Raw genomic sequence first — 60,948 nt, forward strand, 5'->3', positions numbered from 1 at the left:
AAGGTAAGACATCTGGAGATCCAAAGCTCTAAACACCAGATTTTGAGAGGTTTGAGAAGAGGCAGAAAACTTAAATAAACCAATAATCATAGAAAAGTTTTAAATGTGGTCAAAATCAAAATCAGCCCTTAAGAGGATGCAAGGCCCAATTGCTTTTTTTTGGACAAATTCTACTGACAAATATACTAAGTCACCCATAAGATTAAAAAATATGTAAACCTTCCAGTTCATGCTCTGAACTTAACTTTTAAACTAGACAAGAATAGAAGAAAAAAAGACCTGTAAAAGATGGCAGATTAAATATATGTGCATATCTTTTCTCTCTCCCCATATCTCTGCACAAGAACATCCTAAAATACATTATAAAAGGACAAAACATACAAGTTCATAGGGGCTAAGAAAGCAAGACAGGAGCAACCGGTGGACGGTGGACGAGAGATTTAAACGCATGCTGGGAGATGGGAGGGAGCAATTGGCTTTGTAAAGAGAAAGAAACTGCGTTCTAATGTTACTTAAGCGGGGGATACAGAAGGACAACAAGCCAATGAATTCTGTAAAGCCTCTTGAAGACCCCGGACACAAGAGTATCAAGGGGCACATAAAGCTGCAGGTCTGTGTTCTGGACAGATTAAACAGAAGGAGCTCTGGTCTTGGACATTTCAGGCACAATGAGGGTAGGGGGCTGGGTATGAAATGGAAGTCTGCATCTTCTCCTCCCCTCTGGCTTCCTTCCCTTGTGCTGCTCCCGGAGTGCCAGCAGCTACGCACAGGAGTGAGAGCTGAGGGGCTCATCCCCAGAGAGATCAGCACCACACCCTGAGACCGGGAGGTACCCAAACATGGAGGCCACTGGCTGACAGCCTTGTGCGCACACTTAGAGCTTCTTCTGAGTGTCTTGCTCTGAAGATAAATGGGAAGTCAGCGATCAACAGACACATGAGGCAAGTGTCCAAAACAAACATAAGAAAAGAGAAAAGAAGTTGTGCAGGGCTGGGGAGAAAACTTAAAATACAGTATAACCAACGTTTCTCAAGAGATATGAGATAAAAGATTGCATCCTCACAAGAACATTGTCCTCAGGGAGAAAATTCATGAAGACTCTTGGAAATTAAAAATATCATTAAAATAAATGTAACCGAAAGGCTGGGAAATCCAGTCAAGGAAGACTTTCACAATGTAAAAATTAAATGGCAAAATAATGGAAAAATAGGAGAGAAATAAAATGTTAGGAGATTGTTTCAGGAGAAACAAAGTCCATCTATTATTGATTCCCAAGGAAACAGAGGAGATGGCATTATTAAGGAAGCAGTGCAAGAACATTTCCTAGAACTGAAGGACGTAATCCACAAAGTAGGGACCCACCCTGTGTCCAGCGCCACGACAAATAAAACAAAGAAACAACAATCATATTACAAGTCTATTTTTAAAGGGATTAAAAAATGACCCTGAAATTTAAAGGAGGGAAACCAGGTCACTTTGGGTTAGAATCAAAGTGGTATCACACAGCCCTAGAAAGTAAATGACAAAATGCTAAGGAAAAGTTATTTTCATCCTAGAATTTAATACTGAGACAAACTGTTAATCAAGTGTGAAGGAAGGAGAATGACATTTTCAAACCTATAGGGAATCACAAATTTTACTGTCCATGAATCTTTGCATGGGAAGCTATAAGGATGTAGTCTACTGAAGAGAAAGGGAAAACCATAAACTGAAAAAGGCAGAGGAGCCAGAAACGGAAAATGTAATGGAGTGGCATGCCAGGATGTCAGCCGTGTGGGGTGGTGCTCACACATGCTCTATGAAAGCCATGTGCATGACGTTGGGGATGGTCCACCCTATGGTCAGAGCACATGACTTCTGGTCCAGATTTTTCAAAGATGTCACTTTGGGCAGTTCATTGAACCTTTCTTGGCTTTCACTTTGGTTTCTTTGTTTTTAAATAAATGAGTCTGAATAGGGTAATTTTTGAGTTCCCTTAGATTTCTAATATTCTTTGCAGAACAAGAGGAAGAGGTCAGTGATTAACTTTCTCCATTAAAAAAAAAAAAGTGCAAGCATATGTATTTTTCACTTCCTGTGGAATGAAACATTGATACCAGAATAAGACAGAAGTAAAAATAAAGCCACTTGACATCCTCTCTAGTTCTAAAAGTCTCTTAGTCCTTTTGTGTGAGTAAACACCAAAGTTAAATTTGGCCTCTATATGTGTGGCTGTTGTGAAAAAGCACCACGTCAGGTAAAAATGCACTAATTGCCTCTTTCTTGAGGTCTTGAAATGGCTGTCTTGTGCTGGCCTGAGTCTCTTTCCGGAGCTTAGTAAAGGCTGTGGTGTCTCTACCAAACCTACTGTCCATTAGCTAATATTTAAATTCAAAAACATGCTCTTAAATCTGATGGTTATTTTTAGTCTAGCAAACATCTGAGTGGAAAAATAAGTGAAACCTTCTTTGACCCAATACACCCGAGCTCTGCGCCTGCGCCATTTCATAACACACGCTAGTCCTGTTGACTGGTGTTGCCGCTTGGAACCCCATGTAAGAGAGTCAAACAATTATTCAGCTCTGTCTACTCTGACTTCCAGGTGAGGGATGGTGGATGTCATGCATTCTTTTGATATACCTGATGGGTTGCACCAGCATTCAAGAGCCAAGTATCCCCAGACAGTTTAAGTAAGAATCGAGTTTCTTATGAGAAAACAAACAGTGTAAGAGTCAGGAAGCTGTAGATTCAAATTCCAGTGCCATCACATAGAAACTGGGCAAACTAATTTAGCTAAGTCTCGGTTTTCTCATCTGTAAAGTGGGATTGGCAATATAACCCCTTTGTGCAAGGTTGTTGAGTTTCAATGACATGGTATATGCGCAGCACAGGGTCCTTTCTGGGACACAACGAGCAGTCAACCTATACTTATAGCGTTTGGCTTAAGCAAATGCAAGTTTCTTAAGGTACACTAGAATATAATAGATGTGAAAAATTCTGCAATATGTATGCAAAAAAAGTAATTTGGTGCATGGATAAAAACAATGAATCAGCAAATATTACAGGGAAAAGACCTTTTGCTTTCTGGTTTCTGTTATTTGTGATATTGTGTGGACTTTTGATATATACTTTAATGTTATTTCAGAGTATTTTATCAAAATCATATAATCATGTAAGTGCTTTAGGATACTTGTTCTAGATTTACACAACACACAGTTAAAAAGTTCTGTTAAGATAAAATTCACATAATGTAAAATTAAACCTTTTATTTTTTATTTTGGTATGCTTTATTGATTATGCTGTTACAGTTGTCCTATTTCTTTTTCCTTTGCTCTCCTCCACCCAGCAGGCCCCCACCCTTAGTCCAGGCCCATGGGTTGTGCATAAAGCTCTTCGCAGCATCCCGCTGTCTATTCCCCACTCTCCTACCTTGCTTCTTACTTCCTGCACCATTTCCCTCCCTCTCTCCCTTCCCCCTCCCAGCAGCCCTCCCCCTACATGCTCCCCATACCTAGAATTCTGTTCCCACTCTAGTTGTCTGCTTAGTTTACCTTTGTTCCATTCCCTAGCTTCTGCTGTTGATAGTTGTGATACTGTTTTCATTTTAATGTTCATAGTTTTGATATCCTTTTTCTTAAATAAGTCCCTTTAACATTTCATATAATAATGGCTTGGTGATGATGAACTCCTTCAGCTTCACCTTGTCTGGGAAGCACTTTATCTGCCCTTCCATTCCAAATGGTAGCTTTGCTGGGTAGAGTAATCTTGGTTGTAGGGCCTTGCTTTTCATCACTTTGAATATTTCCTGCCAGTCCCTTCTTATCTGCAAAGTTTCTTTTGAGAAATCAGCTGACAGTCTTATATGTACCCCTTTGTAAGTAATTCTCCTCTCTTGCTGCTTTTAAGATTCTCTCTTTGTCCTTAACCTTTGGCATTTTGATTATAATGTGTCTTGGTGTGGTCCTCCCTGGGTCTAGTTTTTTTGGGACTCTCCGTGCTTCCTGGACCCATATGTCCATTTCCTTCCCCAAATGAGGAAAGTTTTTCTTCATTATTTTTTCACATAATTTTTCAATTTCTTGCTCTCCCTCTTCACCTTCCGGCAACCCTATGATTCGGATGTTGGCACGTTTATAGTTGTCCCAGAGGTTTCTAAGCTTCCCTTTATTTTTAAAAATTCTCATTTCCTCCTTCTGTACTGGTTGACTATTTCTTCATTGTGTTCCAATTTGTTGATTTGAATCCTGGTTTCCTTTCCGTCACCACTTGTTTTATATGGATTTTCCTTCACTTCAGCCAAGATAGCCTTCATTCTTTCCCCGTCCTGTTTAATCTTTGTTGTTAAATCTGAGAGCATCCTAATCCCCAATGCCTTACACTGCATCTGTTAAGTTGTCTATTTCCTCATCTGTTAGGCGTGCTATCTGCTCATTGCTTAGTTGTGCCCCTGAGACCTTGATCTGCCCCCGCTTCTGGGTTGTACTTCTCTGTTTCCTCATCTTTCTGTGTTTGCCTCTGTGATTTGGGTAAGAGCTGTTGTGCTTCTTACATTATAGAGGGTGGAGCCTTAGGTATTCCTTAGTGTTGGCGACTGGTCCACCGAGTTTTGGCGCTGTATGTGGGGGAGGGGGTCTGAGAGGGAAAAGTGCTGTTTGCCATAGCTTTTCCAGGCACTTCTTCCCCTTTCCGTACTAAGCAAGCTGCCCCTCTTTGAGACTGGCAGCTTCTTCCTGTGCGCCCGCCCCCACTGGCTTTCACAGTCAGAAGTAATGCGGCTCTATTTTCCCAGGTTCTGGAACCGCAAGCTGTGTGGTCTAGCTTGGAGCTTGAATCCTTTCTCGGGTTTAATCAGTATGACTGTGGTTTTCTCAGGGCTGCTGCTAGCTGTGCCCGCCCGCTGCTCTCCCGCGAGCCATGCCACCTCTAGCCATGCTGCCAAGAAGCGCCACCCCTGTAGCCGCAACTCTGCTCTTCTTTCTCTTCATCCTGGCTCCGCGCCCTTCCTACCTTTCTGGTTGATTATTTCTTCTTTACTTCTTGCTGAACTTTCCTGTAGTTTTGATTTTTTGGATTTTCTGTGTGTTTTTTTGTTTGTTTTTAGTTCTGAAGTGGTTGTAAATTTCTTCTTAGTTGTGAGGAGAAGCAGTGCGTGTATTTACACCTCCATCTTGGCCAGAAGTCTCCATCAAATTAACCCTTTTAAAAGTAAACTTATTTGTGGCACTTAGTACATTCAAAATGTTGTGCAACCACCACATCTACATAGTTCCAAGTTATTTTCATCGTCCCAGAAGAAATCACCATGCCCATTAGGCAGTCTTCCACTATTCCCCTCTGTTCTCAGCCGTTGAGAACTACCAGCCTTCCTCTTGTCTCTGTGGATTTGCCTGTTCTGGATACTTCATATAAATGACATCATATTATATGCAATCTTTTCTGTCTGGCTTCTTTCATCTAGCATAATGTTTTCAAAATTCGTGTACATTGTAGCATGTATCATATTTCATTCCTTTTTATGGCTGAGGAATACCCCATTGTATGTATACATCACAATCTGTTTATCTGTTACCCCCTTCACAGACACGTAGGTTATTTCCACCGTTTGGCTATTGTGAATGGTGCTGCTAGGAACATGTCTATATGTGCATGTGTTTGAGTACCTGTTTTCAATTCTTTTGGGTATGTACCTAACAGAATTGCTGGGTCATATGGCAATTAACTTTTTGAGGAACCATCAAATTCTGTTTTCCACAGTGACTGCACCATTTTACATTCCTGCCAACGATGCACCATTTCTCAACATTATCAATTGATGGTTGTTGGCACCAATTCAACACCAACAGGAATCTCCAGTTGGGGGTGCAGTGAAGAAGGGAACTTTATTCAGTGCAACAGCTCAGCTGTGGTACAGCTCAGTTATGAAACAGCACAGCTGTGAGGAGGCACTAGGACAAGGCCCCCTCCAGGCAAACAACTCTGCCCGGAGCTGGTCTGCCTCGCTCTGCTTCTGCACAGGTCAGCTTTGGGGAGACATCGTGAATGGTTTAGCTCCAGTCACGGAAACTCGCTCAGTCTCCAGTCTTTGGTGTTAAAGAAAAGTGTTCCTGAGCTGGAGGGGAGCTGACATAAATAGACAGAAGTTCCCACTCTAGGTTCCTTTTTGGTCCATTGTCATGCAAATTAGGACTCCAAATCCTTAAAGCTTGATTGATTCAGAAGATACTGTTCTAATTGGTCAGAATAGAACTGCTCTGATTCGTTGGTGAAAATGCTGATGGAGCTATAGCTGCACGGCTGTGACTGGATGGGGTAAGTCTCAGTCCTGTTGGTTGAAATAGGATTGCAGAAATTCATTTATAAGAGCTGACTCAGATGGCAGGAACACAGTGCAGGCAGGCGGTTCAGTGCCAGAGGAAGGCAGCCTGGTGCAAGCTTTTCCCTGAAGTGTGGTTCGCATGAGAGACCCCTATGTAGAAATGACTGCTGGGCTCTGTCTTTTAAATTTGAGCACAGTTAGCTACCAGGAGCACTTCTTAGGAAATAACTTTTTTTCAAGGTCCTTAAATCTTCTCCAACACTTATTGTTATTATTTTTAAACTACAGGCATGCCAGCAGGTGTGAAGTGGTATCTCACTGTGGTTTTGATTTGCATTTCCCTGGAGGTTAATGATATTGTGCATCTTCTCAAGTGCTTTGGGGAACTATCTATTCAAATTCTTTGCCCATTTTAAAATTGGTTGTCTTTTTATTCTTGAGTTGCAAGAGTTCTTTATATTATCTGGATAGTTGACCCTTATCAGATATATGATTTACAATTATTTTCTCCCATTCCTTAATTTGTCTTTTCACTTACTTGATAATGTTCTTGATGCACAAGTTTTTAATTTTGATAAAGTCCACTTTTTTCTTTTGTTGCTTGTGCTTTTGGTATAATATCTAAGACTTTGTTGTCATATCCAAGGTCATGAAGATTTGTCACTGTGCTTTCTTCTAAGATTTTTATGAAATTAGCTTTATATTTAGGTGATTAGGGCTTTTTGGTTAATTTTTTAATATAGCATGAGGTAGAGATTCAGCTTCATACATTTGCATATGGATACCTAGTTATCCCAGGACAATTTGTTGAAAAAACTATTCTTTTTCCATCGAATTATCTTGACACCCTATTGGAAATCAATTGACCATACATATATGGGTTTATTTCTGGATGTTCAATTCTATTCCATTACTGTTATCTCTATTTTTATGCCTATGCCATACTGTTCTGATTACTGTTGCTTTGTGGTAAGTTTTGAAATTGAGAAGTATGAGTCTTTTAACTTTCTTCTCCATTTTCAAGATCATTTCAACTATTCATGGCTCCTTGCAATTCCATATTAATTTGTGGGCTGACTTTTTCATTTCTTCAAAAATAAAAAAAAGGTCATTGAAATTTTGAAAAGGATTACATTGAATGTGTAGATTACTTTGGGTAGTATTTCTATCTTTGCAATACTTAGTCTTCCAATTCATGAATATGATTTATTCTTATCTATTTGGGTCTTGTTTAATATCTTTCAACAATGTTTTGTAGTTTTCGGTGTACAAGTCTTTCATTTCTTTGAGTAAACATATTCCTAGGTATTTTATTTTTGTATACTCTTGTAAATGGCACTTTTTTTCTTAATTTCTTTTTCAGTTTGTTCATTACTGGTGTGTAAAAACACAACTCATTCTTGTGTGTTGATTTTGTAGCCTGCAACTTGCTAAATTTATTTGCTATAACAGATTTTCTTTAGAGTGCTGGAAGTTTCCCATATATAGGATCATGTCATTTGTGAGTAGAAATATTTTTACTTCTTCCTTTCATATTTGCATTCTTTTAATCTGTTTTTATTGTCTAATTGTTCTGTCTAAGACTTCCAGTGCAGTGTTGAGCAGCAGAAGTGGAACCCAGGCATCTTGGGCTCGTTTCTGATGCTAGAAGGGAAACTTGCAGTCTTTCACATTAAGACATTGGCTGTGGGTTTATCCTGTTGAGGAAGTTACCTTTTATTCTTGTTCTTTTTTGGGGGGGGGGGAGTGCTTTTATCAATAAAGGGTGTTGTGTTTTGTCAAAGGCTTTTATGCATTAAATTGAGGTGGTAGTGTAGCTTTTCTTTACCTTTGTTTTATTAATGTGATGATTAGATTGACTTCTTTTTTTTTTAGATGTTGAACCTCCTTTGAATTCCTGGGATGAATTGCTCTTGATCGTGATGTAAAATCTTTTTAATATGTTGGAGTTGGTTTGCTACTATATTGTTGAGATTTTTACTTGAATATTCTTAAAAGATATTGGTCCATAGTGTTTTTTTTTGTGTGTGTGTGTGGTGTGCAGACACATTTTTGCTATGTGTTTGTGTACATATACACTTACAGACATTTATGGTTTACCAAAAATCCAAGCTGTTCCAAATACAGAATAAGTATCCAAATAAGTATATTAACATAAGACACCCCAGGAAGGATGGCAACCAAGAATGTGACCTAACTTCTCTCACCATTGTTGTTTCTCAGCTAAGATGTCCAAGGAAGATTCTCCCATCCTTCACCTAACAAGCTGCACCCAGAGTGCTAGCACTAAGTTGCCAAGTGCTTCCCAAACTTGAGTGTGCGTACAGCTCACCTGGCTGTGCTATTAAACTTCTGGTTCTATAGATCTGTCATACAGGCAGAATCTCGGGTTCTGCATTTCTTACAAGCTCCTAGGGATACTGCTGCTGCTCGTCTGTGAACAGCACTTGGGCAGCAAGTGTGTGGCCACGGATTAGGTGGGGGGACCCATTCTTGCTTTGATTACTGAAGTACCTGTGAGCAAAGCTCTCCAGTCATGAAGGCAGTCATGTTAAGACACTAATTCTTCAGGCGCTGCATAAGGAATGTGAATGTGCGTCTGCCTGTGTAAGAAGAGCAAGGATTTTGTAATGCGGTCTGCTTGTGACTCTGCACATGATCTCAGCCATCATCTGTGCAATTCTAGTGCTTCTTCTTCCCAGCTGAAAGCAAACGGGGCCAGGTCTTAGCAACACAGTGCAGCTGATGCAGGCTTCCTCCAGAGTGTTCAGCTTCTGCCATTGGTGGCCTGTTTTGGAAAATGAAGGCCACTCCCTGTCTTCATGGGGGTGGCTCAGTGTCTCCTGCCTGCTCCTTTCTGCTCCTTTCTCAACTTTGGGGTGGACCTGCTACCAGTCAGTTGCATTAACCCCAATACCCACGTTCTGGCAGGTTGTCCAACTCTGTAGCACTTTCCTGCCAAGTTTCATCCCAGGCCCCCTCCTTCTGTCTCCTTATCAGGTTGGAGAAGGTTATTACAACAATAGCCATATATTTGTCCTTACAGATAAGGAGGTTGACTTGGTGACACTGGGTAGATGGCTGTTCTTTTGCAGGTGCTGGGGACCTTGGGCATAGATGGGGAAAGAACACATTGACCTGAGGATTAGGATCTGTCCTGGCATGTCCCCTCCACATCCTTTCTCTGCTCCCTCCCCTTTATTCCTGCCCAAGGACAGGTGAGGGCCACCCTGCTACCCCCTTGATCTTTGCTTCTATCCCGACTTTAGTCTGTGTTCCGTGGGGACTGCTCTTACTTTAGTTGGCATTGGATAACATGTTTGTCACCTCTCTTATCTCAAGGTTATGCCTCCCCAAAAGTCCCACAATCTTTCATATTATTTCTACCTTTTGTGGAAGAAAGATTTTGCCTAAAAAATATAATACTAGAATGTGTCTTCTTCATGAATAAATCATTTCTGGGCAGGACCGGGATCAGCAGCCCTGAGCAGACAGCGGCAAACTGGGCAGAAGTTTCTGAGAAGTCAGAGCAGGAGTCGCCAAGTCACCACGACATGGGCACACTATAGCCACAGTGTTCAGAATCTGGGTCTCCTGTAATCTTAAACATTTTTTTGGAAAAATGTTTTGAACTTTTCAAAGTGATGAATTAAAAAATTATTTTAAGTTTAAGTAGTTGCAAAGAACTAATTTTTCATGTACTGCAAATATTGACATTTAAAAGTAAATCTGTTACAGTATTTAAAAAATTTATCCAGTGGTTCGATTCCCAGTCAGGGCACATTACTAGGTTGCACGTCACGTCCCCAGTTGGGGGCGTGAGTGAGAGGCAACCATACAGTGATGTTTCTCTCCCTCTCTTTCTCCTTTCCCCTCTCTCTAAAAATAAAATAAAATAAATAAACAAACAAATAAATAAATAAATAATTAAAAAATAATGTATCCAGTTAGCTATCATAATGCATAATACCCACTATCATCCATTTAAAAATAAATGAACAAGATTTTCTTAACTGCCAGAAGTTTTACATCATTTTTGAACTTATTTTCCCATCCCACTTCCTCACAGAATTTTATTTTAATATAATATGTATTTATGCTTGAAAATCTCCCATTGATCACTTAATCATATCTTTCTGCTGCAAAAACATGTCTATAAATAAAATATTTAACTTTTTAAGTTCTTTATAACCCACTAAAAGGCTACAAGTGTAAAAATTTTTAAACTTTTAATAACCAGTATATTAGAGATCTAAGTAACATAAATTTATTTTGTTATTAGACTCCCAAAGCAAAATTTTATTAGAAATGCACCTCTCCACGAGATGGATGGGACATTATTTACTTACTTTACTATTAATACACCTATCATGATAAGCTAAGCTTGGTTTCAGTGTCTGGTTTGTGCCAATGTCTCATTTTATAAATGTTGGTATTGAGAAGCCTTGTTCACACAGATTAGACAGGACAGCAAATTCTTATACTGATGTTACTTACTTTAAAATATAACTCCTTCTGAGTTATATGCCAAAAATAACAAGATCAAACATTATGTGATGAATAAACAAATGTTCAGATCTCCCTTCAGTGTTGTAGGTAACGAACTGGAAACTACTTGATTGGCCAAAGAAATAATTGCCTAATTATTAGCATGATATTCTTTCAGACCCAGTTACCAGGTCTTTGACTTTCCCCTTTCCTGGTCACCCCTGGATGCTTTTTACCTGAGGGCAACCTGCTACAGAAAGTAAGGAGAATCTTGGTGGGAGACAGGAGGACACTTTGACCCTGCTCTCCTCCTGCAGGTGTGGACAAAAAGGGGCCACGTTGCAAACCTGACAAGCTCAGGGAGGTCTGCTCGGTGACCTTACAAACTCAGAGACCTAAAGTACCCACATAGGATGGTCTGAAATTAATGTTTTCTACCTAAAAGTAGTCTGTGGCAGGTAGTCATGTCCTAGGGCAGTATTTTTCCTTAACAAAGGTCAATCTTCAGCTTAAATGAGCCTGTTTGTTGTCTTTTTGCATCGAGGATAACATACTTTATAACAGACCATTGGAATATCAAAGTAATTTCTTCCCGGCCACCCCTCAAAGCAAGCATCAGAGCAGAGACCCCAAATCCCCTCATTGTTATTATTATCATGTTAATTGTTAACTGTCAACCATCCTGTACCCACAAATGTAAAAGAAGTATGTGTCTATCTATTTTACTTTGTATCCAGTCCCAGAGATCTCCCCAGGTTAGGGCTAGAGACCCACATGCTGCCTGCTCCGTGACCTGCCACCTGAGTCAGACCCTGCTAAACAGGCTGCGGCCAGTGGCCACTATGTTCTCAGAAACGGTGGCCTGCAGTCACGCAGGACCGGGGCCACCCCCTGTGCTGAAACAAAGGGGGTCTGCGCCACCAGCCATGCACCCGATCACACGGTTCCCCACTATCAGAGACACTGAGGCACCACTGCCGGCATCCTGCTGAGAACTGGTTACACCCCCATCGCCTTTCCCATCTCCCTTGATCGTTTCCCAGAAACAAGGACCACAAATCTCCTGGCAGCCATCCCTAATCAGAGGACATTGTTCTTTGGCAAACACCTACACCCTGGGAGTCTGGAGCTGACCAACAGGGTGACCCATTCCCCCGGGGTCTACTCCACGCCTTAAAAATCCCCCTCCCCCTCCCCTTCACACTGCAGTCACTCCAGACTCAGCCCGCTTGACCTCAGTGTCTCCCTTTTAAGAAAAGCTCTTAATTGGACTTCTCTGGCTTCAGGTCACTGCTTAACCACTTCAGCTACCTAACGTCCTGCTTCGTCTTCTGCTTCCCTAATTACCAATGCATTTCCTGCATCTCCTTATGTCTTGTCCTTTGATCCTAATGTATAAAATAAGTGGTAAACTGCCATTTTCTGGAGCATTTTTTCAATCCATTGAGATTTTGCTTCCCAGCAACTGTCATCGGTTTGGTTCAAATAAACTCATAAAAATTATTACAGGTTTGGACATTTCTTCTGTTAACACAGCTCAGCTGTAGCAATGAATATATACTGAAATTGAAGACTGGAAAACCAGTGAGTGCCCGCATATGCCTTGGAAAGTGTCCCAGTACCTCCAGTAGGCTAGTCTGACAGCGCAGCCATGTCCGCTGGGCTGCAGAAGGGGCTGGGCTGCGTCCCGGACGATGTCCAGGCCCAGCTGAGACTTTCCTGCTCTTCCCTGTGTCTGGTCCCCAAGCGCAGCTCCGAAGACAGTGGGCTCACCCTGCCTCTGCCCTCTGCAGTGTCTCTCTGGCTCTCTTAGATACTTCAGTGAGAATACAGCACTGGATAAATTATTTAAACTTTCTGTATGTGTGTCAGGCAATATATATCAAGCAATAGTTTTAGTGTAAATACAAATCAAGAATATGTTTCCATTATTATTTCTAAGCTGTGCACTTGGATGTGTGTATGAACTCCAGGGATACAGAAGCAGGGAAAGGAAGAGCAGTTACAACCCTGACAAGTGTGGCTCCGTTGGTTGGAGCGCCACCCTGTGAACCAAAGGGCTGTGGGTTTGAGTCCTGGTCAGGGCACATGCCGGGTTTGTGGGCTTGGTTCCCGGTCTGGGCCTGTACAGGAGTCACTGACTGATGTTTCTCTCCCTCTATGTTTCTCTCCCTTCCCATGTCTCTAAAAAATAAAATAAAAAATTAAAATAAAAATAAGTAAAAGATCGGCAGCAGGACTCACAATAAACCTGATTTATATAAGGCCTCGGGTCATTCTGTCTTATACTGAGAGGAAAGAGAAGAAAAGATTAAAAAAAAAAAAGTCTAGTCATTTAAAAATAGTTGTCACCTTTCAAGAAGCCCTCGGTCATTTTCTGTAAGAACTGATGAGCTCATCCAGTGTTGCGGCTAGCTTGTAGCCACATATAATTAAGTTCTGTCTTGCAGTGGTTCTGCTGCAAGCTAATGCAATGCTTCTCTTCCCACTATGTTGTGTGGGTGGAGGGGGGCGAGGAAGGGGGGGGGGAGCGGTGAAGGAAGCCAGGAGAAAACAGCTGCCCTGTGTGGCTGTGGAGGTTCACAAACCTTCCCTCTCTTGTTCCATAGGAACAACAATATTCTGTACAGTGCGGAAGCAAGCTATTATTTCACCTGTGTTCTTACTTAATTTATATAACAATGTGTGAAATTGTTATGTATTTTCCCAACTTTACAAATAAGAAAACTGAGATTCAGAGAGGTAAATGATTGTCTTAGATCAGAAGTGGGGCCATACCAAGACCCCCAGTCCAGGTCGGGCTCCTTGTTGAGTCCAGGTCCTTCCCAGCACGCCAGGAGCCACGTTAGGTAGGAAGGCGTCTTCCACTGCTCTTCTGGCAGGAACACCAGCTCCGACCTGAGGCCAGAACCCCCACGGGGGCCGGTGTGGGAAGCTGCTACTACTGGTGATGGCTGCGGTCTTCACAAAAGCTGGTAGATGGAAGTCTAGAGCAGCGCTTCCCAACTCCTTTCACATCCCCGCACACGGACAGAAAGACAACGTGCAGTCAGCAGTTTGGGTCACACAAAAGAAACTGTCCGATCCTGGAGGTTGGGGCCCAGTCTCGGCCTGGCTGCTGTAGGCAGCACACTTGCAATCTACTCAAAGCCTGGGTGCTGGGTGCCCTGACACACAGTGCGCAGATGCAAGTCAAACCAAGTGTTAAGGAATGGCCACGGTCCCAGTCAGACCCCCGGAGAACTAATCCTTTCATGAGATAACCAATAGATGATCCCTTCTAGAATTCACAGTGATGACACGCTTACCGTCCTGGGAGCATTGGTGACCTTGAATGATGGGAGGAAGAAAGTGAACAGACACTGCGTTTGTGGGCAGCTATGAGTGATACCTCTTGTCTTGGGAGTGACAAGATGGCACAAGATTGTCTATGGATCATAACATTACTCACCGCGTTTTCTCCTTCTCTTGATTGGATGGCAGTCAAAAGTTATGATGAATGAGTTAAGAGGCAATAATACAATGTGAAGTTTATGACTCTTACTTCGGAAACAAATAATTTCCAGTGAAGTATAAAGTACATAGATGCATACACACACACACATATGAATTATATATATATTATGGATGGGTATGCATATATATGTGTATATGTGTGTTTATACATATATATGTATATGTATATACAGAGAACGAATATATAGCTCTGTGTGTGTATATATAAGCGGCTCTGGGAACTTAGGTAAATGAGAAGATATTAGAGTGTCTGGAAGCATAACAAGATTTTCTTTTTAAAATCTTGAAGGCTCTTCCTTAAGGAAGCCTCTAGGCCATGATGGATGGGTCCTGCATAGCTAGGGTCTACTCAAGCAGATGGGAAAACGGAACTGCTAGGTGAGGTGAGTTCAAAGACAGTATGCCGCCCCCCCCCCCCCGTGTGGATTGAAATGTTGTTTGTAGAACAAAATTAGGAATTAAGCTCTAATGAGAATATTCACACCAGGCCTCACAGGTGTAGGAGAGACATCAAAGGATGTGGGTGACAGGTCTCCCAAGTCACTTGGGTGACACTGGGCAAGTTAATCAAAATTGTGAGCTTCAATTTCTCATCTAACAAAGGGGGGTAGACTGGGGAACTTTTAAGATCTTTCTGGATTTCACTTGCTGTGATTTAACTAATACAATTCAGTTACTTAAAACCTCTTTTGGGAGACAATGTATGCTTCATGGGACAGTGGAAGGAGAATCAGGAAGCAAGTTAAGGAAATTTAAATTCTTGGAGCCTTGGCTGGTGTGGTTCAGTGGATTGAATGTCAGCCTGTGAACCAAAGGGTTGCCAGTTCGATTCCTGGTCAGGGCACATGCCTGGGTTGGGGGTGTGCCAGAAGCAACCACACATTGAAGTTTCTTTCCCTCTCTTTCTACCTCCCTTCCCCTCTATCTAAAATTAAATAAATAAAATCTTTAAAGAAATTCTTCCTGGATACTTAAAAATTAAACTTAATTTAAGTCAGACTATAAGTAGCTATTTAAAAAATTTCAATCACAAGCAAAAATTGGTAATTTGTTTACAATATAGGTTATTAAGCTTAAAAGTATTCTTCTTAAACAAAAAAGAGTGCCATTTTTTTGTCTTTAAAAATTCCTAAAATTAAAGTAAGGGGTAGCTACACAAAATGTAAAATCTGGTTATTTGCACAAATCCAAGTAAACTTCTTCCTGGTATAAATTCCTAGGCCCCAGCCTAGACTTACTGAATCAGATCCTCTTGGGATAAGGCCCTGAAACCTGCTTTTCTAAAGTTCTCTGGACAGTTCTGATGCGTCATGCTCTGCACTTGGGAACATTCCCGCAGAGCCAAGATGTCCATGCATTGTGACTCTGATGAGCTAATTATTGGCCTATGAGGAGCACTTAGTATTTTTATTAGCATTCTAGAGAAGGGTAGGGTGCCAGTGGGGAAGATGATGTTGATTCCAGGCAAGTGTGAATTCTATGTTTGCATTTGCTTGTGCCTGTAAAATTCTGGCTTTCCCTTTTCAGTGCGGAGGGCTGTAATGTTGACAGCTCTCATCTCTACACCCTTCCTGGCCCACTACCAGAGGTCCTTCAGTCTCCATTTCTGAGCAAAGAGCCTGCCCTGAGCTCCTGTTTCTTTTCGGGCCCTGGCGAGCTGGGTGGGGTCAGAAAGCTCATCTTTAATCCAGTTATAGAGCAAGCCCGGAGCAAGCTCCAGGCAGCGTGCCTCATTTACATTCCAGTATGGTCCTTTCATCACGAGAACCAAAGTACTTTCTTGAGTAAAAGGAATCCAGACTCAAAAGTCTCAACATGGTTCATACACCCCTGGCTTATAGGCTTTTCACTCTTTCTTTCTATTATCAGTCTCCTATCCAGTTTGAAAGCCTCATCGTGGCTGCTGCAAGTTGAGGAAGAGGATGTGAAAAAAAGAAGGGGATTCAGCTGCTTTTCTACATCAAGCAAGAGGACTAGTCTGCCTCCTTTCAGCTTTTTAGCATCTCAAACAAATTTCTTTCCATTTTCATTATTCAGCTTATTTAAATACTAATTTGGCTTCATGATGATTCTACTCAAATCATTATGGCCTCCTTGATAATTTTCTGGAATCTTTCCCTGAAGCACTTGTCAATGGGTGACCAGATATTTGGGTCCACTGATAAGGTGGTTCTTAACTTCTGTTTCAGGCTCTCTGAGAAACAGTGATATCCAATTACCTTGAGTAGTGAGGCTTGTAGGAAGGACACACATAGAAAGAAGAAATTTCATGGACATGGAAAAATGTTTGGAAACTGGAAAGTCATTGAGGATGTAATAGGACTCCAATAACAGGGCTATCTTGTTGCTCCCTGGAAGTCCACGTCTATGGCTCTTACCTAGAGTTTTACAACATGAAACATGATGACTCAGTTACTCTCTGTATGACTCAAGATCAAATTTCCCCTGACAGGATCTGCCTAGGTTGGCGTTGGGGTCAGGCCACCTCAGTCTGCTGACCAGCCTGCAGGTGGGCTGCCTTTCTGTTGTCCTGTCAGCTGCAGCCAAGGAGTGCTGGATGGAGGTGAGGATGAGGAGCACATCATATGACACAGGTCACAGTCTTACTTTGGGTTTCCTAGAAGAAGACCCTGAGGATTTATGTGAAAGTGATTTATCAGAAAATGTTCCCTGGAAAAACTAGTAGAGAAATGAAGATGTAGGATCTAGAAGGGAAGTCAGGAGAAGCAGAGGTATAGTATTAAGCAAACTCCCCGGACGGTAACTTTGGTTCAATGCCATAGGAGGAGCTCTGGAGACAGGGTATGCTGCACCTCAGAGTTGTCCCAGTCAGGGCCAGGGGACTGGCGTATATACACTCCTGAACTCATTGGTATTTGGTTAAGCGGTGGCCCAAGGCACAACTTCCCAGATACTTCCAGCTTTCCTTGTGTAGGCAAAGTCTATTCTGACAATCTGAAGGCAATACTTCAAGGAGATACACAATCTACTGTCGGGTTAAAAGCACACTGGAGGCCTGAGCTGAAGAAATGATCAAAAGATCTGAGGGGTTGTGGGGTTGGAGCACTAACGGCACCTGCTACAGCCACCTAAAAAACTGGCTGGAACCACTTTCTTCACCTCGGGGCCATGGTTATGGCCAACCCCCTAAGCTGAAGAGTCTTTTCTACATTATGCTGACAACCACAGACTGACTTGGAAACTTAGGCTCCGGTTGTCAGCGATGCAGTCAGCTATCACATAGAACCTTTGTCTGCAGTTGGTATCTTGGGAAATGGCCAGCTGAAGCTAGCACGATGCCAAGGCCCACACAAAGCAGACTAAAGTTAACAGCAGCCAGAATCTGGCTATTTCCAGTTTATAAAGAAGAGAGAAACTGTTTCCAGCCATGTCAACTAAGATAAGTTCACTTTCTTATTAAATCACTGTCATTTTAACTAGCTTATAAAAACAGAGCACATCTGTCTATATTCAGATCCACCTTTACTTCCACAAACTCACATCATTTTCAAGAGCTACATGTTTTTTCTTGTACCATGTAAACCAGCCTTTCAGTAGCCCCTGGCTGCTGGTGTTTTTCATCTGTGGAATGCCCGAGAAATGGGGTCCTTTCTGATGGCTCTTGCCCTGCAGGGACCAGCACCCCAGGTGCTCTTCCCCATCCCCCCAGAGGATAATCTATCTCTAAGGATGAGAGCAGGGCCCACTCACAGTGCTGTAAGTATTTAACAGCTAGCCCTCTGGGGAAACAATTATGTATATATTTACCAACATGGTGTCACTGAAGTTGAAATCGGGAAGGGATGCCATCACTACATAGTACTTGCATCTCAGAGATGCAACAGGTCGACATAAACTCAAGAGGATAAAAAAGTTAAACGTTGTAAAAGAATTAGAAAGTGATGACCTTTGTGTACTTATTACCATTGTCTGAATGAAATTTTATTTAATTATAAATTGATATAATTTAGTTTTTCATAGCAGCTGGGTCTGACAATCAGTAACATTTATAAAATTCCTGCAAATTTAACAATGGGCTCTTGCAAGGCAGTATAAACCAGTTCCAGCACACCACTGTCACCCCCCCTTGTCATAACTCATTGACTTGCATGCTGAGGGGTAAAAACCATTTGGTGATTGCAAGAATGATCTGAGTCTAGTCCATTAGAGATATTGACTCTCTGACTCTGACATGTTCTAACATTCTCACAGTGGTAGCTGAGCCTAGAAGCTATTTTTCTAATCTAATAAAGGTCCTATTGACATATATGGAGGAAATAGTGCTGATAAAAAACCAGCTTACTCAGGCTCATTAGACTTTCTCTGCTTGTCCAGCCATATTTCCTTAGTAATGCAGAGTCTGCAGGATCTTAGCAAGAATATCATAAAATGGCCTCAGATTCTAAAATGGCAGATCTTTTGAGTAGCTTTGATATATTCCCCTGTTTTTTATGCATAGTATGAAGTATAATCCATAATTTGATACTATAAATAAGCCAACATTTACCATTTTATGACTTCTATAAACATTAAACCAATTTTCCCTCTGTAAGTATTCTGTTTGTGTCTTTGTTTGTCTCTTCCTTTAGAGTGTCAGGCTCTTTTTACAGCACTTAATATGTGTCATTTTGCTTTTAGTGATGATTAATTGATGACATTGAACTGTCAATAAATACAAGGAACTTCTAAGTGGAACGTTATGACTAAACTTCAGAGGAGTCAGCCATCTCAGCGGCTGGGATGGTGACTGATTAATTACACCATATGTTCTTCACCTAAGTCCACTCTGGATTTTTTCCCCTTGAGTTTCACTTCTTTTGGGGAGAAAGTGAAGCAGTCCCACTGCCAACCCCTGTAGAAGTAGGGGCCATTCTATTTGTATGGGCTAAGTACTCTTAGCAATTCCAGAACCACCCACAAGTGAGCATTCAAATTTCAATCTACTTTCTGTGAAGGATTTCAAGAAAACATCTGATTAATTCTTTCCCCTACAGTCCAATGAAGCATCATTATCCCTGTTTTATGCAGAGACCCAACTAACCTGAGATGATTTAGGGATTTATCCAATATCATATCACCAGTAAGTGCAAAGGAGGGAAGATGGTCCCTCTTTCTCCAAGTATATTCATTCATTCATTCACTCATTCAACAAACACAGACTAGGAGTCCACCATATACCAAGCTTGGTGGTAAGAGGTACGATAAAAAAGGGAGCGTACAGGTAGGATGGAGAGCTATTGATGGAGGGGAAGGAACACTTCTTTGGGGTCTGACAGACCTAGGTTGGACTCCAGCTCTCTAACTTTCTGACTAATGTACCTTGGTCAAGTTATTCAACCTGTCAGTGCCTAAAAAGGAGGAGATCATATTATCAACCCTGTAGGGTTACCGGGAGACTCATAGATGATGTGTATGAAGCTGGCACAGAGCCAGGACTTCAAAAATGGTCCCTGTGACTCAGGCTGGAAGAAGATTATCCTGCCCTTGTAGGACTCATAGTCTAATGGAGGAAACAATATCTGAAAACCTCTGACAATGAAATAATGGCTCTGATGAAAACGAGAGAGAGAGAGGGAGGGAGAGAGGGAGAGAAGGAACTGTGGACGCCCCTCCTTTTTCACTTGATCAGGAGGCCACACACAAAAATGCAGCCTTGAGCATGTCTTTTAGCGTCTAGAATCACAGTTCTTCACCTGTTAAACAAGAAAGCTAGAAGGCGGTGGTTACACTTGACTGAGTCTGTGTACTTTGGCTCTGGAGGAACTCTTTGAACTGATGAAAGTTTGTGCAAGGTGTGCCTGCAATTTCATGTCATAAAAGCAATTAAAAAGCTTAGAGTGATACACACCCCAATAAATAGCTTAGTAACATAAGTGAAACATAACACTGACAGCTATCACTTTACTGTTGTAGATGATAAAATTCTCAGTGAATGCCTCACACACTCAATTAAGTTTCCCAATTAGTCCTCCACGAAGCACTTTTCTGTAAATACTAGTATTATATTCTGTACTTTTGGAAACATTGCTGTTAGATTGATTTCTAATGTAGCACTCAATGAAAATAATATCATTGATATAAATGGTGCAAATTGGAATAAAAGCCCTCAACTCTGTTTCTACGTAATTTCCAAGACTACGTTTTAAGAACATACATTATTCCAAAATTTAGACTGCAAACCTATTACTTCTTTCACTTTTGACAATGCAAATTTTCCAATTTCCTTATATAAGTAGCCATAAAAACAAAATTATGGAATTAAAAGAATTTAAAAGAAACAAGCAGATGATAGACAGTTGGTTGGATATAAAGATAAGATTTTCTACTTTCATTCTTAATCATTCCTACTTACACTCCCTTTCTCTCTTTTTTGTTTCTTCCTTCAGTTTTCCATGATCCACCTCTAACATACAACCCTCCGCTACCCCCCACATTCCTAGACAGACTACTTAGAAGGGAAACCATCATCAAATTACTACTGAGTTAGAATCTTCTTTGAACACACAAATAAATCTGGTTTCTATGTGACTTTGGAGAATGTCTGCTGTTAGCTAGATATGGATATAAATTTTTTTTTCTTTCGCTAACACATATTTTTAGGACCCATTTTATTCTAAACCAGGGCTTCCCAAACTGTATTTCATGGACATGTTAACAAGGGACTGAGTTTTAAAAACTGGGGTTGAATCTTGTGAGAAAAACAAACTGGCACATTAAATACTGTAAGAATTCTTGTGTTAAAGAAACTCATTTACCTTTGTGCCAGAAATTCCCCTATCAGTTTGATTATAGAGCGATGATTGATTGATTGATTGGTTGGAACACCCTGGGAGAAACAGGTACCTAATGCCCTGAGCCACAGGGCTGAGGACAGGAGGGGTCTGACTCCATCAGCACCCCGGGGCTGTTCCTCTGAGGGGATGCAGGCGGCAGCCCGGCCCCTGCTTACTTTCTCACCCATGCTCATTTGGACCAACTCCCTGCTCGTTGTCTCCTGCTCTGCCATTCATCCTATATCACCTTGCAGACCTTGAAAGATTTTCATCAAGCAGCCGTGAGCCACCGTCAGCCACTCAAGCCCGTGCTCCTGTGGTGCCATTTTCAGCACAAAGCCCAGTGCCCACCCTAGAACCTCGGGGAGGCTGTGTTTAAGTTCTCTTGGACCAGCCATGGCAACCAGCTCCGTGGACTGCCCGTCTTCCCTCCTAGGGGGCGTCTGAATTATTTAGACTGCCTCACCAAAGGTGTTTATTCCTGAAAACATCCCCAACAGGGGACCTCTCCCCCAGTGCCAGCTTATTGCGCTGTCATCAGACTAAGACAAAAGAACTCAGCAGACTGCCAGCACTCAGTGACGTGCAATGGGGCAAGAGTACCTTTGTCACAGGTGTGGCAATGAGTCGAAAGAGTTCCAGAGGTAAGGGTAGTACCTGGCAAGGCGTAATCATTCTAAGCTACTCCTCCATGGTTGGGAGTGTGTTTCTGATTGATGGCTATTTCACTTTTATTTGTTTATGGGAGTTAGACAGACAGACCTGGCTTCTCAACACGGCTTTTACTCTTGCTGTCCGTGTGGCCTTGGGCAAGCAAGCTGACTTCTCTCCAAACCTATTTCACCTCCCCCTACTGCTATTAGGAGCAATAATAGGTGATGTGCCGTATTTTTTGCTCCATAAGACACACTTTTTCTCCCCCACAAATGGAGGTAACTGTCTGTGCGTCTTATGGAGCAAATATTGTGTCACAGACCCTGATGTGTATTACCTGACCTGGGGTTCCCAGGAAACCAGAAGAGTTCTTGAAACTTAAAGTCTCTCCTCATTTGTTAATGACAGTGATGATGGTTCTTAACACCGCTGTTGACTGCTGTTCACTTTACATGGTTGAAATATTATTCTGTTATATTTCATTAAATATTTTAGTACACCATTTGGTTCAGAATATTTTTTCTTGTTTTCCTCCTTTAAACCTAGGTGTGTCTTGTGGTCAGGTGTGTCTTATACTGTGAAAAATACAGTATGTAAAGCCCTAGCACAATATATGGTATATGTTACACAGTGAGGGTTCATTAAGTAATAGCTATGATTTGTATTATCGCAGTGCAATAGAGGTGTGTGTGTGTGTGTGCACAGATACAAGGAGTTTACAGTCCATGAAGCAATGTGAAAACATTAGTTAATAAATATAGCAATAAGTAGATTATACAATACATGCTATACAAACTAATACAGAGAAGGAGAAATTAGTTTTGACGAGCAAAATAAATAATGCTTTGGAGGCAGTATTTGCCCTTGACATGAAAGAATGTGTAGCATTTGTATGGACAAAGATGGGAGGAAGGGGACTTCAGGCGGAAGAAAGAGTCTGAGCGAACCATGGATGCAGAAGAATCACAGGACGGGGCCCCCTCGGAGGCTGGGAGGCTGGAGCAGAGGTTGTGTGTTACCCACATTTGAGATCACAGAATGAGGGGAGGGTTAAAAAGCCAGACTGGGGCACGGAGGGCCTTGGATGCAAATCTAAGGGGTTTAGACTTTGTTTATAAACTCCGAGGAACCAGTGAAGGTTTATGAGCAGGAGAATAGTGTATGTAGTTCAGTATATCTCTGAACCATTTGCTTTCCGCTGTATGCAGACAGCCTCTCTCTTCTGCGGCAGATTGGTAGATCTTCTTGTTCTGCCACCGAGGCCATGGCTCCCACTTTTGTTTTTGCCACAGCACATGGTAGAAGATCACTCATGTAACCAGTACAGAAATAAATGTATCTGGGGCTACTGTCAGGACTGTGGGTTTTGTGAACATCGGAGCAGACACATATGCGCCAGGGGTTTCTCTCACCATTCACATCACAGTTTGGAATCAGAAACAGTCTGACTTTCAATCCTTCAGCAAAACCGTGAGCTCAGTTGTCGGAGAGGTGTCCCCCCGCCTCACAGAAGTTGTTAGAGGCATGGATACATCCTTTTCAAAGCCAGGTACCAGACTAACTGGTGAGCAGTCAATGGTGAGCAAAAGAGGGCTGGTTCCTTCCCTCCTGACAACTATATTCTGAAGGGAACTCAGATGTTAATTAAATGATTTTACAAATAAATAACTGGAAAGTGTGATAAATGCCCTGAAGGAAAGGAACTGGGGGAGTATAGCAGGCTGACCTAACTGAATCTGGATGACAGATCCTCAGGCAGTGACATTTGAGGGGAAAAGTGGTCCAGGAAGAGGGAAAGCATATGCAAAGGCCCTGAGGGGGAAACAGCATGGAGCACTGAAAAACCTGAACCAAGGCCAGTGCGGCTAGCACACAGAGAGTGAGGAAGGGAAGGGAGTGGTACGGTCTTTGGTCAGGGGCAATAGGAAGAATGCAGCCATCCAGGACACTGGCCATGTTCAGGAGTGTGGGTTTTATGATAAATGCAATGGGAGCTGTGACATAGTCTTACATTTTAAAAAGATCACTTTGGCTACTATGGTGGAGCAAGATTAGAAACTAGAACCCCAGCTAGAGGGTTATTCCTATAATTGGCAAGAGGTGTGGTGGCTTCAACTAGGATAATGACAATGGAGGTAGAGAGAAATGGATGTATTTACACTATCTTTTTTGGAGATAGAGTTGGCAGGAGTTGGTGATGGGTTGGAAGTGTGGATGAGGGAAAATGGAGCATTGATGAGGATTCCAAAGTTTCTGTTTGCGCTCTGCTCGTTTTATTTATGGAAAAAGGGAACCCTGGCAGAAGGGCAGGCTCCACACTGTGCTCTCTGCAGAAGACCACCCATGAGAAGACTGAGACCTGCTCCCTACTGTCAGGGAATGTACTGTGCAGCAAGAAAGCCAAGGCCACTCCCAAGAACCTAAAGCCAAACTTGGGCCATTCAGTATAACTGGTAGTCAGTTGAAAAAAAGGTAAGGGAGAATTGGAGTGGTCAGAGAGCTTCTGGAAAGAGGAGAGAGGCCAGCTTTGGGGAAGAGCACAGGAAGTGTGAAGAATGGGATGGACCAGTCATGGAGAGAGGCACAGGTGGGTGTGGCCAGGTTGGACAGCAGTGACGGGCCAGTCTGCCTTCCCAGCCACTCGGTCTTTGGGCTTTTGCTTCTGCTGCCATTTAGAATGGCCTTTCTATCAATTTCCAATTTCCACAGAGCAAAGAAGAGTTGGCTCTGTGGTGCGGTTACTATGCCCTCAATGATGTCCGTTGTGCACCCGCAGGAGGTGGCCTCACTCATGGGTGCACACACTTTTCTACCTTTTCTAAATTGGTAGCCCCTTTTGGGCAAGAGTCACGTGTTACTTGTTTTCTTCTCCCCAGTGCCTGGAACATTGCAACAGGCACTTAGGTAATAGCTGAGTGCACTAACGAAAGGTTTCCAGCCCGTTTTTTTTTTTTTTTTCCCACGACTGGGACTGGGGAAGCAGAGGGACAACAGGGCTTTAGTGTTTTGCTTTCAACATTGGTCTCCCTGCTGCCCATAAGGCAACTGTGCTAACCATTATGGGGCATCATGTGGATGGATTAGATGTTCCCCCAACCCAAGGAACTTATAATCCAGGAGAGCCATGGCGGAGGATGGTGGCAACACGCTGTCCTGTGCAGTGTGCCACATCAGGCTGGAGCATCGGGTCAGGGATATAGACAAGGGAGTTGACAATTAAGACATGGAACTTGACTCCTTGGGCGCAGGGGTGGTCATGAAGTTAGGGAGGAATCCATGTAGAAGCCACAGGCATAGATCATTTTTATCAGAATTTGACAGGAAAGGGAAGGGGGCTATAGGTCAGTTACTTGAAGAAGCAGGAAAGTCTGGAGGATTAATTCAGTAACAGCGATGGTTGCGATGGTTGAGGTATGTTGGAAGGTAGAAGGGAAGCTCTGTGGGAGGAAGAGAAGATGCTGGAGAGTGAAGGATATATTTCAGATATCTAGGTCTCAGGATATACTGTGGTGAGTGACCGTTAGTGAGAAAATCTTTTTCTAAGGGTGAGGGCGTGAGTCAGAGAAGAGCTGTGGGGTAGCCAGGTGTGGAGGGGAAAACGCAGCCGTGGGTGATGACTTGGGTTGCAGATAGCTGGAGGCTAAGTTTTCCGTTCACCAGGAATCTTCTGAGTCCAGGGATGAAACAGGAGTTTTAGGAGAGATGTCCTTTGTGAATTAGAAAGATGTACAGAGCTGAGTAAACATTTCTGGAGTAGCATCAAAGCTTACACTGAACGCGCATGTCACTGGCTTGAACTGCATATGCTAAACTGGTAGCACGGCTTTTAGTTTGGGAGGTGGAATGGAGGAAGAAGTCGGTGGGCATGAGTCAGCCATGAGGATAAAAACGGGGGGGGGGGGCGGCATCAAGGGGCAAGGATGAATAGGGCTGCACTTGGTTTCTGATGAGGAAGGCTGGCTGATAAAAGGTAATGGGAAGTCCCAGGGAGACAGGAGAGGAGGTTTGGTGATGTAGGGCAAGGGGGATGGAAATGAGCAGATAAGAAAGAGAGTAAAGATGGCTTCAGGCAGTGTGCTCCTCAGGCAACATTATGAAACAGGCACAAATCTGCTTTATTGCTTCTTCACTTCCATGCCCTTGATGATTTCCTATCACTAATCATCATCACACACTCATTCTTTCATTTAACAAATGTTGATTGAGCACCTCTTTTGCCGAAGGTTACTAAGCCACATACTGTGGATACAGTGATGAAGAGAAACATCTCAGAACCAAGAGAGCCACTGAGGAAAGTGTGAGGTTGAATGGCCAAATGCAGGGAGGTTTGCCTTATTCTTTTATAAACAGAGACAAATGCACATTGTAGCAGGTCTCCATTATGAAAGAAAGCTCAAGGGTGAGATGACTTCTTAATTCTGGCCAAGACTTGATAATAATCATGGAACATCTTTTTGGAGGGGGTATCTAGATTATTTTAAAAAATCATTCAATTCTTTCTATGGAAACCATACTTGACCAATTCAACCTAAAATTTTAATCAGGACATTTAAAAATTTCACTGACTCAGTGTATCATTGAAAAGACTACATTGTACAGTAATTTCACCTTTTTATTTTTAAATCACAAATTGAATAAATTTGATATTCAGTTAGCAGTGATATTGGGAATTTTGATGTGTGCAAAAGCACAAAAATTGTGCATCATCTTCAAGGAGTTTGCAGGAAATTCACTCTGTTTTAGAACTTTTGCAGGCCTTTTGGCTGGTAGCATTTACTCCACGGCCTACAGGCATTAGCAAGGCCTATCTAGAATTCTAAAAATTAATACAAAAGGCAACACTCGATGGATGAGAAAAAGTAATGTTAAAAAAAGGTAACCGAGGGAAACATAACTTTTTCTCCAAAAATAGAAAGAGTTGCTGGAAAGGAACATAGAAAAACAAAAGGACAGCCTGGCCGTGCCCTGGTGCAGGGTCTGGGGGCGGGGCCTGGGACCTGTCTTGTCCAATGCTGTGGCTAGGTTTCTGAGCAGCTTCTGATTTTTGCATGTTGTCTGTAGTTCTCCTACTTGGGGAAAAGAGTCTGGGTTTGTCTCCGTTGTCAGAGGTGGTGTGTGGCTTCATGTAAGCCCTTTGCAGTGGCATGCCAGCTCCTCTGCTGCAGGTTTCTATGGGTTCAGTTAGCCTGAGTTAGCCTCCAGGAAACCCGGAAACAGACAGAAATGAGTTTCTGCATTGGCAAGGCTGACGCCCTCAACCTGTAATTAGTTCACTAGGGTCTATTAGGGGATGGCTCATCCTGGCGGCAAGTCCCCAGCATCATCCTTCCGTGGACTGTCACACAGACACACCAAGAGTAATTAACTGAGGGATTTATTTTCTTTAGTATTAATAGTAATGCCGGGAGTTCTGCTGTTCACTCACTTAGACTGCTGCCTGGAAGGCTGTCTTGAACTTTGACAGATCTGAGTTTTAGTACTAGCTCTGCCACTTGGTGTTTGGGTGAGCTCGCCTAAGTCAATGGGTTCTCCAAGCTCAAGTTTCCTCGGTAACGTGTAAACAACTGGCACGCGGTTGTAAAGAGGTTGCCTGGATGAACAGATGTAAGTAAGACACGTGGCCCAGCGCCAGGTCGAAATAGTAAGGGCTAGTGTTTACAGAAATATTTGCTAACGAGAGAGGGAAATCCCCAAATCCTTTCCTTAGGGTGACGAAGGTAGGGAAAGATCACTCGATAATCCATCGTGGGAGATCTGCTGGACAGAAAACAGGAATAAGCGTGGGGTCTTATCAGCATCCTGCACCTTAGGATGGGTCACCAAATTGCGCAGCTGGAAGAGTACCGAATCGGGTACCAGAGAGGAGACGGGGGAGGAGTCACCGTGGCATCTCGCTTGGGTTGTCCTTCACCCAGTTCACCTGTGGGACCGCGCAGGTCTTCCCAGGAGCGGTGGTTACTAAGCACGACAGCGTCCCTGGTAACCTGGTCCTCCAGCTTCCGTCGCCCGCCTTTCCACCCACCGGCCAATAGGTTCCCGGCGAAGCGACAGAGGCGGATATTGATTGGTCCGCATGTGTTGACGTCACAGAAAGGCGGTGCCAGGGCTGGATCTGTCGGGTCAGAGCCTCTGCGGGCGGTACGTGGTGGGTCAGCGACCCTCCTCGCTCACCCCCACTTTCCCGCCCCTCGCCCGGCACCCTCTGACCGGTGAGTGGTCTCGCTGGCTCCTCGCTGGGACGACCCTACAGAGGCCCCTAACCCATCAGGGCTCCGGCGTCTAACCTCAGAATTCGGGTGAGGTCGTGAAAACTCTGGAATTCCTACCCCCACTTTCACTTCTCTGCGCCCCCCCACCCCCAAATAAAAACCATATAAACCCATAGGTACCCTATGCAGGCCTTCACCCCATGCCTCCGCAATTTACGTTCCTGAAGCTTTGGAAGGATAAAAAGTTATTTCTAAATGAGGACTGGGAAAGGGGGCATCCGAACCCCGGACCTTCTGCTAACGCGTAAAATTTCTTACACCTGCTGGCATAGTGCTGTGCTTTTCCACTGTGGTGTTCGGGTCTGCAAACACCGTTCCTTGTTCTTCCTGCTTCATTAGCCAGGTCTACCAAGTATAGCCAAGGCGAGGGCAGGTTCGGGCAGCGTTCCTGAGACCTCTGTGCGGCTGCGTTCTCACCGCCCACGGCCAGTTCTGTTGTGCTCCGGCTGTGAAGCTCTCCCTCGTATTGGGACAGTTTAGAACAGGTCTCCCCCCACCCCGCCCCCCGCCCCTTTAAAAGTATTTTCTCCCTAGATACTTACAGTGTTCTGGATAAATAAACATTTTCTAAATGAGTAAAATTACTCTTTTGATCATTGTGAAAAAAGCAAGCAAATAATTTTATTAATAGGCAAAGTGTTTTGAGATATCTGATAAAATATTCTACTTTTTCTTAAGAATCTATGTACCTGTGCCTCGTTCAAAACCACCACGCAAAACCGTCACAGACACGGATGAGGCCTCCTATGTACCCTTGGGAATCCTGCGCCCCTCTCTCCTTCCCCACCTGTACCTGAGTACCAGAATTTAGTGTTTACTTATACTCTGCATATTTTATACTATTGCTCCTTATGTATTTATGCAAAACCCACTATTTAGTGTTATTCTTAAAGTTTACATAACGATATCATGCTATACACACTGCGCTCTAGGTCATTCATTTTAACAACATTTTTGTATGAATTTTTCACAAATTATGCACGGGGACTCCTGTTGGTGGACTTTTTCAGCCTTTTTCCTTTTAGAATGTATTAGAAACATGTTCTTGTACATACTTAAGTTTGTATTATATACATACAGTAGTCCCTCACTGTATCGCGGGATTTTAAAAAATATTATATTTAATTATTTATTGTGGATTTTTCGCTATATCGCGGGATTTTGGGTACTGTATATGTATTTATGTGTAGTATTTATGATTTTAATGATTTTTGCCTAAAAAGTTTCAAAATATATATAAAATATATAATAAATGATTCTAACGTTAAAAGAATATAAAATAGAAATAAAATACTGCACACTGTACTAAAATAAATGTAAGGTTCCTACTTCGTGGATTTTCACCTATCGCAGGAGGGGGGAGGGTCTAGAACGTAATACCCGCAATAAGTGAGGGATACTGTACTTGTTTGTCTGGGAGATAAATATCAAAACGTTGAAGTGCTGAATCGTAGGGAATGCGCTGTTTCACCTTTACTAGGTGGGTAGTAAATTACACTTCCGCCACCAATGAAGAGTTTCTTATCAAACTTTCTTTTTTTGGAAAGGAGAGATTATTCACTTTTCCCTCATCCTTATTTAATATGAGATATATGCCTAAAGATAAATTTTCTACTTTTAATTGGTTCCTCTCTATTTGTTATTTCCTTTCTTCTATTTTAGGTTCACTTTGCTATCTTTTGTTTTTCTAGCTAGTAAGATGAAAGAGCAGGTTATTGATTATAGTTTATTCTTATTTTCTAATGTAAGCGTCTAAAGCTATAAACTTGCCTCTCAACACTATCTTAGCTGCATTTCACAATTTTGAAATGCTGTGTTTTCATTCTCATTCAGTTCAAAATATTTTCCAATTTTCCCATGTGATTTCTTCATTGACCTGGAGGATATTTAAAAGTGTGCTGTTTAATTTCCTGCTATTTGAGGATTTTCCAAATACCTTTCCATTACTGATTTCTAATGTAATTCTGATAATGTCAGAGAATATAGTCTGCATGATTTTAATATTTTAAGTTTATTTAGACTTGCTTTGTGCTTCAGAATGTAGTCTACCTTGGTGAATGTTCTTTGTGCAGTTGCAAATACTGTGTAATCTCATGTTTTGGGCAGGGTGTTCTATAAATTTATATTAAGTCCAGTTAATTGTAGTGTTCAAATATCCTATGTATTAACTACTTTTCCATTTGTTCTGTCAATTACTGACAGATGTGTGTTGAAATATCCACCTGTAACTATGGATTTGTCTATTTTTTAAAATTTTAGTTCTGCCAGTTTCACTTTGTGTGTTTAAAATTCTTTTAAATATTTAAGATCATTTTGTTGTACCTCCTTGATTAATCCCTTTGTCCTATTCCTCTCTTTATCTTTGAAAATATTTCTTGTTTTAAAATCTATTTGGTTTGATAGTAATATAGCCACTTCTGTATTCTTTTTATTAGTGTTTCATAGCATATCTTTTCCCATACTTTTGTTTTTAACTTGTCTGTGTTTTCTACTTAAAAGCTTATTTTTCTTTATACAGCACATAGTTTAATATTGCTTTTAAAATTCATTTTAAGAATCTGTGCCTTTTAATTTAATTGTGAGACCATTTATTGTAAATGTCATCAATATGATTGGATTTTTATCTGTCCTCTTGCTATTTCTTTTCTCTTTATCTTAATTTTGTCTCTTTTCTAGTAATCATATGTCTCTTGTAAGTCTTCCATTTTCTCCTCTACACTATTAGCTTGTTAGCTTTAACTTCGTTTTATTAATTAATTAATTAATTAATTTATTTATTTATTTGAGATTGCTGAAGGCCAGCAGTTCAAAATTTTTTTGGTCTTAGAACCCCTGTATACTCAAAGAGCTTCAAAGACCTTTCGTTTAAATGGATTACACCTCTTGATATTTATTATACTAGAAATTAAAAATAATAATTCTTTAAAAATTACCCTAAAACCCATTGTATAGTAATTTAGATAACTTTTTTAGTTAAAAATCTGTTTTCTGAAACAAAAACATTAGTGAGAAGAGTGACATTGTTTTACATTTTTGGCGAAGTTCTTTGATTTCTATCTTAGTAGCTGGGTTCTGCACTGTCTGTTGTGAAATGTCATGTTACTTCTGGAAAGTTCTATTGTAAATCTGCAAGAGAATGAATCCGAAAACAGCAAATAGTATCTAAGTATTTTCACCTTGTCACCCTGAGAAGGTTTTAGATAAGCCTGTGAATTCTTGAGAACTGCTCTAAAGTTTACACTATGCATTTTAACTTATTGCAGTATATATTAAATTACATTTTTCATTTTAGTTATAAAATAAGACCCTTGCAATAACACATTCTACTTTGGCCCTACCATCATTTGTGTTATTATTACCATAGCATCATTTATTTCTATATTTAAAATAAACACCGTAATAAATTTTTATTATTTTTACTGTAAGCAATAATCTTTTAAAGAAATTTAAAAGTTAAAAAATTGTATTAGAACATATACTTATCACTTCTGACACTTCATCTCTTTGTTTAGGTCCAAGTTTCCATCTGGTATAATTTTCACTTTTTCCTAAAGAATTTTCTATCACAATTCTTTTAGAGCAGTTCAGCTGCTGATGAATTCTCTTGGCTTTTGTTTTTATGAAAAAAATTTATTTCGCCTTCATCTTTGAAGGATATTTTTACCAGATATAAAGTTCTAGGCTTATACTTTTCTCCAGCCTTTAAAGATGTTGTTTGATTGTTTTCTGGTCCGCGTAGTTTCTGACAAGAATTCTGCACTAATTCTTATCTTTGTTCCTTTCTAGCCATTGTGTCTTTTAATTCTGAGTTGAAGTTTTTACCTTTGTTGTGGATTTTTAGCAATTTGATCGTGATGAGTCCTGAGGTGATGGTAATGGTGGTACAGTGCGTGTGCATGTGCATACGTGTGTCTATTTATCCTCTTGAATTGTGTGGAGCTTCTTAGACCTAGATATATATAGTTCTCATTACATTTGGAAAATATGCAGCCACTTCAAAAAGTTTTGTTTTACTCCCTCCTTTTTATGACACTCCAAATACTTGATGTAAACCATTTGATATTGTACTATAGATTATGGAGGCTCTTTTTATTTTGCTTTCTCAGTTAAAAAAAATTCTGTCTTGGCTTGGTTAGATTGGAGCTCACTAATCTTTTCTTCTCCTATGTCTAATATGCTGTTAATCCCATCTAGTGAGATTATGCAAGTATATATTGTATATTTTATCTGTAAAGTCCATTTGGCCCTTTTTGAAGTCATCCTTGTCTCTATTACATTCTTGTTTTCCTTCAGATGCTTGTACACAGCTTGCTAGTGCCATCCCATCTTTGATATTAATAGGCTTGTTTCTATTGACCAATTTTTCTCCTGATTGTGGAGAAATGTCTGCTTCTTGGCATGTCTGGAAGTTTCTAATCAGATGCTGGGCGTCATGATGTTATATATTGGAGCGTCTTGATGTTGTCAGTCAGTTTAATTACTTGTGGAGTAGTCTGATCTCTGTGAGGTCTCTTTTTAAGCTTTGCTACAGTGAGTTTTAAATTCTGCATTCTAGAAATAGTTCAGCCCCATCTCTAATGAGTGACCTCTCTGGGATCTCCATGGAAAGCTCCAGCTGATTACCAACAACTCTCCACTCCAACTGGTACAAACTCAAAATGTGTCTCTGCTCTCTGTGAGCTCTAGAACTTGTTCAGCTAACAATGCTGCCATCATTCTTTGCCAAGATCTGTTGGATGTCTCTTGATGTATGAGCAGTCTATTACTCAGTAAAGACTCAAGCAGACCCCTGCATAGATTCATAAGCTCTTTTTCTGCCTCGTGTGATTTATTCCAGAATCCTGCTTCACAGCTCCAAGCCGTTTCAGTGCCCTGATTCTGATCCCCCCAGCTCACAAATGCTGCCAGGCTCTGTTCGGTTTTCACTTGTTTTCCCATCTGAGGGCTCACCTTATTTGTTCTCTTCTCTCAGAGATCAATGAAACTTTTTGTTCAATATCTGAAAACAATTTCATATAGTTTGTCTAGTTTTTATTTCTCTATCCTGGTTGGAGGGAGAGTCTATTTTGAGTTTTTGTGTATTGCATAGGCCATGACACTCTCAGTGTTTTTGATTAGTAATGACCAAAAATCAAAGACATCTTCATGCTGTTGTCCTTGATTCATTCTTCCTGAATGACACATGAGATGGTCAACTGGACCTGCAGCTTCAGTGTGGCCATAGAGTATTGTCTCATGTGAAACTTACCGCCCTGCATAAGGAGCTCTACATCTACAAACTTCAAACAACTGAGCTTTATGCTTCAGAGTCCAGATTCTGAATTATATCCTATCCCCAATTAAAAGAAATATCCCTGGATACTTTTGTAAACTATGTTGATTTTCTCAACTCATATGTCTCCTATGACTTCTGAACCTCTGCATCCTCACACATCGCCCTGTGGAGTAGATCACTGTGGTTCAATATCTGACAAACATAGATCCCTCAAGATTTCAACATAATAGGTTTTGGATAAACACATACTACTTCTACACTTGGAAATCTTTGCTTGCAGGACCAAATGAAACATTAGCTTTTAGATCCTTTACTGTCAACAATTAAGAAGAACCGAGTAAGAGTGGTCCAACACCACACGAAGCTTCTTGCTAAAAGAAAACTGACTGGATTATTTATTGGGGAAGGGGCTGGAACTTAGAATAGCCTAAGGTTAACTATGAGGATCCTAAGGTCTCAAGTAGTATACTTTGGGTTTGATTTTTCAAAAGACAGCATTTCAGTTTCAAACTCAAGGGAAGAACTGCAAGTGGATATTAAGATTTCTTGCTCACACTCTAGACATGGCCCAGATGGGTGCTGGGGACCAAGGGAAGGAAGAATTGAGAAGTCAGGGAACTCAGGTCAAGTGAAACACCCCACTGGCACTGGGCAGCCGTTTCATCACGTGTGGTCCAAGGGGATTTTTATTTGACCACGATTTTACAAATAGATTATTTTGTAGTTTGGATACCAAAGGCTTCAATACATAGCTATTTAAATAGGAAAAATCTGAAGAGACAACTATTAATGAACTGTTTACAGTGTCTGCTTCTGAGTTGAGTTTTTTGGGGGAGAGTGGATATTTATCTTTTACTTTCTATACTTCTTTGTATTACTAATTTTAAAAGTTGACAATTACTGAGCATTTACAATGTGCCCAGAACTGCGCTAAGAACAGAGCAATTTTACATACTTGAAATTGTCTTACTCAGTTCTTATATCCCTGTGGCTGCCCTAGAATGTCTATATTGGAAGTGCTTACAGGTGGGAAGTTATCTAGAGGGGGATCTAGGCACTTGCCTACCAACCACACTGCTGTAACCCAGATTGTGTATTTATTTAGGATGACTTGGTGAAGTGGGGTACTGCCAAGCAACCCCTTGCTACTAATACTGCTCATAACAATTCAAAGAAGTAAGTAGTATTATTCCCAGTTCAGAGATGAGGAAACTGAAGTGCAGGGAGATTAAGTAATTTGCCCTATGTTATGTAGCTAGTAAATACCAGAACCAAGATTTGAACCCCTATGTTTTAAAATGCAGAGTTCAGACACTTAATTTGAATTTGTTGTAAGACATTATTACTTCTTGTAAATTAAAAATATTTAAAAAATTCAAATAGCCAATCTAAAACTGTGATTTTTAATACACCTGGAGACACAGAGATGAAAAAAATTGGAAAATATGTATTAGGGAGCACTGCTACTAATACTGTCAGATGTGGCCTTTGATTTGTAAGTTTTCACCAAAGACTTAGTTATGTGACTATCTATTTTTACTGTTTTCTCCCCTTTTACACAGGAGAGATTTATAAGTAGTGCTTGAGCATCATGGAGTCTGTAGGTTCTACTTTAACGGCAACTTATGCCCACCCTAGACCAACACCAACCAACGTTCTACCAGCCATCAGTACCATGACATCAAGCTATAAGGACCGCTTCCCCCACTACAATTTGACCCACAGCTTGAGCCTTCCTTGGAGACCAAGCACATACTACAAAGCAGCCTCCAACTTGCCGAGCTTGGGCCCCTACTGCACCAGTTCTCAGAAGGTGTCCGAGAGCACCATGCTCCCCTTTGTCTCCAACAGAACCACTCTCTTCACAAGGTATACTCCTGATGATTGGTACAGGTCCAATTTAACCAACTACCAAGAATCCAACACTTCGTGGCATAATTCAGAGAGACTAAGGGTAGATACATCTCGCCTGATTCAAGACAGATATCAACAAACGAGAAAAACCCAGGCAGACTGCACCCGAAATTTGGGAGAACGAGTCAATGACATAGGATTTTGGAAATCTGAAATCATTCATGAGTTGGATGCAATGATTGGAGAGACAAATGAACTAACTGATGTTAAGAAAAAATTGGAGAGGGCTTTGTTGGAGACAGAAGCCCCTCTTCGGGTAAATATAAGACCTTATGGTAGATGACTCTGCATTATGGTTATAATCCACTGGTTGAGTAGCTGAGGTTATTTGTTGGTTGAATTATGTTTTATTTCATCTGGAACTAGTATCATGAATGGTAAGACGATTGCCATTTTAACACATTGTACAGAACAACCATTCAAGTAGAAAGAATTTTGAATGCAAAGCAAAGGTGGCTAATTAAAGGGACACCTAAGGACACAGAAGGTATTTAAGAGATGGGAAGATGTAATATCTTAAGCAGGCTGCTTAGTTATTGCTGTCGCTGGATTAACATAAACAATATTTGAGAAAAAAAAACACACAAAACCAACTATTGGTTTAGTCTGTGTTGTGAAATGCCTCCTTGCCTATGATTTCATTTCAGTGCTCATTGACATGATCAAATGAGACCTTCTTCAGAGGTGGAATAAGTCTGACAGGAAAGAGAATGGGACTGAGGTGAAGCTGGTGTGGTCACGGAGGCCACCTTGCAAGTTGACCACTGGCCTCTGACCAGGCTCCGAGTATGAGGGGCTCTCCAACCTCATTCTACCCACCACCATGGAAAGAGGACATGGTGTGTGTGTGTGTGTGTGTGAGAGAGAGAGAGAGAGAGAGCAAAGCTCATACCATTTTCTTCATGTTTGTATGATTTACTTCCCATGTGATAACCATTTGCTATAGGTGTTTATTATTACATCCGTAGTGCCAGAGGTTAGAGGATCAAGGAATAGAAGTCCAGTGGGTTGAGGAGTTTGTTGGAGACCCCTGCACACTGTTACTTCCCTTTTGTGCTCCTGTCCCACTAAAAACAAGCACACACAAATACAACCGTCAGAAACTTTAAGAAAGGTTGACACTAATGATGTCATTTTCAGTGAACTCATCATGAATTGGCTTTGGGGATTAGAAGACCTTCCGTTCTTTCTCTGTGCTCTGCTCATTTTGAATATTTGTTGGCTGCTCTACACCCCACCCCCCCTAAGCCCCCGCTTACTGTGAATGGTACGGAAAAGCGGTCCTTTCAGTGATGACTGCTCACAGTGAGATGTTCTAATTTGAATATTTTCCTATAATTTTTGTCCAGATGTTCTTGAGTGTTTCAACATTTACTATCAACATAGTATCAAAAGGTACTGATTAAAATTAAAGTTAGTCACATAAACAGATACCTCTCAAACAAGAAAATACAGATGATCAAGTCATATATGAAAAAAGTGTTAAAACTCAATAAAAATGCAAAATCAATGAAATAACCATCTTTGGCCTATCAAATTAACAAAAATAAAAATTGATAACATGCAGGATTGGCAAAAGTGCAGAAAATAGACACTTTCCTATATTGCTGGTAGGACAATAGAAAAACAGAAACTTGCTGGAAAGTGATTTAGTAACCCATGTTAAAATAACCAGAGTTCCTGTCAACCTGTTAAACATCTTTAGGTAAATGTAAATTGTACTGTTAAAAAGTTAAAGATTCACTCAAAGATTTTGTTCAATGATGTTACGTCTGAATTACTATGTGCGTACCATTATATTTTTAATTTATTTAAATTTAGCATTCCCAATCATCCCATATCATAAAATAGTATTTGAAACGTATTTTAACAATTACATAATGTTCTTTCATACTTAATGATTGTTGGCAATCTAAGCTGTTTTTCATTGGAGTCATTAACACATTTTGTCTCAAAGCATATTTCATGAATAGGGCCTATCATTTAATGTAAACCCTAAAATGTATGTAAAATTATAAGGACATAATAATTTCTGCTTTGTTAAAAACAAAAGAAACAGTGGTAGGATTATGGCCAAATCATCTTTTATTTTTCTGTATTTTTTCTTTTTAATGGATGAGGCAATTTATTTTGATGATATAATTGGTACTTCAAAAATAACTTTGATTCTGGCTACACAAATATTTTAATGTATTTAAAGATAATTATTTGTTTTTTCCTTACCCTGTAGAGAATATTTGGAAATAATACCTTGAAGACTGTATTTCTGGTTATTGAAGTATTTCTATAGAAGAAATTAATGCCAAGTAATTTTCTCAGATGCTAATTTGTGAAGATTAAGTAGATGCCATCTGCTTCATTTTGCCAGCTGTCCAAATTAAGAATGTTTTTGAACTACTTTGAAGGGCTAACTCTTTACTTTTTAACTACAAGCAGGGGTTGACTTAGTTGTCACGGTCAGTCGCAGGCTTTATTTCCAACAAAATGGCTTGAAAAGTTGGTATTGGAAGTGTTTGTTGACCTGCTTTAGAGACAGGTCATTCTGGTCAATGACTTGAGTCAGTCTGTACTAGTGGTTTCCATTATTTGTGTGTCTGTAGGTAGCTCGAGAATGTCTGTTTCATCGAGAGAAGAGAATGGGCATCGATCTAGTTCATGATGAAGTGGAAACAGAACTGCTGACGGTAAATGTGGGGAAAATGCTTCAACAAGAAACTTAGTGGCAAACATGTGTATATTGTATAGAACCAAAATGATGTTACATAAAGCCACTTATAAATAAGAAGTTAGAGTATTGAGTGTTTATAGCATTTAGAAAAGCTAACTGTTTTGGTTATAAAAATAATAGGTATTCATATATAGAATTTGAAAGATACAGAAAAGGATAAAGTAAGATAAAAATCACTTGAATTTCACTTACACAGAAATCACTATTAATTTGTGGTATTTAGCTCTTTTTTATTAATTATACTTAGGTAGCACCCAACTTAATTATGCAGTGTATATGAATTTGTAGTGTCTATGAATTTGATTAGGACTTTTTTTGTTGGATAAGTGCTCAATGCTGATTATTCTTAAATTTACATGTGGGAAGGCAGTGCTACTTTTAAAAAGACTATTTTTTTAAGAGCAGTTTTAGGTTCACAGCAAAATTGAGAGGAAAGCACATATACCCCCTGTTGCCACATATGCATAGCACTCCCTGTTACCAACACCTGCAACCAGAACAGTGTATTTATTACAATTGATGAACCTGCACTGACCCGTCATAATCACCCAAAGTCCATAGCTTACTCTCCGGGTTCCCTCTTGACATTGTAGATCCTATGGGTTTGGGCGAATGTACAATGTCATGTACCCACCATTACAGAATCATACAGAGCATTTTCACTGCCCCAAGAATCCTCTTGCTCTGCCTATTCACCCCATCCTCAACCCCAATAGTACTTTATTCATTTAAATATTAGATTGGGACTTATTTCCCGATATCATTATATATACTTTAAGATATTATTTTAATAATTACATAGTGTTCCACTATCACTTAAAAAAAACAATCAATTCTCTCTTCTTGAATACTTGGGTGGTTTTCCTGTCTTTTTTTTTTGTGTGTGTGTGTTTTGCTGCTATTTTAATAACATTGCAGTGTACAAAAATACTATTGTTAACTGTATGTATTTCTGGTTATTTCCTTAGAATGCATCTCAGAAGATGTAATTGATGTGTCAAAGGGTATATGCGTTTGGAAAGCTTTGGCTATGTAGCCAAATTGTCCTCCAGAATCTTACAGTTCCATCTGCACTGCTGTCTGACCCTCTCACTGTGCTCACTTCCCCCTCCACCAATTAAATAGGAGTTAGTTCTCAGTTTTCTGACTTTCACTTCCTAGACTTGCTCCCACAAGATCTCTGCCGTTCCTTAAGATTTTAGTCAGTAAGTGCCAGAGGCCCTTCCTAAGCTGCTTTTCCCCTCAGCCATATCCTCTACTAAGTACTAGTTCTACATCCCTAAGTACCTGTCAAGCATATTTGCATGGTAACTCATCTTTTGGTTCACATTCACAAAACCTAAAAGTGAATTTTCTTCTATCCTGATGCCTTCTGCCTTCTCCTTTCTATTGATGGTACTAAGGTTCTGCAGCTCCCATGGCTGGTCTTCCTGACCATCAACTTCTATACCTCTGTAGTCAGTTTCAGCTCTTGTACATGGTTCCTCTGGATTGTCTCTCACCTCTCTTTTTCATTTCATTCTCTCTACCATTGTTCTAAATCATCCTTTCCTCCTTCATAGCTGCTGAATGTAAAATCCTCAAATACCTTGTTGTCACTGATTCTGAGATGTTCTCTATGAAGTACATTATATGCCGCTTCTAATAACTCAACTTCATCAGCTTGCCCACAGACACAATGTGTTTCTAAGGAATTTTTTTTTAAACTTGGCTACTTTAATGTTTCCATTATTCTAGCTCTCAAACCTTCACCTGGTGAAGGTTCTTAAAATATTAGTGGTTAGATCCCACTTCCAGCGATTCTGATTCAAATCTGAGGCACTGGTATTTAAAATTGTTCCCCAAATAATTTAATTAACAGCCAGAGGTAGAGACTTCTTCTTTAAAACTATGAAATAATTGATAGAAATTAATGAGTATGTAAATAAATTATACTATGTTCATGTACTGGAAGACTTACGTAGTGTTAAGATGGCATTATTTCCCAGAATGACCCTAGATTCAGTATAATTCCTATCAAAATCCTAGCTGACTTGTTTGTAGAAATTGACAAGCACATCCTAAAATTTATTTGGAACTTCAAGAGATGCAGAACAGAAAAATAATATTGGAAAAAATAAATAAAGTTGGAGGATTTGCACTTCTTGGTTTCAAAACTTACTACAAAGCTACAGTACCTGAGACAGAGTAGTGCTTGCATAAGGATAGACATAGAGATCAGTGCAATAGCATCTGAGAATCCAGAAATAAACCTTCACATTTATGACCAGTTAATCTTCAACCAGGGTGCCAAGACTATTTGAATCAGAAAGGGCTATTTTCTTCAACAAATGGGGCTTGGACAATTGGCCATCTACACGCAAAGGACGGAAGTTGGACCCCTGCCTCACACCATATTAAAAAAAAAAAGTGGAGTCAAAATGGATGAAAGACTTACATATAAGAACTGAAACTGTAAAACTCTAAGAAGAACACATAGGCATAAATGTTGGTGACACTGAAATAGGCACCAGTTTCTTAAATCTGACACCAAAAGCACAAACAACGTAAGACAGAAACAGATAAACTAAACGTCATCAAAATAAAAAACTGATGATTCAAAGAACATCATCAACAAAGTAAAAAACAACCACAGAATGAAAGAAAATCTTTGCAAATCATATATCTGATAAGGGACTTGTATCTAGAAAATATAAAGAAGTTTTACAACTGAAAAAAAGAAGGTCAAATAACCCAGTGCAAAAGTGGACAAAGGATCTGAACAGTGAGTTTCCAAAGAGGATTTACAAATGGCTAATAAGCATAAAAAAATGCTAAGCAACATTAGTCATCAGGGAAATTTAAATAAAACCACAGTGAAATGCCACTTCACACCCACTAGGATGGCTCTACTAAAAAAATATAGATAGTGACAGGTGTCGGTGAGAATGTGGAGAAATCAGAACTCTCATACGTTGCTAGTGGGAATGTGAAATGATGTAGCTGCTTCAGAAAGTGGTTAAACAGAGTTACCCTATGATTCAGAAATTGTACTCCTTTGTGCTTACTCAAGAGAAAAGAAAGTATATTGCCATACAAAAACATGTACATAAATATTCATACCAGCATTATTTATAACAGCCATTTAGAAACAACCCAAATGTCCATCAACTGATGAATGATAAGTGAAACGTGGTCTCCCCATGCAATAGAATGTTATTCAGCTATGAGAAGAATAATGTTATGATACATTCTCCTACATGAATGATCCTTGAACAAATCATGCTAAGTGAAGGAAGGCTGTCACAAAGGACCACCTAGTATATCATTCCTTTTATATGAAATGCCAAGATTCGGAAAATCTATCAAAACTGAAAGTAAATTAGTGGTTGCCCAGGAGAAAGAGCCTTGGAGGATTGGAAACAGGGATAACAGCTAAGGGGTATGTTCTTTCTTTGGTGAGTAATGATAATGTTTTAAAATTGGTTCTGGTGATGGCTACACAAGTCCAAATATACTCAAACCCATTGAACTGTGCAGTAAAATACATGAATTCTGTTGTATGTGAACAATAGTTCAGTAAAACTATATTTAAAAAATCCCACTGCTTTAAATGTAAGTATTTTCTGTGGCAGCAGCAGACCTTGCTTTACCTCAAAATAACTGAGTCTGCAATTAGAGTGCCTTAGTCATTGCCAATCAGTTCATATAGGGAGGTAGTCTACTCCAGGTAATGACATCAGCATATCTTTTATTTTTGCCAAAATGGGTGTCACTCTAAAAAAATAACTAAATGAATATTTAAAAAATAAATTAGCTTTAAAAGGCCTGCTTTTGAAAAATGTGGGTGGAAAGAAATATTTTCTCATAAATTTTGTTGGCTATTACAGTCAGTGGTATTCACCGAATTCTTACAGAATGGCTTCTCTTGAGGAATTGATCAGGATATTGGATTGAAGGCACCTCCAGACCAAGTTAACTTCTTGGAATCTGAAGCCAAATGAATCTTTGGGTGTAGAGTAAGAAATAAATTATCATTGGGGACAGTCTCAAAGGTCTTTGGCTTTAGGCATTTAGAGCTTTCTGCCTCCAACCATCTGACATTATTACCATCTGACATTATTTAAATTCAGGTAATAAAATGGTTGTTGAAGTATTTTTTAATAAACAAGGGTCTCATTAAGTGTATTTTTTCACTAGAAGTCCTAGGAATGCCCACTATGTGCATTGTCTACACATATTATAAAAGCTCATTAGGATTTTGGGTTTTAAGTGGTGTTTTTTTAAGCCTTACTTCATGTATCTTTTGCCAACACACACACACACACACACACACACACACTCTACAAGCCATGAAGATGAAGACTGAACAACACTAAGAACTCAGACTGATGCACAGCCTACTGTGAGATGCGTGAGGAATCTTTGCTACCTGTAGGGGCAGGGGAACCTTGATAATGTGTTGGGAATTTAGTTTTTTACTTACGTCATTAATCCAGAGTGTCAAATAATCAGCCAGTAATTACTGAAATAACTCTTGGTATGTTCAATATTTTCATGTTAAATATTAAACAATAAAAGATAAGACTATATAGTTGATTAATAATTAATATTGAAGGACTTTATAATCCAAGCAGCAAAGGCAGAAAGCAAAAGGGGCTGTTTAATTATTTGATAGTTTAACAGCAAAGAAATAATAAATGTCTATATAGCAAAAACACCATGCACAAAATATAAAGGCAAAGGCCAAACTATAAAAAATAAAAACCATTATATAACATATATGGCACATGTGATGGGAAAAGATTGACTTTTAAATGTAAGAACACATCAGTTAATTTTAAAAAACCAAGAGAAAAAGAGGACACACGTAGGAACAGGTGGTTCACAAAAGGAGAAAGTCAAATGATGAACAAATACTGAATCATAATATTAACCCACAAACGCCAGCAAGTGCGCTTTGGGAGGTCCGGTGACATTGGCAGAGACTGAGAGGAGCCGTAATGGCTGCTTGGTGTGCGAGCTGAGGAAATGCGCACTCATTGGTTGTCGGAAACGGGCCCGGCTTTTCTGAACGGCAGTTCGTCAGAACCTTGAGAAAAGGCATACTCTTCGACGATGTCTAAATATTTACTGAAGCTGTTCATCACAGCATTGTTTAATGTCATGAGAAAATGTCCAAGTTTAAAATTAAAAAGCAAATCACAAAGCAGGGTGTAAAGTATGGTCACTTTTCATTGGAAAAAGTGGTAACAATGTCGTGCACTTTTAAAATGTTTTCTTGGTATTATTTTGAATTCCTAGACCTTCTAATGTGAACATGAATTTCAGAGGAAGGTAAATGTTTATTTTAAAAACTCTGATACAACACATATTATATACAGTGCACACAACCACAGCAGCATCAGAACGCCACGTGTGGTCAGGTAGAGCAGTGTGCCGAGCCCAGGGGTTTGCACCAGGCCAGGAGCTGGGCTGCAGGGCTCCGGCAGGGCAGCGGCGGGAGGGGCCGGCAGCCTCCGTACGGCCCGAAGAGCTGGGTGTGTTGGAGGTTACATGCACTGTCAGAGCGAAGCCCCTGTTTGACTGCCCTCTTTCCCTCCCTGATTTACTTTGTCATGGAAGAATAGTTAATATTCAACCTTGCACATCACCAGAATTTTGTTTGCTTGTTTGTTTAGAACCAGACATAAAAGTTTTTAAAAACCCTAAGATTTTTCCCCTGTCCTGACTTGTTCCATAATATAATTTCCCTACAGCCCCATAAAGAGTGAACCTCGGCCCGCTATTTAGATTGCAATATTATGAGTGCATATCTGTAAATAAGTAGATGTAAAGTTGTTTGCTTCTTTTACTCCAGTTTTCCCAAGGAGTTTTCCTTTATCGATGTTTTGTTCCATTGTTGACTTTGAATGCTATACTCAATAACGAAGACATTAATGTGTGGTTTTTTTCAACCGAGTAGGAAGTTGACAGTATCCTGTGTTGTCAAGAAAGGATGAAGCTACATTTGGACAAGGCCATCGCCCAGCTTGCGTAAGCGCTTTCCCTCTCTAGGCAACGTAGTCTACCGCGAACCTGTGCTTTCATGCCTCCCACTCAGATTCCGCTTGGCTTCTTAGATGAGAATGTCTTACGTAAGGGTACACGGACACACATGCATGTGCACACGTTTTTATTTGGAGGTAAGATGAGCACTTGGAGTACTTGCTTTGAACTTCTATTTGAAAACATAATTTGAGATGCCATGGAAAGGATTTCTGCCTTCACTTGGAAGTTTCTTTTAACTCAAAAAAACTTTTATTTCTTTGATAAGAGACTGATTTGCATATGTTCAGCCCAAGAGTTGGAAGAGTAATACACTGGGGTGCACTTCTATGTTTATTTTTCATGGCTCCTTAAGGACTCAGCCTTCCCTGATTTCCCAGCACATCCTGGTCCATGCTCCTTCCTGCTCCCATCACATCATCTCAGCATTCATCACATCTACTGCATTGTAATTTCTCACCCACCTTATTCTCTAACAGGATACAGATTTCTCTTTTCTCAGCAATAGTAGACACAGGGGACTTGAGAGGGGGGAATAATAATCAAAGAGAGGTATTGAGTAGTGATAATAGCTGTCAACATAGAAAAGCTGCTGCCTGACATGAATAGAAGGTCAATGTTCATTCAGTTATGGCCACAGGAAGAAGTAGTGTTGATATCACACAAGGAAAGAATGATTCTGCTTATATCAATGTTATCAAGGATTGCGTGTGATATACCCAAAGTACTAAGTGTTATAAAAGTGTTGGTATTTCTTCCTTAGTTTGCCCACCCTGCCCATACCTGTGGGTGAGGTTCAGATGCCTGAGATAACTCTTGAACCCTGATTCAAAATCCTCTTTGATTCAGAAATTGGTGACAATAGATAAGAGATTAATTAAAGGCGACACACTACTCATGGTATATTTAACTACAATTTTACTTAAAGCTTAAAGCCTGGGCAGTATATTCCAATATTAATTTCTAGTTTCTGCTACCCAGGAACTTCAGAAACACAGTTTAGTGTGATTCAAAAAATTGTTTCTGTTCTGTTTTCTTCTGGTCCAGTTCCTGAACCCAACCTTCTTTCCTCATCTAAAACCTGCTGCCCATGTCTGTGTCCTTTGCTCCTCTCGCCCAGATTGCTCGGCCCTGGAACAGCCACATTTTCCTATCAGTCCCCATTACACACCATCTCAGTGCTGGTCCTAGGACAGGCCTTTGCAGAAAGTCCTGTTTCTGCATATGCTCTTGTTTGGACTCTCTGGTGGTGATCCTTTAAAGATCTTGGCTTTCCTTTAATACATAGTGGGCAAAATGCCTCCCTCATTTCCTGGGGTGGCTTCCTCAGGATGTGTGGGAGGCCTGAATCCCTAATGCAGTCCCTGGGCTTGGTCCAGCCAAGGTCATGGCAGGAGGGTTTTCTACTCCACGTGTCTTGGGAGGAGCAGTGAAGCACTTAGTTTAGATCTTAGCTGAAAATGAAATCTCATAGGCACCAGCATGGTGGCCAAGATTTTCCCCATGTTGGGCTATAAAATAGGTTGACGGGGTGCTGCCTCCAGGACTTTCCTGGAGATTCTGAGGCTGGGTCAGGGTGGTCAGGAAAGGAAACCTATGGGGCATCCTAGTCCCAGACAATGGATGAGAAAAGCCTTCTAATCCTTGAGTTGCAACCCACACCCTGAGGTAAGAGGCAGAACAGAGACATAGCAAGGGGAAGAGGCTTTGTTCCCTTGCACCCTTGGCCCGTGCGTGCTGTTCTAGAACTCTCAAAATGCAGATGACTTGCATGCTGCTACTCTCATTGGCACCTCACAAACAATAATAAAAAAAGAGGTTTGACAGGTCAGGTGATTTACCCAAGGGCACAGGCTCAGTTAAAGGGAAGCTGCAGCTAGATTTCATCTATTCAATTCAGTGCAGGCTTGACTGAGTGGCTCCTGCAGGCTAAGACTATTTTGGGGTTCTGGGAATATGGAAATGGTTAAGATCATCCAGTGGTTCTGCTTTTTCAAATACTATCTATGTGCTAATGCTTCCCAAATTTGTATTACTAGCCTAGAACTTTCTCCCAAATCCCAACAACCTGCTTGGTACCTCCACTTTGATGTTTCATGGACAAGCTCAGTATGTCAGCTGAACTTCTGGGCTCTCCCCCAGCCTAGCCCACCTTAGTTGATAGAATCCTGCTATTCCAATTACGGAGCTTCAGCTCTTTTGTCTCACTGGTGGCCAGTCTCCTGGGAGATTCTCTTGGGTCCATCTTTAAAACATATTCAGGATCTGAGCATTTCTCACCTCCTTCACTGCCACCCCTTGGTCCAAGTCATCAACATCTCTCACCAGGATAACTGCACCTGTCTGCTCATGGGTCTCCCTGCCCCCTGCAGTCTGTTCTCAACCCAGCACCAGAATGGCCCTCTGAATTGTAAGTCAGTCACCTCTCACTTCACCGGAAGGAAAACCCGATGCCTCTCAATGTCCATCAAGGCTCTGGGCGATTCAGTTCTCCCTCAGCAAGCCTTTGCTCAAACATCGCCTCCCCAACAGGTCCCACTTGACTCTCCTATTTAAAATCACCACTCACATTCCTGATCCCCTTTTCCAGCTTTGCTTTTTGCAATGTCCTGCTAACAAACCACGTGATTTGCTTATTCTTTATGAGCATTGCCTGTTTCCTCCCAGTGGGATGCACACTCCTTCAGGGAAGAGATGTTCATTTTGTCACATTCAAGGCTTGTAGAACAATGTCTGGCATGTGGTAGGCACCCAATTATTTGTTGAATGAATTTACCCATGATAGAAGATAGGCTCACCCGTCCCTGGTGCCCACACACTGGGCCTGTCTCTTTGGTAAGGAGCTGCCAGGTCTCCTTTCTGCTTGGCAGGGCAGGAAACACCACGCACCTAGGAGCCCAGGAGGGTGGCCTGGCTCCATCCATTCCTGATTTTCCCCCAACACTCTGACTCCTGCCCTGGATGCTAATCTTGCCCCTTGATTTCTGTCTCCTGGACTACTTCTCAGGCCCACATGGCCACAAACTGAGGCCACCTACAGCTAGAGGCTGGGCTATAGATGCCTCATAACTTCTTGTTGAAGAATGGAGGAGGAAGGGGTGAGGATGCAGAGGCTGAGAAGGAAGATGGGGGGGCGGCGCAGGTGTGGACGGATCACACTGAGCCAGTGTCCGCTCTGGAACAATTGGTGCACTAGGAAGAGGTCCTGTAGTTCTGTTTATCTACAGCTCTTCTCTCCACCCATGGAAGGGGCATTATGGGTAGGCTTCTAACCACTCACATGTGGGGGGATCTCCGCGGCAGGCTCCTTTCAGTGGGAAAGCTGGACGGTGTATGAAGGGCGAGAGACCGGAGGGCAGTCCTGCGTGGGTCCCACACAGGAGGGCAAGCACTCTTCCTCTCACGTACCTGTTGCCCACGCTTGGAGCTCCATGTCCTCACTCTGTGTTGTAGAGCTAACCGAGCTGCCCAGCACGAGCTGGAGAAGGACCTGGGGGATAAACAGAGGGCTTACCAGATTGACGACAAATGCCACCATCTGCGAAACACATCGGAGGGCGTCAGCTACTTTCGCGGAGTGGAGAGGGTCGATGCGACGTAAGTCAGGCACATCCCACTTGTATGATTTTGATGTTATTTAATTTGTTCTCCCTTCTTTCAACATGACACAGCTTACCAGCTAAAGCAGAAGATGTGCAAAGGTAACAGGCACAACTGCTTTGGACAAGTCTTCAGTAAGCTTTCATGTTCCGCAGTCAGGCCTGGACACTTGCATTGTGCATTCTTTTGGAAAAGAGTGTTTGTTATTTATATTTCTACCTATGAAAATAACACCAGCTTGATGCAGAAAGTCTAGAAGACACAAGCGTAAAGTGAAGTGTTGCCTGTGTCTGATGCCCTGGGCCCAGTGGCGTGCTGACTGCTTTTATTATCACTGATGGTTGGACCAGGGGCTTTCTTTGCCAGGCCCTTGCATGCAATCTTGGGTTCATGGTCTTTTCTAGTCACTCCTGCCAACCAACCTGATTGAGGTGAAATTCACCCACAATAAATGCATTCAGTGAAAATGTACATTTATAGATCTTGACCAATTTCGATGCCTATGTAACCATGACCACAATTGAGATAAATAACATTTTCACCTTCCCCGAAAGTTCCCTTGTGCTCTTTCCCAGACTCATGCTCCTTTCCCCTTGTAAAGTGAACATCAAATGGATTCTCTCCTGTGGGGCTGGTCACCCCTTAAGCAGCCCCCACTCTTAGCGCTCCTGTAGTGGGAGCAGTGGACATACCAGTGTTGACTTTTAGATTCTGCAAGTGTAGATCAGACTCAGCCTCTATATGTTGTAATGCTCCCCATGCAAAGCCTCACTTGGCTGGAAGTGAGCAGGAAGTCTCTTCCTCTGCTCCTTCCAGGTACAGGGTAGGCTGGGAAGGGACCACGCCCCTGACGACTTAGCCCTTTATAAAGGGTCTCCTCTATTTCCAGTATGAATCCTTAGCCAGCTCTTGTAGAATGACAGGGTATGGATTCTATAGGGTGTTATTTTGGGTCATCGGAGCCTGAGCTAAAGCCTCTAACCAACAGTAAGTCTTGTTTGATATCCTATTGTATCAACAGGTAAAGAAATGTCACCCATAAGCCTACCAATGTTAACAATGAACCATTAGCCCTTCAAATATCTTTCCACATGTGTAGATATCCATTTATGTTTTTAAATAATGGTATTTCATGCATGCTGTTTGAATAGCATGTTTGACTTTTCACTTCATGATATATCCAAAACATGGTTTGTGGAAATACTCTTCTGCAACATCAGTTTGCATGCTATTGGGTTACTTTTTAAAATGTAGCATGATTTGCTCAATTATACCTTTGGGCATTTAGGCTGTTGCCAGTGATTCAGGGATTGGCATGAATATTGCTACGCATGTTTGGGAGCATTCTTCCCTTTAGGGTAACTTTCTGTAGTGTTTGAGTCATCATCACACACGGCTCATCAGCACTGGAACGACAGACACTTAGCACGGCCCCTGTGTGAGGATGATGCGGAAATTCGGGAAACATTCCTTTTGTGTTTTTATTTCTGGGGATGTTTTGTCCAACAGAGTGACTATAGTTAATACTGTGTTGTATATCTGAAAGTTACTGAGTAAATCTTAGGAGTTTCATCAGAAGAAAAAAAATGTAATTATGTGTGGTGATGGATGCTAACTAGAATTATTGTGCTGATCATTTTGAAATATATACATAATGGGGACACCCAAAAAACCCAGAATTTATTTATAAAAAATTGCATATTTAGTCTTACATGTTCAAACTTCAGTCACCTTCAAAGTCCTCTCCATTTGATGCAATACACCTCTCGAGACTTTCTTCCACTGCTCAAAGTAGTTTTTGAACTTGTTGATTTTGATGCCTTTTAGTGTTTTTGCCATTTTTAAAAATTTCACTTCTTCCACATTGGCAAAATGTTTCCCTTTGAGGACTTTTTTCATCAGGGGAAACAAAAAAGTCACTCGGGGTGAGATTGGGTGAATAAGGGGGGTGGGACATGGTGGGTCATGCTGGTTTTGGTCAAAAACTGCTGAACACTCAGCACGGTGCAGGCAGATGAGCTCATAAATCTCCCATCAAGAAATGGGTGAACTCGTTGAAAGAGTCTTCAAAAAGAAAAATCCACTGAAGCCAAACACAGCCTCTCACAACAACGCCAGCTGGTACACTGATCCAGATGGTTCCTAGAACACTCACTTAGTGGGGGAGGCCTGTACTACAAGGGGCCCACCCTCCAGAAGAGAATTCTGGCTTTTTTTGGGTCCCACGTGTATATCAAATAAATATGTTGTATACCTAAAACCAATACCATGTTACATGTCAATTATATCTCAATAAAACCATTTCTAGAAGTGGCATTTCTGCGTTGCACATATTTGACGGGGTCTTGGTGCATGCTGACCTTTTTCCCTCCAGCATGGTCGTACCAATTCAGCGTTCCTACCTGCAGGATATGAGAGAAACTTTCTTTAGGCACGCTCACCAGCAAATCATTATTCTCGTCACGCTTTGCTTTTTTAATAAAAGGGATATTAGTATGTTGTTGTTTTTATTACTACGTTGATTATTCCTGTGGTGGAGAATTTTTATATGCTTATTAACTTGGTGTGACACATTTGTAATGAACCTGCATACTCTTACCCTTCATCAATCTTTCTCCCCCCACGCCCCAGGCTGGCAGAGGAGGTAGTTTATGCTTTGGACTTACAGAAAATTGGTTAACAGTGAAATAAAGAGCAATTAAGAGAAAATTAAAATAAGCTTTTTTTCTGATGTTTACATTTTGTACAATAAAACCAAGATCAGTGATTTGGGTTCTCTTGACCAGGAAGAATGATTGCTTACAGACCATTTAGGCCAATTCATCATTGTCACCTTTGTCTGGTTCTACTTCCTTTCTCAGGATCTCAGTGCCCGAGACCTGGGCCAAATTTACAGATGACAATATTCTTCGATCTCAGAGTGAACGAACAGCCTCAGCCAAACTAAGAGATGACATTCAAAACCTCTTGGTTGTGACTGCCAATGAAATGTGGAATCAGTTCAACAAAGTAAAATTGGCTCTCACCAATCGCATTGCTGAGACTGCAGATGCTAAAAATAAGATTCAGATTCACTTAGCAAAGGTAAGTCAGGCACCGGTGGTACCCCTAGCCAACCTGGATGGAGAGGGCAGGGGCGCTGGGACCACAAATCTGTCACCACTCCTGGAGAGATGCCAGAAGGCACACGACCTCCTGGCCATACAGACTAAGAGGAAAACAGTACAAAGTGCACCATTTATTTTAGCAAAGTAGCCAGATGTCAAATTGAAATTGGGATCTACTGGTTTTGGGAACACAAAGGATGCACTATGTAATAAAGCTTCCCAGTATTTTTAACAGAAACAAAAATATTATTAAAACATAATGAATCACTGTATGCAACTAGGATGTGAATTTATTAGAACATATGGTAGGAATGCTTTCTGTTAAATTATTTCAGGCGTGTTTTTTCCCCCTGGAATACAAAACCAAATACTGAAAACTATTAGGTAGTTCAAAGTGTTTTTGATATTGAACCTTTTAAGTGCTCTAAGTATAAGAGTTTTACAACGACAATAAAATAAGGATTCAATCAGAATTCATATTTCAATATAATCAAGGAGTTCTTCTTCTCCTTAGTATCCGTCCAGGAGCTCTTATTATTTGTGCAGATTATGCTGTATCTGTTTATCACTTCCTTTTCTGAGAACCTTGTAAGTCATGTGTGTTGCTGTAAGGTGACATTACCCAACTGAGGGCACCATGTTTTCTCCGGGTGCAGCCATATACCTTTCCTTCTCGTGGTGCCTTCTTTGGGCACCACATATTCATTGAGTCAGACTGTGTGTTACCCACTGTGAAGGGCAGAGCAAAGCATAAAATGTATTAGGTTGGCTAAAAAGTTCATTTAGTTTGTTTCCGTATGATCGCTCTAGTGGTGCCTAGTTGTCTTTAACTTCATCCGAAACAAGCTTGTTAGATAGTATTGTGACAGCTGTCATATCAGCATGCATTAAAAAAAACTTATCAAAATTGATTAATTTTTGTGCAGCTATTTTAATATTGAATATGGAAGAAAATATGCAACATTTTGGTGTATTATGATTTATTATTTCAGAAAATGTAAAAACACAACTGAAATGCAAAAAGAGATTTGTGCAGTGTATGGAGAAGGGGCTGTGACTGATCAAACATGTCAAAAGTGGTTTGCGAAGTTTCTTGGTACTATTGACATTTTGGCCAAATAATTCTTTGCTGTGGGGCTGCTTTATGCATTGGAAGATGTTTAGTGGTACCCCTGATCTTTATCCACTTGAAGCTGACATACTTGGAATATCCAAATAAATAAAGGTATTATGAAAATGAATAATGTGTTTTATTTTAGGGAAAAAACTCAATGGACTTTTTGGACAACCGAATAGTTTTTATTCCCAGGAAGCTTATATTTGTGGAGAGAAAATGCATACATACGAAAGGTCATGAATAATTAACAACAGTAGAAAAATTATAAATTGTGGTTGCCAAAAAGCAAATACAGGAAGTGTTTTGGGGAGAAGAGTAAATGAACATTACAGGTGAATAACAGCTTGAACAAAGCCTTACAGGGGGCCAATCAGAGTTTGAGTTCAGGCCTGTAAACAGACCCATTTGGCCGGCACGGGTGGTGTGTGTCCTGGGAAAGAAGCTTGGAAAGGTAGGTTGGAGCCAGACCATAGAGGAGTTTATGGAAAGGTATCCTTTGGGCAGTAGAGAGCCACTTTAAAGGCCTTTTAGAGGACTGAAGTGACAGAGTCACTTTGTTCCATGAAACTTTATTTACTACTACATTCGTTTGCTAGGCCCGCCAAACACAACATTCTAGACTGACGGGCTTAAGCAGCGGGAATGGGTTGTCTCCCAGCCTGCAGGCTGTAAGTCTGAGGTCAAGGTGTTGGTCGTCTTGGTTTCTTCTGGCCTCTCTCTTTGGTTTGTAGATGGTTATCTTTTTTCCTGTCTTCCCTCTGCATGTGTCTTCGTCTTAACCTCCTTATAAGGACACCAGTCATGTTGGATTAGAATTTAGCCTAATAATAACCTCATTTTAACTTAGTTATACCTCTGAATACATTCAAAGTCTGAGGCGCTAGGGGTTAGGACTTAAACATATGAATTTGGGGTGGGGTGGAGAAGAGGGTAGAATTCAGCTTATAAAAGCTATGTTCAAGGTAGGCACTTTGGGGATATACACAGGAATGACACACCGACCTGCCATCTTGGGTCTCAGAGTGAGACAGGACGTGTACGTGGAAAATGCTGAGTTCCATGAGAAAGATGCGGAACTAAGCCGTTGGAGCTGCAGCTGGAAGAAGCACTTGTTTCCAGTGGTGTGGGACAGGGGGCTCCGGGCGGTGGCCTTGGTGCTGGGAGCTGCGTAATGTTCAATGGTTGCTGAAAGCAGATTGCTGGGGTGTGGGGGAGGGAGCGAAGCTTGTGTGATAGCTGTAAGAGTTCCTGGCTTACCCAAGTGCTGGATCTGTACCATTGTGAGATCTCTGCAGGGGGAAGGGATGTGGCAGAGAGGTCATCTGGGGACCATACGTTGCACTGGAAGTGAGCAGTAATTAGAAAGGCAAGTAATTAGGATAGCAGTTGGCTAGAGAAATTTCAGCAAAGTGAGGGATGCAGGGAGGTGTGACACCAGAGTGGACTCATCACCGGCTTTGAGAGCACAGTCTCAGGAGGACAGCTTGGCCAGAGATCTAATATAGAGGCCACGGCGAGGTCAGGTGAGCGCAAGGTGCAGGGAGCGAGCAAGGCCATTGCTGAGCACACTTGGCAGTGAACGTGGGGAGAGAGCACCAACCGGAAGCACCCGAATGGGACTGGGTAAGAGTGGTGGTAAAGACGTCAAGTTTTAAAGGAATTGGGTGAAACTTGGGTGTGTCTCCAGGCCAAAAGAAAGGAGCAGGGGGAGGGGGAGTAATGGGGGGTAGTGGAGAAATGGGAGTGCAGAGGTCAAGGTCGGAGGAGAAGGAATGGTTTTCAGAGCATAGAGGGAGGGGCTCATGCTGGGAAATATTTAACAACAGGTGATCTGGATAAAAAAGCTCTGATGTGTATGTACAATTTGCCAATCTGTCATGTAACCCCCCGACCCCCCCAAACTGAGAGTTGGGAAGGTGCATGCAGTCAGCTCTGCAGGGCAGTGAGGGAGCTTCAGCAGCAGCCTGCAGGCTCCCTGGGGGTGCAAGTGGGGTAGGGTGGGGTGGGCAGTGAAGGAGAAGGTGTGCACACTCAGTGAGTCCACCTCCCCGCCCTGCCCGAGAAGGCAGGAGGAAGGAAGCAGGCAGAGCACCAAAGCCTCAGGCATCTGCTTCTCTTGGTACAGACACTGCAGGAGATTTTCCAGACTGAAATGACCATAGAATCCATCAAGAAGGCCATCAAGGACAAGTCTGCCTTCCTGAAGGTGGCTCAGACCAGGCTGGATGAGCGGACGAGGAGACCGAACCTAGAGCTCTGCAGGGACATGGCCCAGTTATGGTGAGGAGAGGGGTCCCCCTGGGTAGAAGGGGACAGTCCACCAGCCTGCCTGGCTCCCTGTTCCGCAGGAAGGCGCTTTCTACCAACACACCGGTCATAAGCGAGAGCACAGTAATGCTCAGTGCAGGGGCCTTCTTTAAAAGCATTAATAATGGGGAGCTAGTGTCTAATGGACGTGGAGTTTTGGTGTGCGATGATAAACAGTTCTTGACATGCATGATGGTGGTGGCTATACAACATTGTGAATGTACCTGATGCCACTCAACTACACACTTAAAAATAATTGAGATGATGATTTTTGTTATGTATAGTTTACCATAATTTTTAAAAAAGGAAATGACATCAACATTACACACAAAAAAGTGATCAACATTAGGCTTATTCAGGGAGGCCAAGGTGGATTTTGGGTTCCTCCACCCTTCTGGCGATTCCGGAACACCTTTCATATACGCGGCAGTGTGTTGGCCTGCTGTGTATTTCTCAGGGCCAGAGACTTGTCAGAAAGCAGACTTGTGTTACAGTTCCACTGACCCCTGTCCGTCCGCTCTCACCCGTTGCTCCCATTGGCCTCTTGGCAGTTAATGTATTTGTCTTGTCATTAAGACCATCCTCACGGTCCCCTAACACCCCCAATGGTCTTTTAGGGTCATTTCAGTTTGTTCTGGTCTCAGCAGAAATTGAAAACAGCTGGTCTTCATCAGGCACATCTCCCACATACACGTGGCAGGGGTCTGGCACCCGCTCTTTCTACTCAGCACGACATGTATTTTATTATTACTTTAACTTTGAAGATTCCTTTTAGAATGGACTTGTAAGTAATTGGCCAAGCCCCCCCACCCCCCAATTATGGCTTCATTTCTCATTTCCCAATACCTGCTTCTGCCTTTTCCTTCTGGATTTCATCACTGCCATTCCTAGGTCACAGATGCTTCTTCGCAGAGGCAAAGCAACAGCAGGAACAGAGGGGCAGTGCTGGAAACCAGGCTTGTTTCTGGGGAGAGATGCTATCTGGCCCCGCAGTAGAATTCCCTGGGCACTCAGGCTTTATCCGAGGGGTAAAATGAGCTTGCACTCCACCGAAGAAGCAAGTGTGGATTTGCTGGAGGGAGAAGAAAGGGTGATCTTCATGGGGACAATAATGGTGAAAATAATAAATATGGCAGTGGAAGTAATAATAACCATTGCCACCATCTACAGAGCTCATTCTGTGCTGGCCACTGTCCTGAGCACCCCATCTTATTGTTTCTCTTCATTTACAAATAAGAAAACTGAGGCAGGAGAGGCTTGAGTGGCTCATGGCACCTGGTGGTAAGGAGAGCCACAGTCCGAGTCCTCGCCCACTCCCTGCAGAACGCTGTCCCCCGTGTCTGACCATTCACTTATCTTCGCCATGCCGCACATTGTGGTGTTTTTACTGTCCCCTGTCCTGTGTCTGGTCTCATCTGACCTTGATGCCCACGCAGGGTGAGTCAGCAAAGCATGTACTGTATCCTCATCTCTCTCACAGAGGATGTAACTGAGGGTCACAGAGTCGTTACTGCAAAACACTCCCCACTCACAGTGTGGATGGTGGCCATTGTGTGCTAAGAAGCAAGCTTCCCCCAGCTGAGCTGTTGTCTTAGGCCATAGCATGCAGGAGTTCGGCCAGCTCCGTGTTTCTCACGGTGAGTTCCACGGAACCCCTGCTCCCATAGAGCCCGTCGTTGAGGATAAGCTGCCCTCCACTCCAGAGGCCAGGCTGGGGCCCCTGATGGTCAGTCCGAAGGGTCTGTGTGCTTCCAAAGAGCCTGGCTGGGATGCACACTGCCTTGGCCAGTTAGGGTTGGATCACGAATGGTGGCTTTATGCAAACAGGATCAGAGGAAGCTGAACTGAAGTTTCATGCATCGCTGTGAGCTTTTCCAGAGTCCTCACAAGTAGAGAGAGGGGCTCAGACTGCTGTTAGCCAAACACAGGGCTGCTTTTTAAAGGCGCTGGGAGTAGTGGTCTAACGATTTTGGAGTTGTCAAACAACGAGGCATTCACAGAGGCTTCTGAAAAGCTGAATGGCTTTTACTTTTTTCTCCCTCACAGCTAAACACAAGTTGCTTTTCCTTTACTTCCCGTCGACTTTGTAGTGTGTCTGTTTCCTCTGCTCCTTCATTGACTTCAGGACAAAACCTACTTCTGTTTCTGTTAAGATTTCTTGTTAAAATAAGTTGCCAAAAATATGGTCCCAGAGTAACAACAGTGGAATTTAGGATTATTATTGGGGGAGGGGAGTGTTTTTCCTCTTCAACTGATCATTCTGAAAGCAGCCCTTTGGCTGGCTAGATTAAGAAAAAATGAGCCCATGAACTCAAGGGAGTGAGGACTGAGAAAAATTGCTGTTTTCGTTTCAAGACTTTTATTTTCATTTAAAATTTTCTAAATGGGTTCTTTCAAAAGTAATTCTAAACATTCTTGGCATCTTTGGTGGCAGGCCAGACCAGGCTCTGCGCTACTTAAATAATCTTGATACATTTTTTAAAAACTATGGGAGCTTTATTTGTATTTTGAATGCAAAATGTTTTTCAATTCTGTAATTCCCCAAAATGAGTGGTTTCAGCAGAACCGCTCTCTGGGATCTGCCAAGAACGAGAAAACCGAGAGAGAAACATGGCCTTGAAAACTGGGGGGAAATGCGTTTCTGGCGGTGAGCGCTGCGGGAAGTCTCGTATCTCCCAGCTGTGTTCACAGAGCAGTGGGAAGCAAGGGTGTCAGCTGCCTGCGCTCTACAGATCTTGAATTCCTTTTTAACGAAAACATTGATATTTTAATCTGTATATTTTCAAGAGTTCCCTCAGATAAATCTTCCACTAGACTATTTTTTGGCTGCGAGGAGTAAAGACACATTGCTTCCGGCTCCTTTCCCGCCTTTGGGTCCAGGTCTCCTTTGGAAGCCGTGGCGGGGTGCGGGGGGCGGGGGGGGGGGGGAGACTAGGGGCCGGCCCAGCGTGACTGTCGACAGCCCTCATCATCGACGCTATTCCCAGCCGTGGGCAGCAGCCTCCCTGAAGTTCTGTTTCTTTTGTAGTGATCTTATACCCTGGGATTGTCAAAAAAGACATTTTGAATCCAGCTTGATCAAAACAACAACAAAATATGCTTTATATGAGTTCTCAGATTTTGTGTTTACCAATCCCAGACCAAAGGGACTTGGCGCTTAAATCTGCACCCCTTCCCTCCCCCACGGAAAGTGAGAAAACAGGTCCAGGTGGTAAGATGGAGGAAGGTCCCCGGCGTGGGGGATCTCAGGGCCCCCCGTTGCTCCTGGGCAGGCGGGGGGCCGGGCTTCGCAGTGTCCTTCCCCTTCCCAGGCGGCCTGCAGGAGGCCGGGAAGCTGAACCTCCAACACAGGCTCCATCGCTTAGGGTCTGGGTCTTGCTCTTGAAGGACCTTGCGGACCTGGGCCTCTGGGTAGCTCCCTGCCTGTCTTCTGCCTGTAAATGACCTGGGCCGTTGAAGCTGGCGCTCGTCCCACAAGCACAGGGCCCCCCTGTCGGCTGCGGGAGGGCTGCTGCAGTCAGCCTCAGGCAGGCTGGCGCGGCTCCGCTGCTGGTGCCTTCCGGGAGCAGATGGCCCGCAGGGAAAGGGTAGTAAACGGGCATGGCCCGCACCCCGAGGGCTGCGGAAGGGCTGGTGCTCTTGGGACACATGAGCCGAGGACTTGGGGTCGCTCCCTAGTCCCAGGATTGAGGGAGCGACTTGAGGAAGAAGTGTCTGCTCCTCTGCGCTTGGAGGGTGGCATGGATTAGCGGGGGGTAGGGGGGGGGGTCAGTGTTGGGCTGAGGGGATGGGAGAGGTGAGCAAGCATGTTGTAGGACATGCCTGCAGGCACAGGGGAGGGGTACGCGGCGCACGGTAAGGCTCTTCGGGAGACAGGACTATCAGGACTTTGGGGCTGAGAGATGGCGCTATGAGGAAGACGGCAGGGTCAAGGTGATCAGACGGTTTGGGTTCAGCACCCACGAGCATGGCATTACCGTTGCCTGAGATGGGACACACAGGTGGCCCACCTGCTCCATACCCAGGCCTGAGTCAGCCACACACCTGCGTGTCCAACAGGAAGGGTGTGTCCAGAAGGGGGGCGTGGCAGGGCGTGTTAGGGCGTCTGTACACTGTTCAGCGTTGGAGCGCTGTGCTGCCCGAGCGCGACGTGAGCCTCCCAGCTGCTGCGCTGCTCAGCCGAGTCACTTCAGCAGCCTCTCTAAGGACCGGAGAGAGTTAAGTTTCTCAAATTTCTGTTTCTTTTTTAAAAAAATATTTATTGGTATTTTTTTTGCCGTTAAGAGTAGTATCAGTTGATGATGGAAAAATCAGAAAATGAACTAAAATCAAAACCATCCTCAATTCTTTGTGCCATTGAGGGATGACCAATGTTAGCAAGTTGTAGTTGCCACCAGGCAAATTAGCAAAATTGTGATCTCTCTGCATATAGGATTTAATATTCGGACTCTTTCAACCAACATTATATTGTGAATTTCTTTCCCCGTGGCAAGCACATGTTTTTTTAAAGTATCACTTGCACAGTATTTCATCACCTGGCTGGGGCATCCATTACCTTTAGGCATTAATGTTGCTCCCCGTCATTGTCTCATCTGCTGCTACTCACTGCAAGGTAACACCAGGAAGAAATTATCCTAACTTTTACTTTTATGTCAAACTTTCACCTCGCTTACTTTTTTTCCTAAAAGTTTTTTGTTCCATTTCACCAGATGGGCATATATTCTGATTTTGAAATAAATTCAAATAGTACAGATCTATATGGACTACAAAATGACGCTCCCTTTCCTGCCCTCTCCACCCTGTCACCACCCCAGCCTCCACAACAGCTCTGACGGGCACGTCTCCTTCAGTAAGATTGCGATCTGTCCTGGAGGGAAGGAGAGTGGGAAGGGTTGGAGGAGAAAAATGGCTGCTTTGGTGCCAATTCAGTATGCTGTGAGAGCCCTCCGGGGCCTGGCACTGTCCTGGTGGGCTTTCCAGGGTTTGCAAATTAAAACACAGCACAGCCAGTTGGATTTGAATTTCAAATAAATAATGAATAACTTTTCAGTACATATATCCCAAATATGGCATGCAGTATTTAAACTAAAAACACTTACGCTAAGTAAGAATACTTACACTGACACATGGAAATTCTGACACATTGCAGTGTGGAGGAATGTTGAGGACATTATGCAGTGAAGTCAGTCACAAAGGGACAAAAACTGCACAATTGCACTTATGTGAGGCACCCAGAGTGGTCAGACCCAAAGAGTCAGAAAATAGGAAGGTTCGTGCCAGGGGCTCGGGAGGGGAGTTAGTGTATAATGGGGACGTCATTTTGCAAGATGAAGAGAGTTCTGCGAATGGATGGCGGTTATGGTTGTGTGATGTGAATGCAGGTGATGCCGCTGGACTTCACACTTGAAAATGGTTAAGATGGTAAATTGTTTGCCACGCATATTTCACCACAATTAAAAAGTACTAAAAAAAAATTACACATGTACCTGAAGTTCAAATTGAACTGGGCATCCTGTACATTATGTGGCACCCTGCACATTAGGGATTACAAGTAGAAATGAGATGGTCTTACCGAAAGCCATCCAGTTTGCTGAGGCCAACTTGCCGGGTTGCTGCTTCTGCCCGTTACTCACAGGGAGCGTAGAGCGTAGAGGGTGGGGCCAGAGATGGGACTAGTTGTTCAGTATGGCCACTGAGGCTCCTTATTTCCTTCTTAGCTTCCTGGATAGCCACATGCAACTTATAGACACAAGTGGGCCTGGTGCCCCTGAGGAGGCACGTCTTTAATTCAGCTAATTACCATTGTTGGGAATGTGACCTCTGCTAACCTAATGGTGTCTGGTGTCTCTTCGGTTCCACAGCCTTGTTAACGAGGTGCATGAGGTGGGTGACACTATCCAGACCCTGCAGCAGCGCCTGAGGGAGGCCGAGGACACCCTGCAGTCCCTGGTTCACATGAAAGCCACCTTGGAACATGACCTGGCTGTCAAAGCCAATTCTCTGTACATCGACCAGGAGAAATGCATGGGAATGCGCAAGAGCTTCCCTAACACCCTCCGGCTGGTGGGCTTCTGTTAGGGGCCCAGCTCGGAGTTCTTTGTTACTCCTCGGGAGAGGTGGAAACAGCCCTGGCGCAGCATTAGGTCAAGTGCTGATATATCCACGTATTAAAGGATTGTATTGATTGAAATGTACCAGCCTCCTGTCTTGGAAAGCCTTTGGTTTGCATCCAGACCTTCATTTTCTACTGTTTACTAGGCTTCTGGGCTAAGAGCAGGATATAAAGAAATAAAGTCAATTTCACAGAGTTGGATAAAAATGTATTTGTATTATCCTCTTTCTTCTCCGTGTAATGTGAATGGGCTAGAGAGGAGAAATGTATTTTCTCTAGGGCAGAAGGAGCAGGAATCACAAATGGTGGACTTGGACCTGTGCCTCAAAGGAGACCTGGTGAAAGGAGCAAGGCCCCTGGGTATGTAGTAGTTGGGGTAGTTTGAGCAAAAACAAAGGTGGAAAGACAGAGGGTGCGTTTGGAGCAATAGTAAGTAGAGCTGTTGGACTCATTCATAAGACAGAGTGCACGGGAGGAGATGCAATGGGTGAGGTACCTGGAAAAGCGGGGACCTTCAACTCCAGGTTGAAGTTGGGGGAACTGGTGAATTTCTGTGAGCAGGGAAATGGCCTTACCAAAGCAATGACTGAGCCCTGAGAGTCTGGACTGGACAGATGGCAGTGGAGACCGAGAAAGGAGAAATGCAGACCTATTGTAACAAAGCCACAGGCCCTGGTGACTCTTTACAGGTGGAGGGAGTCCCGAGGGGTCCGGCCTGATATGGTGGCCTTGACCCTGGAGGGGCTGGAAAATGGGACGTAGCTTG

General features: G+C 42.1%; 1 protein-coding gene across 1 annotated transcript; it reads left to right on the forward strand.

Moving 5' to 3' along the window:
* The first annotated feature begins 27,835 nt into the window (after positions 1–27,835).
* Positions 27,836–60,341, forward strand: TEKT3 (tektin 3). The gene is made up of 8 exons (XM_090291503.1): positions 27,836–27,935; positions 34,833–35,440; positions 37,785–37,868; positions 43,857–43,927; positions 47,393–47,536; positions 50,401–50,623; positions 53,889–54,043; positions 59,932–60,341. The coding sequence occupies exons 2-8, from the start codon at positions 34,862–34,864 to the stop codon at positions 60,146–60,148; spliced, it is 1,473 nt and encodes a 490-aa protein (XP_090147629.1). The 5' UTR covers positions 27,836–27,935; positions 34,833–34,861; the 3' UTR covers positions 60,149–60,341.
* Positions 60,342–60,948: the final 607 nt, after the last annotated feature.

This window comes from Furipterus horrens, unplaced genomic scaffold (assembly GCF_987537825.1).
Source record: "Furipterus horrens unplaced genomic scaffold, mFurHor1.1.pri manual_scaffold_11, whole genome shotgun sequence".
Lineage (NCBI taxonomy): Eukaryota > Metazoa > Chordata > Mammalia > Chiroptera > Furipteridae > Furipterus > Furipterus horrens.

What these genes read in the sequence shown, in the direction of transcription:
- TEKT3 (XM_090291503.1), top strand. Translation starts at nt 34,862, where the DNA reads ATGGAGTCTGTAGGTTCTACTTTAACGGCAACTTATGCCCACCCTAGA. An exon ending in AAGGCCATCGCCCAGCTTGC is followed by an intron (nt 43,928 to 47,392) that starts GTAAGCGCTTTC and finishes TCTGTGTTGTAG; the next exon opens with AGCTAACCGAGCTGCCCAGC. An exon ending in AGGGACATGGCCCAGTTATG is followed by an intron (nt 54,044 to 59,931) that starts GTGAGGAGAGGG and finishes TCGGTTCCACAG; the next exon opens with CCTTGTTAACGAGGTGCATG.